The following is a 72,089-nucleotide window of genomic DNA, read 5'->3' on the forward strand; positions in this document are numbered from 1 at the left end:
TTCAGTTTCGGATTTAACACATTTGTAAATATTTATATACTTTTTAATAAATGTTTTGTTAAAAATTATGATTTTTTTATTGTTATTATTCTAAATCGATAGCCATTCTTTATTATATACAAGTTATATAAATTACGGAAACTTAATTCACTATACTTATAATCATTGTATCAGTGAATTTCGAAATACAGTCAAAACCGTTTATGGCGACATCGTTTAGAACAACATACCGGTTAAATTGACCAAAATCAAAGGTCCTGGCTGAATGTTATATACATATCTTTCCTATTAATACCTGTCACCGGTTGTTACAACTATCGGTTTTTACGACTCAATATGAGTAGTCCCTTCGATGTCGTTATAACAGATTTTGACTGTATCTCAAATTAAAGTGTAGTAATATGTCAATTATTATCTAAAACAATCGTGAATGAAGGCATTAGTAATCATTATAATAAATATAATTGCTAATGTTAAGATGGATGGATGGATGTTTGTTTTTAGGTATGTTATGTTTGTAGTGGACTGTATTAAATGAAAGTTCTTCTTGATCGGAGATGCTAACGCCTTTATTGCTCCCAAACGATTGGACCATTGTGACAATTTACAATAGCTATTTATACTAAGTTCGCCGCGACTCCAACAAACGTAACACTGTGCCGCGCCGTTCTTTAGCGGGCTCAAGTTAAAACAACGCCGCGTCTTTCGATGTAGGTTGATAAAGGATTTACAAAGAAACCCTTTAGCGGCCCGCTGTGGCGCCACAAGATAAACATAGAACCTACGATAATTCTTTGAAATCTTAAACTTGTCGCGACGCGAGTTCAAGGGCGGCACGTGTAACATGCGTTGGTAATTACGTCGCCAACAATGTTTATAGGTCAACGGATCTCACTAAAATTTGGTAGAACGTAGTCTAGAAGAGTAATAATTACGCTAGTTTGCTTATATATTGCAAATAATAGATGGATAAAGGAGACAATTTAATTTTAATTAATATTATTTTATTTATCTAAAAGTCAATATATATTTCATAACAATGTCCATAATTAGAATAAATATAAATATCAAACCAAATATTTTCAACCCACATTTAACTTTAAAGATCAATTATAAAAAATCACACTATTCATAAAGTCTATTTTAGACTTATTGGACCCTAGAATAAATTTTTATTGTCACATACGATAAGTAAAACATAGGAATGTACAATTTGATCTAGTTTTCATTTTTAAAGTCACTTCACTATTATGTTGTAAGATAAGCTAGTAATGTAATAAACTATAATCTTAAGATACTTTAACAATAATAGCTTAAAAGACTTTCCGAATTAAACGAAGAAATTTAATTCATCACTGAATTATTGAAAATGGTCATTAACATATAAAAAGGGGAGGAAAACAAAAGCTTTAAGATTTTCTCTTAATTAGTTGCTTTAAAAATGAATATCCAATACTAGATGTTAAACTGAGTTAATTAATGTTTAGTAAAATTATTACTTAGGAACAACCATAGATCATTAGATACATATAGAAATCTATCGCAGCATATAAAAAAAAATTAACAAAACAATTCAAACACATTACCATATATGACAATTAAATTATAGTATTCATATTACAGTCATATTATAGCCTTCCAAAATAATAAAAAAAAATCCAAAAATATTGATAAAAACCTTAATACTATGCAATATTAATAGTTTAGTTATTATATGTGGAAGCGGATACATTTCCTCCATGACCGGTCCAATTTGTATGTACGAAGTCACCTGGTTTGGTGAGCAATTCGTATGTATGGGCTCCGAAATAATCACGTTGTGCCTATAAAAACGAAAACATATTGAAAAAGTATTCAATTGTAGTCTGACAAGGAAAAAAAAACATGTTTTAGAAAACGTATGGAATAAGTTCAATAACAGCAATTTAATATCTTACTAATCTATATATATATATATAAAAGAAAGTCGTGTTAGTTACACTATTTATAACTCGAGAACGGCTGAATCGATTTGACTGAAAATTGGTGGGCAGGTAGCTTAGAACCAGGAAACGGACATAGGATAATTTTTACCCCGTTTTCTATTTTTTATTCCGCGCGGACGGAGTCGCGGTTAAAAGCTAGTATTATATATGAATGATTAAATGGATGGATATTTGTTAAAAGGTATCTCCAGAATGCATCAAAGGATCTCGCTGAAATTTACCATCAATGTAGAACATAGTCTGGAAGAACACATAGGTTTTTTTTTTTTTTTGATGAAATTACCTGTAATAGATTAGCGGGTAATACATCAGAGCTGTATCCGTCGTAGAATGCCAATGCCGCTGAGAATGTCGGCGATGGTACACCTGATAACGCAGCTTGTGCAACCACACGGCGCAAAGACATTTGAGAATTGGACACTTGCTTAGAGAAATATGGATCCAGTAATAAGTTGGTAAGCGCTGGATTCTTGGTGTATGCTTCCTGTGTACAAAATATATGAATTTATTAATTGTAACTGATGATATATTACGTAATAGCAGTAGACAAAGACGGCTCTACATTAATGTTGCCAACATGCCAAATAAAATGTGGTATATTAACTTGCCTTAATGTTGCCTAAGAAAGCACTCCTAATGATGCAACCTCCACGCCACATCAGAGCAATGCTGCCATAGTTCAAATGCCACTTGTTTACCTGAAATTATCATTGATTAATTACTAGAACTGTACTAGTTTAGTAGTTCATTTATTTTTGAAAATTTTACCATATCTTTTATGCAAATTATTTTATCAAATTACTATATTAGTTAATGTTTTGACTATAGAAATTATAATTTAATTTCACTACTCTCTCTCTCTCTCTCACACACAAACACACACAGGCAATTAAAAAATCCTTTTCTATAAAATTATGAAATAGTATAACTGTCCTCGTGAATGGACTTTGATGTTTGAATGACATAGTTCTTTTCAAATATCATTGCGGGTCACATTTACTACACATCTTAATCTGAAAGCTACATAAATTTGAAATGAGATATACTATAATTAGATTTACCTGAGCTGCTTCTCTCAGTAGCATGAATCCTTGCGCGTAAGAAATCACCTTACTGGCGTAAAGCGCTTTGCGGAGATTTTCGATGAACTCCGCCTTGTTACCATCGAATTTCACAACAGACTTCGAAAGAGTTTTGCTTGACTTAATACGTTCATCTGATGATGGAATAATATTTATTATATTAAAGTTTCTTACAAATATTTGCTAAGTCCTCACGCCACTAGCACACTGACATATGTGAGCTATAAAATATACAACTAAATACCTTTAAGTGCGGAAAGACATCTAGCGAATACAGCTTCCCCAATTAGAGTAACAGGCACACCATACTCCAGAGCACTGATCACGGTCCATTTGCCAGTACCTTTCTGGCCGGCTGCATCACGGATCTTAGGCAGCAAATACGAACCTGAAACATTATGAATAATTAATACAACATTAACGAAATAACTATAATCAACTATAAAAAGTATAAAAATATAATAACACCTTATTCATCAAGATTAATAGATCACCTCTAGTATACTTAACAATAATTTTTTAACAAAACATTTATTTATTTACATACCGTCAGAATCCTTGAATTTCAATATATCCGATGTGATATCAATCAAGAATGAATCCAATTCTCCTTTGCCCCAATCAGAGAAAACTTTTGCTATCTCACCCTGTTCTAAATCTGAAAAGTCAACAACATTTAATCAATTACATTATTTTATCATTAAATCACAATGATGTTAATATGATAAGACAGTAAATTACGCTATCATTAAATGGCAAAGCGATAGTAAAATACTCACTAAGAACATCTTTCATTAGATGATAAGCTTCGCAAATAAGTTGCATATCACCATACTCGATACCATTGTGGACCATTTTTACAAAATGACCGGCGCCATCCTCGCCAACCCAATCGCAGCACGGCTCATTGTTCACTTTAGCACAAATTGCCTAAAAAATAAGAAAAACTTAAGTTACAATTTTTATGAGATATCTTGGCGGCTCGGAATATCGTACGATCTGCTGCGCAGAACACAATTTATAGGTAACAGGGCGTAAAAGCTTGCCTGAAGCGGCCACTGGGCAGGGTACAAAAGACCTTGAGCCGCCAAGGTATTTGAAAAGGCGCATACCTTGTTTTGCGCACAAAGTGCCCAGATTTATTCACATAAGAATGTTGATGAACACATATGTTACAAGTTTCAAGTCCGAAAAAGTCAGTGAGTCTGATATTTTTAAAATAATGCATATTTTAAACGTAAACCCTTGAAAAAAAAAATATTTAGGTAAATAGTTTTATCTTTTGTTAAAATTTGTATTTTTCCAGCGATTTTTGATAGATTTAGACCAATGACATGCACATTTTTATTTAAAAAGTATGTGGTGACAACACTTTTACTCAACTTTAAGGCCTTCTGCAAACTAGAACTAAATTACACTTACTTGGAATATAGGTTTGACTGCAGGCCAAGCAGCGGGGTGACCTCCAGGCATTAGAGAAGGCCCATAGCGTGCACCATCCTCTCCGCCACTAACCTACAAACAATAATAACCTAAGCACACTTATCATAAGAAATATGTCCACAAGTGATATCTTCCTTAAAGGCCGGCAACGCATTTGCGATTCCTCTCGCGTTGCGGATGTGCATGGGCGTCGGATCAAATAACTTTAGGCGATCCGTTGCTCGTTTGCCCCCTTCTCCTATAAAAAAAAACCTTGTCCACTTACCCCCATTCCAATATAAAGAATTCCAGTTGGTGCTAATTCCTTGCACCATCTCTGTGTGTCAGTGTACTGAGAATTACCACCATCAATTATAATATCACCTTTCTCTAACAACGGTAAAAGATTCTTAACAAATGCATCCACAGCCGAGCCCGCTGTAACAGAAATATCTAATTAGTTTTTTTTCTTTTACTAATTTATATCTATTTTAAAACAAAAAAAAATAATAAAGTGTTTTTCATAAATATGAGGAGAATATGTGGCATTAAAGATATGTGTGCTTATTCGCCTCTAAAAAAACAAGGTTTTTCTATGGATGTTTAAGTAGAACCTAACAGAATATATAAAGTTCTTCCTGTAAACAAAATAATCTCTCAACAAAGCTATGAATAAGGTCCCAGTTTCCTTATATTTACATAAAATAACATGTTTGTTAAGTCTTAAAACATTTTGTATTCACTCAACAATAAAGTATAAGTAAGGTCATTACAATAGCTTTTCAATTTAAATCAGGGTCATTTGGAATTATACTTTGTATTGATTTGTGTATTCGACAGCCAGTACTTAATGCAACAACTTATTTTATTTAGTAAACATTATTAAGGTTATTTCGAAAATTTGCAACTTTTTACAACAAATAAACATGTTCAAATGAAAATGAAACATTAAAGCACAATACTTTGTTTCCTATAGTGCTTCAAAATTCAAAGAAATTCATTATCATCATGTGATAAGAACTTGTTATTGGAATGACATAAGATTAATACTAGTTATGCCATTCAAACGGTCTGCAAGTTTACTTTTGTACATTAAAATTGTATGGACTGAACATATTAAACTATTATTACTAACCTTTGACTAAAAGCATAACTTTCCTGGGTTTCTTTAACTTCTGTACCATATCTTCTAATGATTTGGCACCAATGATTTTTGTTCCTTTTGCCTCATTTGCAAGGAAATGGTCGACCTGTTAAAGTTAAAACATTTTTTTTAGTTCAATTGCTGTTAATTATTAATTAATAAATTAATTTTAACAAATTACGTTTATGGCATTTATTTGCATGCAAATTAGTATATCTCATTTGAAACAGGCAAATATTAAATTAGTTTGAATATAAATAAATAACAAAGAAAGAAATTCTATGTCTACTTTTGTAACATTTTATTTCTCAAGGTGACCTATGTAAACATGTTTTAATGTATCTTCAACTGCAATAACAGAATTTTGTGAGTTAAATTTCTTTTATAGAAGAATAAGGTCAGTAAACCATTTCTTTTCAAATGAGTAACCCGCTGCCTAGTGTCTGTAGATATCTGCAACACTAGAGACTGCATAGGCCTTACTTCTACACAAAACATTGACTGTTTCTGTAAAATGAATAACAGACTAAAACAACATATACCTTTTCAACAGTCCTGTTGTAAGCACAGACAACAAATCCTTTAGAATCCATGTTGAGAATAAGATTTTGGCCCATAACAGCCAGCCCGATGAGAGCAATATCAGCTTTGGGTCTAAAAAACAATATTATATTGATCATCATATACTATTTTTTTTTTACTAAGACAATCAGAAATTACTATTAGAACTAAAATAGTATATTAAAACAATATTAAAATACTGAATTATGACCTTACTTAGAGGTAAACTCTAGAAACAATATGACTTTTAATTAAGAAGTCAAATTATATATCTTCTTAATATAAAATTCTACAATTTTATTTATAGTTTTTATATAGCTATTTTAGTATTGTGTATAGAAATAATAAATAATAACTGAAACTTGTATTAAAACACTAGCAGTTGTCCGTGACTTCGTCAGATTAGAAATTTTAAAAAAGTAACCTATAACATTGCCACATGAGTCAGCTACTGTACTATCAAAATGTGGCTTTGCAGATAGACAAAAATTATAAAAATTATTGAATTTTACAGAAAAATTTTGAAGTAAGCAGGTGTTTTGATATTATTAGCTTAAAGTATATCTTACTTAAAGTTGTAAAAAGATTATTTAAGCTTTTCTTTAGTTTTATGTCTCATAAAAGTCTACTGTCAGTTAGTGTCGTATCTTACTAATATTATGAATGCAAATGTTTAGATGCATGGATATTTCTTAGAAGGTATCTTTAGAATCGTGTAAATGGATCTCACTGAACTTTGGGATAAATGTAGAACATAGTTTGGAGGAACACATAGGTTAGTAATTAAGTTTTTTTTTTATTCCCCACATATGAAGTCACAGGCTTGTATAAATATAACCTTAAATTACATTATTTTCCTAATCATGTTATAAGAATCTGTAGTCATCAGTTGTCATATTTTATACAGTATTTGCTGAACTGCTTTTACAATAACTTGTAACTTGATTGTAAAAATAGAACATACATCTTTAATAGTTTTAAATGATAAGACTAATTACAAATGGAATAAAAATGACAAGCATGAAAATTGTTTCTTAAATGATTGTATTATAGAAAGGTTTTAAATATTCATTAACTATATGTTATCATAAATACAGCATATTGTTACTCTAAACTAGTTACTGAAGGTATATGCACGGTTTACAATGACCTAAGTAAAGTTCACCTTCAAATAACCTTGCACATTACATGTTCTAAAACTTTAGTTTTGTTTAGTTTACAAATAATGACTTATGGAAACTTCTAATCAAGTAATTTATTATGTTTTATATTCTTACACCTGTAAATGAATTAAAATTTTAAGTTCTAAAGAGTTGAAGAAACTTACATTTACTTCTCTATTCTACTTTAATTATTGTAATTTAAGCATTGGTGAATAAGTTGTAATTTAAGTCTGCATATTGCTAAATTATTGAATTATATCCAAATTTTTAAATTGCAAACATAAAGTTAAGTTATTCTGGTTAGTAAAAACTGGCGGTTAAACAAAATTACGACATTGGACATGACTAATCACTTAGGTAATTGGAATCGTAAAAGCAAAGGGTAATGTAAAAGAAATAAATAATTGAGGTTATGCCAATACTTACTCAGCCATTGTTTCCAAATTTATTACGGAATGTTTATGGAATGAAACTATCAAAGCGACTCCAACTTTATTTTTAGTCAAGTGGAATGTACTAGTACTGTGCAAAGACGGCAAGCTAATGACAAACGTGCGGGCCGCTAACTCTAACTTAAATTCGCTTATGTGTCATGTCAACGTCAATTAATTCCAGAGAGTAAATATAATTTGACAGACTATAAATTAATTCATAAACAAGCGAAAAACTTAATGAATTAATTTTTAATTTTTAAGAGGACAATATACTCAATTACAATAAAAGTTTCTATAAACCCATTAGGGTTTGTCCAGATACTTAGTGCAGCAACTTAGTGAGCATATTTAATAGAAGGTATCTCCGAATACTCAAAGGATCTTAGTGAAATTTAGCACAGATGTAGAATGTAATCTGGAAGAACACATTTGCTACTATTAAAGTTTTTTTTAATACATGCGGTTGGAGTCGTTGGCGTGGCGACAGCAAGTCCACGATAAGGTTTTTAAAGTTCTTATTTATTCATATTATATTCCGATGTATGTACGCTTACCATAGACATAATATAAAATATTACAAGTAGGATAAATTATTGTAAGTTAGTGGAATCATAAAATCGATGATGATGATGGACGGTGATAAGGGTGAAGAATGTTTATACGGGGTACCGTAGAATCTGTGTTTGCGGTAGATGTGTTAAATCAGCGCTGAAATGAATCCGAGTTCAGCTCTCATATCTTTGGACCATTGGGCTGCGGCTCTACAACTAAATAGGCAGCTCACGGCTGAATGCGACTAACTACAACAATGTGAGCCTATGAGCCGCGAGCCGCAGGGTAACCAATAGTACGCTCGCGACTCGCGGCTCGTCATACTGCCCGGTGACTCCAGCTTGCAGCTCGAAACGCAAATATTGACTTTATGCAGGTTCAAATTGTGCTGAGGTGCGAACTGGTTCACTGATCTTTTTGACACCTGCAAACCGTGAGCAGATCTCCAGGTAATTAATTTTACTTGAGTACCCATTCCTATTTATTTACTAATAACCCAATGACCATGGGTTTCTGAGACCAAAATCCCAATTTAAAATATATTCTAAATGTTCTGTCAAAGATAATGGCGATCAAAGATAACGACTAATAACAGTGATAACGATATGTTCTATATATAGATTGGTGTCGGAAGCCAACTGTGAGACTCTTCCTTCTTTTTGGAAAAAGCGAGCCCGTGATTGTACGCCACTTACCAGAAAAGTGAAAATGTTTCCCTGATACTTTAAAATTGCTGTTGTAGATGAGGGTTTGTTGGTTGGTTCATTGTCTATGTTCTATCCCCCAGAAGATTATTATATTTTTATACCAGATATTTATTTTGATGGGAATTTGACATTTTAAGTGAGAAATATTAGTTAAATAAAAATGTGTTTGTTTTACAAAAAGTTGTTTCTATTATCTTTGTGGGGCGGGAGGGGGTTATTTTGTCATATTCTAAAACACGCTATTAAGTTTTTTTGAGTCACTCAGTATATAGGGAAGATGATGTTATTTCACGTCGGGGAGTCAGTACTCACTACAGTGACCAGATCTAGACTAAGTGTACCAATGACAATCATCATTTGAGATGGGCATTATTTCGAAATTAAGTTGCGAAGTACCTGAATTTATCAATTTGACGTGTACAGTGTCTTGAGTACTGAGTCTCTTTTTTCTAAACAGTTTTTAATAGCTTAGAAATATTCGACGCCATCTTTAGACTAGCAGTTGACCGCAACTTCGTCCGCGCGGATTACAAAAAATTATCTCGACAAAATTAAAAAAGTAAAGCTTTTTAGTAAGGATAATATTCGGTGAAAGTGTAGCTTCCCAAGAATTTTTGAAATTGATTCAATACTTTCGGAACCTATACACTACAAACAAACAATCAAATCTTTGATATTAAAATTTACGCGACTCTGACCGCGCGGAATAACAAAAAATAAATAATTTGTAGCTTATGTGTTCTTCCAGACTTTGTTCTACATCTGTGCCAAATTTCATTGAGATCCGTTGAGCCGTTCTGGAGATACCTTAAAAAAAAAACAACCATCCATCCACCTAAAATTATAAATGCGAATGCATTACATATTCGTTTGTACGAAATGTAATGCAACCCACTGCGAACTCGACGCGGAAACTGCTACTGCAATAACTATGTATGCTGTGGAAACAAATCAGCAAATCACTATTTAAATGTACTAAACAAGAAATATTGTTCTAAAGCATTGGAAAAAAGAAGATGGTGGATGATATCTTAATTATTAGTATTAAATATAACATAACTATTTAATACAATAAAAATAACAAGCTTGGCACGTAGTCGTGAATGTGGGTCGCGGGACAAAATATCGTCTTGGCTAGACATTAGTGCCGTGAATGTGAATGTGGATGATGTTCGCAGAGTTCGCGTGTGTCCGCGCTCGTTTACGCCTAGTTCTATAATCAGACATTGCAACACTTCACATCTGTCTACGTGATTATTTATATTAAACTAACTAATGTCATTTAAAAATTAAATCCAGTATTTTCGACTCATCCTACATTAATTCCCTATACATTTATTTCTCCGAGGCTATAAATATTTTTCAGCATATTAACACATCAAATTATCGATTAATCAAAAAATTACACAACGATTACAACAAAATACTTTGACAATTAGACCACAATTAACAATGTCAATGTGTTGCAATCAGTTCCTATTTAAGTTATTGTACTCTTTGAGTTACTCTGTGGTATTATATTTATTTTGCTGACTTTTATAAACCAATTTTACTCCTGTTTACTATTAAAATGTTGCTAAATTTATTTGCGTATTCTAGAATAAATTTTATGTTGAACTAAAATGTTAATTATATAAAAAAATACGAATAAATGCATAAAACTGTGCTCTGAAATTCATTTATGTAGTATATTGAAGAAAACTGTCAACAGTCATGGTATATGGAATCGTTTTTGCAGCATTCTTGGTAGTATTTTGGCTTCCATGTGTGAAGAGAGGGCTATGGACTAAACCGGGACCTGTTTACGCAAAGGATCGTAAAAACCGTTTGTTTCAAATCACACCAACTGGCCAGTGCTGCGATGAAAAATGATCAGAATTGTGGATTTTGGTTCGTGTTTCGTAAATGTATTTTAAGTGTAATCTTTGAATAGATTATTATTTTGATGATTTATTACATTATTTAATGAATCATATACTATTTTTATTAACCGCTTTAAGTTGGTTAAGGGTTGGTATTTTCAACAAAATAATGAGGACATTATTATTAGTAAAAGAGAAGTACTCGCTTTTTAGAAAAAAAACTACATTTATAATAGTCAGACGCAGAGGTCGAACATAAAGTGAAGATGACGAAATCATCGCAATATTAAGAAATAAGTACCAAATAGACGTTTACGTCTGATATCAGATTCTAAAAAGCAATGCCTTAAAACGTTTCCTGCTTAGGCCGGTTTCTAAGTGCTTCTGTAACCGTAGTCTTAGATCGTTATAGTAGTTTACAACTATGGATTGCAATGCACAGCATTAATTATCGTCGTGGGTAGCGCATGTACATACTTCCCCACTATGGTCTCGGAGCCTAACCTAAGTTTTGAGTGACTAGGTCTTAGTTAACCACGCTGGCCTAGTGCGGGTTGATTAATTTCACACACATCGACATGGCGGGGATCGAATCTAGGAACTGAAAATTACGGTCCGGTCCGGTCAGGTGCTTAACTCTGCGTCACCGACGCTTTCTCTGACGCTCTACAAGATTGCAAGAAATGCATAAAGTTTGATAAAAGTTAATAACAACTCCTTAGGTTCGGGTACTTTATTTAAGATTCACATTTAAACATTGATTTGTAGTTACAGGTTTCATCTACTTAGCTACATTTTTCTATTGGTTTGCACAGGAATATTATTCGGTTTCATTAAATGTTATATTGTATTTTACTGATAGATTTTGACGGCCAACACACATGTTCAAAAACATATCAAACAGTGATTTTAATTATGTTTTGTACGGGTGTTTCAATGTGATATTTCGACGTGGTTGTAAGTGTAAGGTTACATTTTAGGACGTTGTGTGTTGTAGAAGTCACAATATATCCCAGAGGGTGAGTTTTACTTGAGTTTAATATGTTATACACTAACATCAAGATAAACATCAACAATATGATCTAAAACATCCATTCAAATGTCTACAAAGAATGATCGTAATTTAATTTATACTATTTCAAGATTGTATTACGATTAATCTTTTTAATTTTTATCTAATAACATTTCTTTTCATCCTACTACTTAAGTGTATAACAAAGAACATCAATATATTTTTTAAAGTTTTTTTCTCATTTTTTAAAAACAAATATTTTCCTAAAACACTTAATATATAAGAGTATGTAAAGAGTAGATAACCACATAGGGTAATTTTCAAATTAACAGTATAAAATAGTCGTTGGATTTTTGGTAAAGAGTAGTAAAGTATTGTGTCATAATTTGACAAAGGCATATAAGGTAAAATTCAGTACGTCTTTGTAAATAAGAAATTATAAAAAAAAATATAAATGATAAATTTCATTTCAGTGCAGGGTTTAGAATTCATGTAGAATTTAGAATTCATGTACGGAAGATTGAAACATTCGACATTCATTTAAATTTAAATCAACTCAATCTTACACCTTCAATAATTCCTAAACATCATAATGCGCAGAAGAAATAAAAAAGAATCAAGTAGCAAAGTCGGACATCCTACAGCAACATTGAATCTTCAAATACATCAATAAGCTTACTGTTTAGCGATCAGAGAAGTACAATGCGTACACATACATGCATTACATATTTAATCTTTGTAACAACACCGATAACGTTCTTAAATTATGACTATTAGAATATTTTGATACATATTATATTTTCATAGACACCAAGTAACTACTATTTCATTTCAGATTCAGTGCGGATTTCTTTCCACTACGAATAAAACACATAATGATGCTATATCTGAAAGCAGTCCATACTAGGAGAACTACGTACGATGATATAGATAACAGCGTGAGTTGTAAACAGGGAGCGATGGTCGATGAGCCTTAATGGCGAAGCAAACGTGAGATATTGATCGATTGTCGTGCCGGTTAGTTCAAGGTATGCTTATCTTACACCGCTCCGTGTCTAAATACTCCCACGCTTTGTCTATATCTACAATCCAGGACCCATAAATTACAACTCTGGCTGGTAACTACACCTGTCATTCAAATAAAATGTCAAACTTAGGCCTTTCATAATATCTACCAGCACCATTTGTAAAGCCATCGGCAACAAATCCATCCGTCCTCTTCTTCATCGTCCTCCTCCTCATCCTCGACTAAATCTTCCTCCTCATCCTCCTCAGGGGGTTGGCCTCATTGAGGCAACCCTTGGTATTCCTCGCGTCATTCCTCCTCATCATCGTCATCATCCTGGGGCTCTTCATCCATGAACTCAAGATCGTCAAGAATCCCAGCTTCGCCCACTGTCGGTTGGTTAGTAATAACAAGCTCCTTAAGTTCAACAGCGTCTGGTTCGCCTTCGTCTTCACAATCATCTTGCGAAATTTTATTTGTGGTATTTATCTCGTCATTTTCTGGCTGTTGATCATCCAAAGTTATGACAGGGGGACAGGCTCCCTCGATGTCATCCAAAAAGAGAGCTTCGCTGTATTGCGCTACGATTTCTTGAATTTCTTTACGAAGATCTTGCGGATCAGTGATAATTTCATAAGTGGCGGTATCCCTAGGATCCTCGGGGTCCTGAGGAGCATCTGTTTCTTGAGTATTTTCAGTTTCCTCAGAAACGCCAGTGGTATTGCCTGTTACGTCGCCAGTTGTTTTGCCAGTCGTAGCGCCAGATCTACTGCTTCTGCTCCTAAATTAAAAACGTCAAATTAGTTTTAAAAATATTTTTTGTAATTAAAATTGATTCCCAAACATAAAGTTTGGTTAACGTTAGTATAGTAATGTTTAATAAAAAAAAAATCTTGCCTTTGGAAAAGCATCCGCAGGAACCTCATCTGTCATCCCTCAAACTTCGCCTGCCACGTGCCGCTGCCGAAGAAGGATCTAGGAACAAAACAAAAGTCTATAAGTGTTTTGGTATTTTAGAGTCAAAGAATTTTGATGTATTCAGACAACACAAAAACAAAAATACATTTCAATGTAAGCATAGCTCAATAAAATACAAGGCAGCTAGAGTTTATTGCTGCCTAGTGTTAAGTAGACTACATAAATGGTTAAAATAATTTAAAAAAATCGCACTTGCATTTTGCCTCACTGTATTTACATGAATTTAACCTTCCTATACCCGCGCCAAATGTTTTAACACCTATACCCGCGCACGGTGTGACAGACCGTAACTTTGACTCCTATTATCTGGTTATTTTTCTATTAAACTGTTTATATTTTTTTACTTTACAGGAACTATAGGATGTAATAAAACAAAAAATATCATTTGTTAGCATAAACTATTTAATACTGTAATGACTATCAGTCTTTCCATAACAGCCTTAAAAAAGTCACATTTTTTCGTATAGTCTTGAAAAACAAACATAAAACTCTTTATTCTAAAAACAAACATAAAATACCTTATAATTCTTTAAAAATCACATATTTTGAGATTAATGTAAAATAAAATTAGTTACATATTACAGTTTTCAAAGCAGTCAGAACATACCATAACAGCATGTTCTAAACAAAAATATTTGGTACAAGCGGCGCAGTTGTACCGTGTTTTTCTATTTTTTTTTGATTCGCAATATCCACATCGACCAATTTTATTATTGTTAGATGCAGCTGCAGATTCAGGGCCATCTAATTTGCATATTTCATTGAGCCTCAACCTCAGTGTCCTTGGCAGAGAAAAAGTGGGAGCTCGTCGCCGAGGATTTAGTAATTCGTAAGACAGTGTTTCCAAAAACATTCTGCGGCTAATCTTCTTGTTAGCATTATTCAAAAGATATAAAACAAACGAATTTATTCTTGCCACGTTCATCAAACTGTAAAATATAACCATAGGCCTAGGTGGCCTATGGTAATATTTTTTGTGCCTATATCATCAATCTTCTGACTCTGAGAATCATTCTCTCAGTCCGAAGACTGAATTTTATCTTCAAAATTACGTTTTTCTTCTTGGGCTGGACTACCATCTTCAACTTCGCTATCAAATTCATCATCATAATTAGAGTCTGAACTTTCTTCCTCCAACGACTATCGAATACGTTCTTCATTCATTTTTGAAGCATTTATAACCTAAAAATTCATAAATCGAAATAGTAGTTGTACACAAGTAAAATGCAAGACAAATCATTACATAAAAACAAATAAATAACATGTATATACACATAAACAAAAAAATATGACTTACGTAAAAAGTTGATCGTGTACCCGCGTCGGTGTCACAGACCGATGAGACCGTATTAGGCCTAGGAATGCTGCTCGCACTACTTCGTGCCACGTACTAACCAAAAGCGAGCCCCAAATCGTGCAGCTAGCAGAAAGCGCGAACTCTCAAAGTTCTTGGAAAAAAAAAAATTTACGAAAAACTGTTTCGTCGGTCTCACAGACATTTGCGCGGGTATAGGAAGGTTAAGAAATTTTTTAACAACTATTCACTTATTGAAAAAGTTAATACTCGTACATATCAGTTAACGAGACGTTTTCCAATACATGCGCAAAATTTTTAATGCACCGTTGAGATTTCAAAAATTTCTTATTTCAAATTCTATTCGTCATAAAAAATGTGTTTATTCGCATCAGTCTTATTATCAAATCGCGGCGAAATCAAAATGGCGACGCAACGATATTGATTGATTCGCAGCGCATGACACCCAGCAGCGCCGATACAAGTTATTGATTGCAATTTGCGCAAGCCATAAAATATCATCAAATCTATCAGTCATCCAAAAATATCTTTGTCATCAACCATTTTATTCAAATGAACCACGAAGATTTAGTTATAATGAAAGATATTATATTTTTCTATCAATGTATTTGCGGTCAATTGTCATCCTAGCGCTAGGCACAATGAAGAATATGGATCCAGTGACCTAAAATGGCTGTCCTTACAGAGACGCGCATGCGCGGTGAATTTGGCGGTCAACTTATTTTACTCAAATTAATTCTCAATATCGAAATCGTTAACATTCAGAACCGTATATTTTTCAGATTATAATAGAATGTCATTTATTCATAAAAAAATCACATTTCTCGATATATTTCACAAGGTATCGTCTTATCGCGAGAGCGAAAAAAAGGATGATGGGTGCCAGCATCTAAAATGGCTGCTATTACACGTATGCGCATGTGCGGTGACATGGCGACCATCTTGTTCATGTTAAATTGTTCTCACAAAATCGATAAAATTGTATTCTAAAATTTGGATATTGCAATAGAATTTAATCTTTATTTTTAAAAAAGTAATTGCGTATATCTTAAAGTATCTTCCGATAATTACATCTACACATAGCTTTATCATCCTATCGAACAAAGGACGTAACAAGACAGCCATCTTGTTTAACGCAAATACTTGTTGCAAAATCGATAACATTTATAAAAAATTGAAATTCTTTCATATAAATACAAAAAAAACCTGCACTTCTAATAAATGTACATTTCTATTAAGACGTTGTGCAATTTGTATGTGTTTTATAATTGTAATCCTAGCGCTAGGGCAAAAAATATTCTACGGTGCGAACACGCAAGATGGCTGCCACTACAAGAATGCGCATGTGCGGTGACATGGCAGCCATCTCAAATTTTTCTCGCAAAATCGATAACCTGGATGACGTAACAAAAATATTTTCTAATTATAAATTATTATAAAGGAACAATAGACATTATAAAGGAACAGCTACAGCATTTAAAACTGAATAATATTACAAATTAAATAAATCATTGTAAAAATTAAATTTGAACATACATTGAAAGTTTTATATGTAATTACTTACCCAGCAATAGACTTCGCCCGCCTCTCTGGACTCATCTCAAGATCAGGGGTCGTACTCTCGATCTGTGATCGACGCCATAACAAATATTTGAGCAGCTTCGCCAACAAAATCAGCTTTCTTAAATTCATTGTGCCAATCCTTCACTCAGGGAGATTTCTTTGGCTTTCAGCTCCAAAAAAAGGAAGGGCACGCCCTTCTGAATTATGGGAACACAATTCAAGACACAACTACTTTGTAGGCACCGCACCGTCAAAATGAATATCGGATTTCAGCTCGAGGTGCCTGGACGGGTTCGAGCATGCGCAGTTTAGCTCTCAGAAAATCAATGATTGTCGAACAATGGATAAGGTACTTGCATAACACTTAAGACTAGCTTATAGCCGTGACTTCGCTTGTGTAGAATAACTACTACAGTAAGCAATGTCTTTTTTAGGAAAATTGGCGGCCTATGTTTATTTCCAAGGTGCAATATATGCTTTTATATAAAAACCAGAATTAGTGCATAAAATTATGTTATTGAAAAACAAAGCAATTTTTTTGGAGATAAGACTCCTCAAGTTATTGAATTAGAAGGGTAATTAAAGAGATTACTGGTATGGGTTTGAGTTATATGTATAATATAATCCCCTGTTTTAATGTGTGTTTATCTGTATAATCTTAAAATTGGTCAAAGTTTAAAAATAATGTTTTCATTACAAGATGAATGAAATCCTTGAATAACTTCATAATAAAAATATGTAGTTATAAAAATTATATTTAATTTTTTTGGTTAATGTAATTACGAAATGTATTTAATTCTAATGTTACGTACCCTGCTCGTGCGACTTGTTGATGGTAGAATAATTTCTAAGAGGTTAGTTTGACTGGTTACATTTCTCATCTTTGTAAGAGGTGGGTGCTTAGTGGAATATGAAAACGCCAATCCACGTCTCAAACTCGACCTGAAACATTAAAATCATATCATACTTTTGCTTATGTCAAATAGATCGATTCGAAAGACCAAACCTGGTTTGCTGACCCACACATAGAGTAGGATAAGGATAGAGAGATGATCATTTCTTTTTACAATAAGATAAAAATGTAATTGTATCATCATCATCATTAGCTTGTGTCAGTCCACCGCTAGACACAAGTCTTCGGGTACTTATATTAATATCTTATTTTTATAGAATACGATGGCAAACGAGCGAGCAGGTTACGTGATGTTATTCGATGGTCGAAGGTATTATGAACAAGAAAATAAATGGTAGATGCGTTGTCTACAGTTTTAAAACGGAACAGAAATGGATATTCCTTTTTCCTATACATCCCGTCGCAAGTTAAATGTTTTTCCACTGTCTTTATGAGAAACTTGTGGTCGGGGGAAATAGCTTAAGATTGGGCCCCCATTAAACGCTCAACTAACAGAAATACTGTGTTATTGCCCTGATCGAACGGGCCATACGTCCATAAGAATCTGCAGCACTCATAGCATTAGACTCTACCACTTTTAAAGTTACAACCCTTCTACTGTTGTCAATAGAATCAATTTGACCAATAGTTTCTGCAGAAATGGTAAACTAAAATTATGATAGGGCGGAAACGTTGGTCATCGTAGTTATTGTTAAGATAGCCAAAAAATTTTAGAACGGCTTCCAGGATGCAGGATTTAATCAAGGGAATAAGGGCAACAAACAGTTTTTCGTAAGAATCTTTATGGAAATTTAGCAGTGGACAGCTTTGGGCTTACCTTGGTAATTGTAAGTATTTAATGTCATTTTATTTTTGTTGGTATAGTAGCCATTATTAAGCCAGTGGTAGTTAAATCACATGTTTATAATTTATCGAGTGAATTATTTGGTGGACTATTTTTGTCAGCTATCTTAAAGATTAAGCTAGTGATTCATGAAAGCCCTAACTGATAGCACTAAATACTGACCAGTAGATAAAAAATGTGACTGTACTTTTTTTGTACCTACCTGCGAAAGACCGTGTAAACGATAATCTTGACTGATTAACTTCTGCCGAGATAGAAGTGTGCAGTCGAAAAGAGGTTGGAATTTACAAAATAAAAGGAAATTACATTTTTAAATAAAATGTCTACTTCTAGAATGAAAACATGGAAATGTCTTTTCATTTATGAGTGATGTGTATGTACATAATATGAATGGACTGAGAGATGAATAATATTTAAAAACTACATAATTAATAACTTTAAAAATTTATAATACAAATTACATAGATAAAGTAATAAATAGTCTATTAAAAGTAAAAATGCGGAAGGTGAAAAAACATATCGTAAGCTAAAAGTATTCGAAGGAAATGCTAAAGTAGTTCTACGTTATAAGCTTAAGACATTTTAATAAATGGTTGCCTAATTAATAATTTAACTTTTAATTTACATTGAAAAAAAAAAGTTTACAGGGCAAAGGGAATTTTAGAACACTTGTAGGATGATGTAAAAGAACTTCAGCATAGATTAGTGACAGTTAGTTGAACTCAGCCGTAGGGAACCGTGGGTGTCCACTGAATAAACATCCCATGTAAAAGATGGTCTCTTGGAAAGATATAGTCTCTTTCATTCTCACATTTTCTTTCTAAAAACAGATATATTAATATGTTTTTGTACAGATGTTTAGACAGTGGAAACTTACATTAACATACTCTAAATATGTATGAATAGTAAAGAAGTTAGACTCCTTAGAAAGTGTACGGAAATATTTTATTTCTGCACTGTCCTATGGATATCACTTTAGTCAATTACGAGACTTACCTAGATTTTTCAATCATTTGTTTGAGATGAAATAATCCTGTGGGCGTTATAAGGAGTTTAAATTTATGTACAAACATGCTTTATAATTATATTTTTACTTATTTTTCATAAATACATGAATATATCCTAAGACAAAATTTACACCAATATTTACATGTTTTAAAAAGTTTTGTTTTATCTCAATTATACTCATTCTAAATACCTTTTATAAATACAATACTATCCTATCATTTTCCTATCATTATATTAGGTCCTTACATATGAAATTGGCGTTTTTCGTACTGGCCACTTTAATCACGAATTTCTCCTCTTTGGTAAGGAATTCCAAATTCAAATTTGTACAGCTATAGACTCATGTATTTGTGGTTCGATGACCGTCATTCATTTGTTTTTTTCTTCTGTTTTTTTCTGTTTGCGTCACTCATTTTACAAAATGGAAAACTTAAAATATCGCATTATTTATGAGTACGAGTTCCGCCGTGGCACTAGTGCTGCGGAAACGACTCGAAGGGTGAATGATGTGTATGGCGGTCGTGTTGCAAAAGAAAACACAGTTCGTTTTTGGTTCCAACGTTTTCGTTCTGGAAATTTCGATCTGCAGAACAAGCCCCGTGGACGGCCTGAGACTCAAGTTGATAATGAAGAGCTGAAGGCTATTGTGGAAGCGGATCCATCGCAAACCACGTCCGAGTTAGCTGCAGGCTGCGATGTTAGTGATAAAACTGTTTTAATTCACTTGAAGCAAATTGGGATGATTAAAACGCTTGAAAGGTGGATACCTCACGAATTGACTGAAGCAAACCGGCAAACGCGCGTCGACTGTTGCGTTACATTACTAAACCGGCACAATAATGAAGGTATTTTAAACCGAATCATTACCTGTGATGAAAAATGGGTTCTTTACGATAATCGGAAGCGCTCAGCGCAATGGTTGGATCCTGGCCAGCCAGCCAAATCCTGCCCCAAGTGAAAATTAACCCCAAAAAAGTTACTTGTAAGCGTTTGGTGGACTAGTGCCGGTATTGTTCATTACAGTTTTCTCAAATCTGGCCAGACTATTATGGCTGATGTCTATTGTCAGCAATTACAAACCATGATGGAAAAGCTAGCGGCTAAACAACCTAGGCTGGTCAATCGCTCCACGCCACTGCTGCTTCACGACAACGCTAGACCACACACTGCGCAACAGACGGCTACTAAATTAGAAGAGCTTCAATTGGAAAGTCTAAGACATCCTCCGTACTCCCCGGACCTTGCTCCAACAGATTACCATTTTTTTTCGAAATTTGGATAACTTCTTGCAAGGGAAAAAATTCAACTCCGATGGGGGAGTCCAAATCGCCTTCAAAGATTTTATTGATTCCCGTCCGACTGGTTTTTTTAAAGGTAAAGGGATCAATGAACTACCTATGAGATGGCAAAAGTGCATAGAAAATAATGGTTCATACTTTGATTAATTAAATATATTATATTAAAAAATATTCGACTTTTTGTTACTCCCATACAAAACGCCAATTTCATATGTAAGGACCTAATATTTACTTTAATCACAACCTTAGAGATAACATACATATGCTTATTATATACGATAAATAACTCGTAAATTTCCTGACTTGATAGAAAAATCCAATGCCATTCACTTAATCACCTCATTAAATACAAACTTCAGATTCAAGATGTACTTGAAAAATTTGTTTTTACCAAAGTTTAAGAAATCCAACGTAATTTTGCTTTTTTTTTTAATTAAACTAATTCATATAATAAATATTTACTATCTACTCTTTCTAGTTTACTAATTTTTCTATAGGACTAACTAAAATTAAATAGGGTAAAACACATATATTTTGAAAGAAACTTTACACTTTATTCATTTTTGTAAAGTTAATTACAACATTTATAAATTCAAAAAGGGGATCAATGCTAGTTTGAAAAACTACACATCTAAGTAAACACACTACTTGTTTAGTTGTAAATATACACATTTGAATATATATAAACATTATTATTATTTACATATGTACACATATCAGACATTATTAAAAAACGTATCAAAGAAATCAGCGTGCGTTTCGGAGGCCTAATTTTAGTCCGCTTTCCCTTCTCACCCTTTTCTTATAAGCCAAGGAAGGGAACGGAAAGTGGATATATCGATGGATGGGTATATATTCTTTTTCTGTGAGTCCACTCTTCCGTCGATAAAAGGTAGGCAAAGCATCTGCAATTGCGGATGTCTATTGGCAGCGGTCGCTATGCTATTTCGTCATATTCAGGTGGCCGCATGCTCGTTTGTCACCTTATGATATTAAACCTCATCCTCACCCGCCCTTTGAGATCTTTTTGGTATGAATTTCTTAAATTCCTTGTTTCGTGCTCTCCTACGTAGTAATAGAAATCTATATTTGCTTTACTTTGATATATCAGTTAGTTTACTCTTTTGTTATGTAACGATTTAAGATAAACTGATATTTCAGTATCAAAATAAACTTCTTTACATTGCATAAATCTCCAGGAAGATATGTTTTCTTATAATATATGTATAATCTTAAGATCAATAAAATTTCGTTTAACCAATATTTTACAATTCCACTACAGGATTGTCATAGGATGACCACCTTACGGTCAGAATGTTTAATTCCTGGATTAACTCAACTCCCTTTGTAATACGAGCTATACAACTAGCGTACCTTGTAAACTGCCTGAGATAATGTAATAAATTCCTAGCATGCTTTTGCTGCATAATGTTTGAAGCGCCGTGCGTAGCGTTTGGTAATATTATTAGTTCAACAGATGATATTGTATCACTGAGTTTACATTGATACACTAAGTTATAATTGCACATTCACTAATTAAGCTTTCTAGTACTATAGCACTGTTACTGTTCAAGGTGCTGTAAATGTAGCTTTAATGCCTGGAGTTGCGATGCGACTTGTTGTCAGTCAATTAATAGAAATGGTCATGCCTGCTGGGACTGGTGGGGGGATAGCTGGTGCCTCGGTGGTCGGGGCTTAAGAAGAGTTGATGCTGAGCTGCTGCCCTGTTTCGCAGCAATTGCTCCTGATGCGTTTGATACATCTGCTCTGAAGCCGATTGCGGGCTGTAACATATATCGATAGTGACGTCGTTACAAATCAAGACATTCGTTTAACTTTGTAACCAGTGTCAAAAAAATAAATTTTATAATATAAAAGGTAATTTTTGATCTAGTTTTCTGAATCTCAACGTCATTTTTATTTGCTTAAGTTAGATCAACCCGACTGTAGATATATCAAGAATAGTAAGTAATATTTATGTTTACCTAGGAGGATGTCGTGGACTTGGAGGTTCTACTGTCAAATCAGGTAAGCTGAGCATCGATGTCATTCCGTCACCTGGCGGCATCACTCGCAGCGTGCTCGGGCTGGCGCTTGCAGCTCTTTTACCCCGTCTTCCACGGCCGTTCTTCCTATGGCCTACACGCTCACTTTGGGTACTCCTAGCACTGTAATCGCTCATAGCGCTCTGAGCTCGTTCTGAATGCTGGAGGAATTGAGTACTATGTGCGCTTTGTACGCTCTTAGATCGTTGGACATGTTGAATTTGGGCGCTACGACTGCTTTGAACGCTCTTGGCGCGTGGAACGTGAATGCTACGACCTTTCTTGCCTTTGGAGTCTTCAGAATCACGGCTGAGGACTGCGGCGTCACCGCGTAAACTGGGTAGTAAAGGAAATGGTACCGGAATCGGTATCGGAATACCAACAGCCATCTGTCCAATAAAAAAATTAAATAAAACAAATGAATAAAAAATTACGATGACAAATGTAATTAATAAATTGTTGTGGTAAACGAAGTATTCTGCCAGTATGCAGAATGTTAAATGCACCGTGTGACTGATCGTACATTATCCCATCCTTATGGGGCTCCACTGAAACAAATTACTTATATCTAAGAGAAAGAGTAAGGACAACATTTGGTTATAAGCAATGAATGAATTGATAATATAATACATACAATAATATAATATATGATTTATGATACGCCACGCATGTTGGTACATGTATGTTTCATAGTTACCGATTGCTGGGTAATCAAATGCTGACTTTTTGGTTGCTGGGTTATCTGCAGCTCCGATGGTGGTCTCGGATTACAGTGCACCCGATTAGCTGTGGACTGGACTACCGGGTTCGAAATTACGACACGTCGCAAAGGTGGTTCCTCAACTATAGATATTCTGACCGGTTCCACTATTTCTGGTGGCTGATACAAAGGTTCTACCACCAGCGAAGGAATTTCTTCCTCCATTATTGACAGAGGCATAATCGGATCTTGGATGTTTGGTCCTCTGATTATCGCTTCGTGTATCATCGATGGTTGTAGCGCTAATTGGTAAATCACCTCTGGCCTTATTACCGGTTGCTGCAGAGCCGGAGGTTGAAGCACGGGAGATCGGCTTATCTGAGGCGATAAATATGGTGGTGGTAACAGCGACAACGGTAGTGGTGACTCGGCATCCTCATCTTCCGATATGTCATCATTGAATGTATCTGAAAGTGTATCTCGTTAACATAATTAAAATTGTTGATTATATTTTAAAAACAAATAACCTAGTTTTGTCAGTAATAAATCTTTGTATAGTCGATAATTTGAAGAAACCTATTCTTTAAAGTGAGTAAAAAAGAAAATTGATGACTAGAACCTTGACAAAATTTTTCGATAGATAAATATTGTAACATAGTGTAATGTTCTACCTTCGGATTCCAATTTTTCAAAAGGAATCTCAATGGAGTCGCTCAGGCAGTACAGTCCTCTGCTGGTACTTGGCTGCGGTTCGTCGCGTGACGTGGCACTACCAAGATAAATACAATTTTAACCAACGTTTAGCCTTTTTTGTTGTGTATATTAAAAGTAAAACTACTCAAAATAAAGAAAATAGTCGATGAATTTTAACTATTTACTCATTTTTGATATTGGATAGAAATAGACCAAAAGGTCATGAAATGGCTTCTACGGACAGTCGGAACTATTGGTCTCTTTGTATTTTGGTTTTACTTTATTGCTGTTATAATTAGTGGCGATTGACAAGAGAGGTGCGAGGTCTTGCAGTACTCCATGTATAGAATTGTACTTACCTAATAGACTTTTGGAGACTAGACATGCGGGATGTACGGGAGCTCCCAACGGTGGTGGAGGAGTATCTACGGAGGACAGGATTACGCCAGCGGCGTGCTGCGTCTATGTTGCCAGCGAGTATGGCTTCAGTTACTAGAAAATAATTTTGATTGATACAGTTATGTTCCACATTTAAGAGTACTGCTACTGTGCACTCCTCTAGTTGCCTCGATCTAAATCATTTAAATCTTCTTTTATTTCTATTTAATACAATGAATTATCATTTTTAACTTGTTTACCTTAAAGGTAAAAACAAATTAAAGTTTATTTGGTATTGCCAAGAACAGTATGCTTTTGGGATCGCGAATTATTTTAACAGTTGTTGTTTGACAGGCAGATAAAAATTAATTTTCTTGCATTACTACCGAAACGTTTTAATAATGCTAAATGGTGAACTGATAAATTACTTTGAAATGTGTCCTCCGGAATGTTCATCATGTCGTACTCTTGGTTCCTCGTCATTCTGCCGTGCAGCATGATTGCTGCCCACTCTCGAGCCTCCCTCTCAATGGCTATCTCTTCTGGAGTCATCTTCCTCTGATAACGATCCCATAAAAAAACGTCAATTTATTTCTTGTAATTATTAATTTATTTGTGGTTATTATCGATAATTCTGTGTATAGTCAGTTTGTTACATACTTTAGCAAAATTATGAATGTTTTTCACCCATTTTTATGACTTACTCCTTATAAATGAACCGGAAAATCTTTAAGACGTCTGCCATTCCTTTGATGCAATTTTGTGAGATTTAAATATTTATAGAAAAAGTAGTTACTAATTAGTTGGGCTCTACTTTTTTTCGTTCGATAAGGTACTAAACGTAGTTTTGTCTTTGAAGTTTTTTGATGTTTCAGGTATTTCAGCAGGGCGCCCTCTATACTTGTAAAAGTATTTTATAAAAGGGTCTAAAGTAACAAGCAGGATTCGTAGCAGAAACCGTGTCGGGCGTCAAGTTAGAGTTTGCAACTTATGACGATAGATGGCCATAAAACTGCTAAATATTATACATTAGTTGGCATTTTTAGGACATAATTTCATACAAAATTAGATTCATTATTTCATGTGATATTAAATCACCTCTGTGGCGCAAATTATATTTAAATTTTGCACACATTTGAGGACATGCTTGGGACACTACTTTTTATGCATAGTTGTATGATAAAAGTTATAGGTTTGAATACAATGCTTTAATTTCATGCGGTTTGTTAGAAATCGAAAGAATTAAACTAATAGTTATACCAATTTTAAGGAAGATTCGGCGGAATCTGGTACGCCTTCTTTTCGATGGCCGTAAATAATAACAAGTTCGTAGCTTATTTTGGCTTCCTTTATTTTGTGATCCCAAGTTTGGAGTAAACTTGTCTGAAATTATTAAAAGTTAGAAAAATACTCAATCATAGGAAAAATTTATTGTACTCGTATTAGTTACTTAACCACTTACTTTATGTGCGATTTGAGTTTTTTCCTCTTTAGAGGGTTCTGATAATATAAAACTATGGTAAGATGAATGAAAATCATCGACGGCAACAAACACTAAAGCTACCACTTCTTTGGTGCCGCGGCTGTACTTAGGATAAAAGTGTAAACGGTCCAACATGTACTTTGGTCTAAAAACAATACATTAGTATTAATCATAAAACACAAACTATAAAACTACCAATATTTTAAGAAGTTATCGTCAATTTGTTGCCAAAGTTTACCTTATCATTTTGTACATATATGGGCTGCCTTTAGGCATCTTTTTGCAAATAAGCATCATATCCGTGAATAAAAAAACTCGAACGTCAATCTGTAACAGTTTCTTATTTTTTACTTAGATATATAAATAAAGTTTTAACGCTAAATAAAACATGCACTATAATTATACGAAATTCGCAAACGAGTAGAATTAAAGTTTAGAAACACATAAAATACAATATATTACAGAAGTAAATTGAATTTTTACTTTAATAAGGCATAAGTTTTTATAATACTAGATTAGGATTAAAAAAATAAGAACAAGATTTATAAAAGATAATTAACGCAAGCCGCGGCAGGTGAAAATGAACCAGTGTTCTTCCTGAACTGAGAGAAGAACACAAGGTTCAGTTGTTGTCATTTTTCTTGCCTCTTTATTGGTGTTATCTTTGAATCGCAGGTCCCCGTTGAATACCACACATCTATTTATGTCCTGTATTACGTGGATCATCGGGGCCTGAAGATCTAATTGGTAATACAGTCTATAACATCGTTCCATTTCCTCGTCTTTAAATTCCTGAAAGTGATACATTATTGTGAAAAAAATATGAAAATTCAGTGAATATTTAATAATAAACTATACATTTTATTTCATCGTTGAAAATATATAATAAATATAAAAAAAAAAATATGAATTGAAGAGTATGTTTTGCAAAAGTCAAATACAAAAAGGTTAAGACAATGCGGTTTACTTTAATTTCTATTAAATGCAGGAAATATTTTTGCTTTAATTGCTATTATTATTGAAAAACATCTCATGGATTATTAGGTAAAGGGAAATTATTTCAAATATTCTTACCAACTCATATGCGTCTATTAAATTAGACATCGTCATAATTTTATCTTTTTCTTCGCGTTGTCGTATGCAGCGGTTGATATGCTGCACGAAGCTTTTAACAGTTGTTTCCTTTACGACCAAGAGAAGGCGTTATTAAACCTTGCGTACATGTTTACATGGGATACACCATTCAACCGCGAAATACTCTTACACTTCTCATCATTTCTTTTTATAATAGGACGGGGACGAGGATTATAAAAAGGGATTTCGTCATTTCACTAATAAGACGCCATGCATAATAAATCGTTTACGCCTGTCTTCTGTAAGAACGTGGTATTCAACCGTACTTTTCTATATTTATATAATTTGTTCTCTTCATTCTCATCTTGCTAATATTATAAATGCGAATGTTCAGATGGATGGATGAATGGATGTTTGTTTGAAGGTATCTCCAGGACGGCTGCATGGATCTCGGTGAAATTTGGTGTATAGGTAGGGCATAGATTGGAAGAACACATAGGCTACTGATTAAGTTTATTTTATAATTTAGTGTGGACGGAGTCGCGGTCGACTGCTAGTTATACATACGAGTATAAGCGAAAACTTACCATAGAATTAATAAGTTCACGTGCCGTGTCTTTTTCAGTATAATGGTGTATTCTGTTTATAATTAACGAATATTTAGTAATACGTTGCATTGGTTTTGCCAACATGTCTGCCAGTTGGAGTCTGGAATAAGCAATAATAATTAACAGACAGTAAGACTTCTTAATTAACATTTTTAAATTAATTACATTATATGTATTGTAAAAAAACAAATGATCAATTAGACAATAAGCTTGTTTTTATATATACTGTTCAGTCCACCTGATTAAAAAATCCTTACTTACCGGTTGATCTCCTTCTGTTTATGACACCATGATAGATATGACATAAATTCCGTATTACCGGCGAGAGACCGAAGATATTCAACGGCTCTTGATTGGTCCATTAAATATGTCTCGTATGATTGAAAGTAATCTTCGATATTGTGAAAACCTTCATACATTAGCTCCGGTTTCAATCTGGAATAACATTGTTATACGTGATATGCAAAATGTGTGACGCCAATAACAAAGTAACATGTGTCAGATGTATCCATCAGTTGACAACTTCTATATTTCTGATTACTGTCCTATCTTAACATAAGTAAGAATTATTAAATATTAAAATACAATATTGCGTTACTCTATAAAGTGTCGGGTATTTTACGGAAATAAAATTTAACACTTTTTAAAATGTTCTTTTTTTAGATTAGCGTACACCTTTTGGCTATATTAGTAACGTTAAAGATAAGATTTTATTTTGAAGTACTTACGGTCCGCCAGTTTCTACGCTGTCCAAGATCATAGGATAGAATGTGGCGTTCCAGAACTCAAGGCTGGCATTATACAAGTCCGGAATGTTCGAAAAAAGTCGTTGTGTGTCGACTTCTAGCATAAAACTAGACTCTTGAAGAGCGTGTGCTGCCGCCATAAACACCTGAGAAATTGCCCTTGATTGGTATAATTTTTCTAAAGTACAATCATATTAATCAGTATTTATAAATATGATGCATATTTAAGTAACCCGGGGGTGCTTCTTTGCATCAATATTTAAATTTGTGTTATACGATTTTAGGCCTTTTGACATTTCAAAATGGGGGTTAAATAACTGTAAATACATAATTAAACTTGTACGATACAGTTGAAGACAGCACGAAAATTTTAGGTATTGATTTGTGCTGTTAAAGAACGTATGACGAACTAGGCTTTAGTGCAGTTTACTTTTTAATCTTACTAAAATGTCATCAAAATCTGCCCTGTCTATTTAGTGATTCAATATTCCAGTTTTAACATAAAGCGTAAGCGACGTCAAGTTGTTGTATTTCTCCCTATTTAGCACGAATAAGTAAAAAGTCAACTAATTAAGTGGTGTTAAAAGCAGAGCACTGAATATCCTATACTTTTTTTCCACCGTCTGTATTTTACCGGAGCGATGTTTCTGTAACTTTTGCGTATTTAATAAGTACGGTGCTGCATTCAAAATGAAACGCGTACTCCGATTTATTATGTATTGAAAGTTATGATCATGTATTTCTAGTGTCGTAGTGCACGTATATATAAGAACAATGTTGTTATTTCTTTTTTTTTAAGCCAATGAGGGGCAATGGTTGGCAGTATTGTTTTTTCACAGGCGCTACGATAGTGGAGATCCACCGCAATATCAAACTTAAGGGAGAACAAGGAAAGTTATTGCAACAATTGGTACTCGACAACCAATATTTTAACACTTTAATTAGTTAAGTGTTTTCAAAACGCTTACCACAATGTTGCAAAGTTTATTTCGTTAAAATAATCTTATATTTAGGCTTATTGCTAGAATTGTTCAATTAGAAATTGTTTGGTCATAAAATAAAACAAGTAAAAAGACATAATAATAGTAGAATTTACCTCAACAAGAGATTTGAGGTGCCTGATGTAATCAGCCTCTGTGTTAACGAGCTCGCGTATGACAGCCTGCTGCGACTCCTCGGACGGCGATAAATTACCTGTACAAGTAATATTAACATATAGCAACTGTGAGTTTCCACTGTCTAAAAATGGAAAAACATATCGTTATCTCCAACTTTTTCATAGACAATTATGACAATATGTTTGTGCATATGTTTCGGTAGTGAAAACCCACGGTAATCGTTTTGTTATAAACTAAGAAAACATATCTTAATATATATAAATCTCGTGTCACAATGTTTGTCCTCAATGGACTCCTAAACCACTTAACCGATTATAATAAAATTCGCACACCATGTGCAGTTCGATCCAACTTGAGAGATAGGATAGTTTAAATCTCAAATTATAGTCGCAATTTTAATTTATTGCTAATTATTTGTCTGTTATTATTTGACAGTCACAATTATCTGTTAACTCCAAATGATTCTAACAGATGTCGATACCTTTCGACTGGGTCGAGTAAGTAATCAATAGATGGCGCTGCTATGGTAAATCTACGAACGTGTCATATAAGCTACATTTATTTTTATCTATTTTTCATACCCCAATTAAGTTTTTTTTAAGCGCGGGTCGCGCGAGTCGCGGGTGACAGCTATATACTCATATATACATATATACATTAGGCGTAAATATTGTAGGTAAGATTTTTTTAATAGGTATTCCTAATTTGTTTGCTGAGTCGTATAATAAAAAAATGATAAGAGACTGGTTGTTGTGGGCGGAAGATGAATTATTTGTAAGGGGGAGCTTTTGGGTCGCTTTGTATGGGTACTTTGACTGGTCGAGTCTTTTAAGGGTACTAATAATATCAACGACGTTGCATATTTTTATTGGATCATTTTAAAGACAAGTCCTTATGTTATAAAGTGTTAAACTTTGAAAAAATGTTGGGTAAGTGGTCCTTATCTAGTCAAGAGTTCTAAAAAGCTAACCACTTATCTAAGGTAAACCTAAAGACATGAGTTTTAAACGAATTATAGCTAAATATTGCTAAGATTATGAGTTTTGGATTACTTAGACAAATGGAAGTTTTATGCACGATCATAACATCAGTAGTATACTCTATTTATAAACAGACACTGTTAGAGGTGCATGTTATCTATCGTAAAAACCTGCCAATCTCATTGTGGCTGATATTGAATATACGAAAATATGTCTCAATTTGATCGATGTGAAGTTAAATTGAACGTCAAGGATGATAAAATAATATTGAATCAGAAAAAAAGAAAACTTGAAAAAGCTGAAAGTATAGCGTTAATTGATGGTGTTACTCCTGTGATTTCCAAAGTGGTACAGGTGGAGTACAAAGTAGGCCGTAGGCTACATCTAATGCGACAAAGATTATTTATTACCTGTGGGTAATATTATATTACATTTAGTGTGTTGAATCTTACTAGTTTTAGTAACATTTAGCATTAAAATTACAGCTCTTTTTAACATACATATTACTTAGATTTTCTAGTGTTCAGGGGAAACGTGTAATCAATCAACTTTATTTTGCTAATCGTCTTAAGAATAAAAAAAATTGGGCCGCAGAAAAGGCTATACACAAAGAAAGGGCACTTAAGCGCCAAATTGCGGGATTCCTTCAAATTAATAACTCAAAGCGTAATAGAAATTTCACTTTAAACGATGGCGTATTTATAATAAGAGTGGGTCTTAGTCTCAATGTCACTTGGCGCAGTCAGCATTGTAAGAAGTGCTTATGGCATTGAAAAGTGTTGAGTAATATTTAGAAATGTTTTGATATTTTCTTGACTAATAAACTAATGTTTGTCACAGGTATGGCATATTTATTGTATACTAGCTGTCGCCAGCGACTCCGTCCGCGCGCAGTTAAAAAAAAAAAGATGAAAAATAGATGTTGGCCGATTCTCAGACCTACTGAATATGCTCACAAAATTTCATGAGAATCGGTCAAGCCGTTTCGGAGGAGTACGGGAACGAAAACTGTGACACGAGAATTTTATATATTAGATATGATAATATAATAATTGTTATATCAGCGTAGAAATGAAAATGATCATAATCCAGCTGTAATATACATGTTTGCTACCCATTTCACTAAAGATATTTATCGATCTAAAACTTGTCATAGCAACATGTTAAGTTTTGATCCTAAGTGGGAAGGGAATTAAATTCTTTTACTTCTTCAATTTGATGGAATAATCGATGGAAAGTCAAAAATCAAACCGACAAAAAATTTTGTGCCACAGACTAATGACAGAATTAACGCACGAATACTCTTCGTTTTAAACTCAAAAGTTCACTGATTGCTCGAGCGCACGCAAGTAACAAACCGAAACGTACTACTCGTTGTATGGATGACTTTGAATAAAGTTTTGAAACCGAAACATTACGTCGAGCAAAAATACAAATTCGCATTCAAAAATCTTCAAAAGTCAAAAACATGTATCATTCGTGTATTTACTTACACGTACACATAGTTAAACAAACACTTTTAAATCTGTTTCCTCTTGATGGTGTTTGCATTTCATTTATTTGGGATGTGAAGCTTTCTCGTTCAAACTCATATAAAAATGTTATAAATGTACAAAATAGTATTTCAAAGGTTGAAAAGTACTAATGTTATAACCATTCTAAAAGAAAAATATTAAGCATTTACGTTTAATATTTCGGTATAATGTAGATTGAATAGAGGAAATGAAATCCTTTGTTAAATAAAATCGTCTTATCAAATCCCATTATTTAGCATATCTTTGGCCATATCATGCGACTACCATTCCTTTCTTGTCTTCTACGGTTTTCCAGTTAGAAATCATTGTTTGATTACGGTGTATTTCACAAAATCCAACCATATTTTCTTTGTTCTCCCATTACAGCAAAAAAAAAACTATGATTTTCAATACTTACATTTCTCGTAATACCGCTGCATTTCATCAGGCCGTTCGGCCCAATGTAGGTATTCCAAAGACTGGTCTGGGATGGTGATAGCCGCGAAGCCATGAAGAGGCGGCACCCCGTGTAATGTGAAATCATCGAGCTTGGCTTCCAGCTCGAAGTTTGGCTGAAAACATAAAATGCAATTAGATTACATTTATTTACATTTCTACGACGCGCTGTATGTACCTATACCAATGGGGCGACCTCAACTAATGCAGAAATAATAGGTCATTACCTTTGAATTTGTCGTTCTGCAGTACTGGCCATTTCAAATCAAAATTATTTTTGTTTGGCTAAGAATTCTAATTTCAGATTAATTTTATTTTAAAAACATGAAATACTTTTTCTAAAAGTAGTCATTTGTTTATTGATTAGTGTCATATTTTCTTACAATACGGCAATTTCATAGGTAAAGACTTAATATAAGTCGTGCCAGACCTTAGACACGTGTCTACTTGCTTAGTGTAAATTGTTGTGTATATTAATTTGCTTGTGAACTTCCTATACACCAAAAATTATTTCATGTCCATATTACAATAATAGCAGCATAATCGTCATAATCCACTTTCAAATAAGCACATCAAAACTAAACCACGTCAAATAGAACATAAGATAGCTGAATTTATTTTTAAACACAGTACCTGATCAGCATGCACTAAAATTTAAAAGCACTAAATTCATACATGCTTATTTAATGGTGGTCCAAACGATGTGAAACGGAAAATATGTCAATTTAACATAACTTTATATTTCCAAAACTGCTTCGTTTGGTGCAAACTATAATTCTGATTACAAAAACTTATAATGATGTGCCAGTTAGAGATAAAAATTAAATGGATCACAGTTACGGAGGTTAGTTTTAGTTTTTGATTTTTTTAACTTCAAATTCATTTTATAGCCAAACGTTTTTAATTGCTAAAGTTGTCTATTCCGAGATGTAGCCATGACAATCAAAATATAGTTAAAACCGGTGTTAACAAAAGAGGAGGTTTTTGATTCGATTTTTGCATTAAAATTATCAAATAGTTTATATTTATGAATTTACTTTGTTTGTCGAAAAAAAATTAAGTATCTGTGATCCGACCATGATTTGAAATAATGGAAATGTTGCGTGATTCTATTCTCAGATCCATTTTAGTATCTACAAGTAATTGTAAAGTTTCCTAAAAGTAATCACGGAAAGTTTTATAAAGATGTAACGTTCTCTTCGCGAACAATATACCCTTTTTTAAGTTCACGTTAGGCTTCGGGTTACAAATGTTGACCTTACAACGTTGGCCTTTGTACTTGACATTTAGCGTATCGTAAGGTATACATAGGCTTTTATGCACCGCAAATTTTGAATTGAAATCGCATAATACCGTGACATCAGAGTCACGTCAATAACACTAAAAGTACTTTAAAACTGTTCCCGCATATTGAAATTGAGGTTGGGGAGAAATAATATTGAAAAAAGAAAATTTAATGATGAAGTTATGAATACTTACAAAATATACCAAAGGGACCGAAGAGAATATTGGGAAGAGTTTGGGTGAGTATAATGTCCTCATAAAATGTGTCTGTGATTTGAAAAATAACGAAAGTAAATTTAACATTAATTCACTTCCATGTTTTTGCGCAACGAAATTATCTGAATAATACGAGCCGTCTTCAAACAAATAGTAATAAAAATAATTTAAAGTTATTTCCTCATTTTACATTATTTACTGTTTAGTTTTTATTGAATTTGGATTTAACCACTGTATTCCACTGGTAAATTCCTTTCATATGTCAAAAATATGTCATTTTTTGAGGCGGACATTTCAGATACATTTGAAGTGATACTCTACTAGTCAAGCTCTTTCATTTGATACCTATGTTTGGCGGGTTGCACAAATTTTTTTATGTCGTTTGCCATCTTGGACTTACAATACAATACAGTGAGAGCGCAAATTAAAAGATTAGTAATATTTGAAAAAATGGTCTGTCCTGTTTTTTAAATGTAAGCGTTAATTAAATCCTGTTATTGGAGGTAAACACTTTATTATTAAATGACCCGTCTGCTATTTATAATAGCTGTATAGCTCAACCTATTGTTTATGAGGATCGTTGAGATTTTGCCAATGTTCGTTGACCATGAATTTGCCTTTTCAGCTTTTCTTAATTCGTCTTTTTTGTTGTATTTTCTTTTATTTTTTGTCCTTTTTTAAAAGTTGACGTGAATATTTGAAATTATATTTAACTCTGCGTTACATTTTTTTTTGATTGTATGATTAGTCACGTATCATGTTCGCTAACTTACGTTTTCTGTTAAGCATAAAAGTTTTATGATTGAATAACCCATAACCAAATTCTTTTGTTAGGTAAAAATCAAATCATTTTAAATTTCAAACCAGTATTTTTTTTTACTGTCGCGGAGGGAGGTTTGATATTGTAAAGCAATTAATTCTTTTGGTTTATTTTGGTGTATTTCTACTTTCATTAAGTTGTTTTACAACTTAGTTAATTAATCAATTTTAAGTTTAATTTATTTTTATAAATAAGATCCTATTTCCGTAACTTATTTTGTTTGTAAGCCAAGTAGATTAAAAATTAAACTGCATAAAATTCATCGCTGCTGTGTTATACATTTTACATTTTTTTAGATCTCGAGTTATATTGAATTACTGTAATCATTTGTTAATTTAGAAAATTTCTTAGCTTTCTTCTCACGCTTAGCTAAACTAATAATTCTGATGTGAATTTTATATTACGCTAACATAATACTATTTTTTATTTCGTGATTTTTGAAGCATTAAAATCAACTGACATACATATGTCCTTCACGTTTGAATTATTTAGTAATAGGTTGAGGTTTAATATAATGTCAAGTTAAAAAACTAAACATATCATAATTTCACAAAAAGAAATCCGCGGACCGTTGAAGAGTTATTGCCGGAAAGTTTACGTGTACCACCTTATATCAAAAGTACTTTGTATCACCAAAATTAACTAAACGTCTTTAGAATGATGACGATAGACGATTTTCTAAACAACTTGATAGTGCATTAATACTGTAAAAATATTATATGTATAAAATTTTATTCACTAACATATTGTTACTTAAGGTAATTTTATTATTATTATCCCCATATTCATTTATTTTCTGATTTGATACATTTTTCTTAATATAATCTAAACAATAAATTACTATTATTATTATTAATGTATTTATTAACTAAATTTATATTATAGTTTAAATAATCCGATCAATTAGTAAGTTTCGGGCCAGGGTTTACTTATAACTTAAGAGCGAAGTGTGTATTGTTACCGAAATAAACGTGTGCACTTAAATATTAAATCATTTCCATCAACTGGTGTTAGTAACCGCATAGAGCTCGAGTTATTAATGCTATTTATTATAAATAAATAATACTATTGCTGGTACCCGGCCTTTCTCTGTGTGAATTCCAATATTGCACAATAATAGAACAGTAGAGCCGTCAGTGTGTACTGATTATTGATTTATAATTGAGTAATAAACAGTTAATACGCACTGACGGCTGTTTCTCTTCTACATTATGGAAAAATATATTTAAATGAACATTTATTCTCTCCATTTTTCTGTCTTCTTCAAATGCTATAGTGAGAACAAATACCAGATACGACACAAACTTGATACAAACAACACATGCTACAGATTATACAGATACAGATTCAGCTGCAAGCCATACTAAGCATAAAATAAAAAACATTTTTTTGCTAATATTCTACGTACAAATTAAAGAAGTAAAAATTACAAGATAAAAATTTTACCCAATAATTTTTGAGACAAAAATCAGTTTTGGCTGCCAAATATTTCAGTTTGTTCGTATTTTGTAGTATTGTTGTCTAGTATTACTATGATTTTATTTTATTGGTTAATGAACCAATGCTAGATTTGGTGTGTTGTCCACTTTCGTTTTTGGACGGACCGTGAAACAACACAATTTTAAAACAATTTTTAAGTAAGTCTTCATGGAAATTAATGTTACTAAGTTTGATGAAATAAAAAAGTTGTTCATTATGCGGTGGAAAAACCTCAACCTCAACTCAAGTGGGCGCTTGGCTCAAGAGGGTACTGTTTTTCGCGCGTATGTATGTGAATTTGTATGTATGACAATTTCAATGAAACTTAATGTGGACTAAACAATCGAACCAATATTGGCGAGCGAATGAGATGTTGTACGATTAGAATACTTCCACTGAGTGTCATAGAGGTACAGTGAGTCTGTTTTTATTTTTTTCAACAAATTTGACCGTACCTTGGTGCCTTACCAGCCCTACAGCACATTTGCGAGGTTATAAATTAACTAACGAAAATACAATCACATCTAATTACATCCATTTCTATCTACTTGTTGAAGTAAATCATTCATTCACTCACTGTTTCGGCACGGCTGCTACACACAGGCGATTTTATGCCTGGTAGCTTGAGTTTTTTCTTATGAGTCGCCATGACTGGTCACTATTTATGTACTTGGTTTTTAAATTTCATTGCCGCAAATATATTCGCTGCAAAGATTTGTACAATTTAAACATTCAATCTTGTTTAAGAAAGCAAAAATTAATCGCTTTTGTAACTAATAAAAAAGAAAATAGGATAAAAGTTTAGAAGCTTAGAAGGACGAAAGTTAAAAAGTAAAAGTTTAGCAATTAAAGTAAGGTAAAGAATAAAACTAATAATAAAAAAATTATATTATAACTAGTTATTAAACTTTTGCAAAATTAGTTCCAAAGTAAATATCACTATAATTTTAATTAAGAAATATGTATTTCATTAATTAAAACTTGCGATTTTTTTATGTATAATTTCAGTAACTCGTTTTGAGAACTGAGACTGATCTTGCGAAATTCTAAATACCTATTGTTTTAATTACGATCGGCAGAAGAAAATAATTACTGAGATTGAATTACAATTTTATAAAAAGCCATGGTATGTACTTTTACACTGTGAAGGCTCAAAATACACCGTCAAATTAAAGTCAATTCGGATTCAAAAATTTCAATAAAGTTAGGGTAGTTTGAGTTAGTTAGATTATAAGTTGTGAGTCAAGGTTGCGGGAGTGCACTGGATGCGGGTGGCAAAGGACCGGTCATTGTGGCAATCGATGGGGGAGGCCTACGTCCAACAGTGGACAAATACAGGCTGGCAATGTTGATGATGATGAGATTATAAGCATCATATTTTAGAATTCTAACGCTTATATACTTTACATGAGTATAAGTATGTAAGTACATACTATAAGTAAGTACATATGTTAAAAGAGTAGGTTAGTAATGACCTACTCTTTTCGTTCATGTATTTAATAATAAGGTTTACCAAAAAAGAAAATTAAAGCATTTCCTTCCTTGTTCAAGATGTGTGAAAACTTAAAGCAAGATTCGCCCTTGGAATGCTTAAAATCCGTTTTTAAAAGATAAAAGACCAAGATTTTTAAAGGTGTTTAAAACATCTTTTAAATATCGTTAACAACACTTTTGGATGAGATTTCGTATGACATAAAAGTATTTGCTTCAAAATGTTGCCTGTTTTAACAAATTCCTAGTATTCACAGTTTTTAGGCTCGGGTTTGTAAAACTACGCGAAAAATATTTGGTCAGCAGCTGAAAAAGTGGTTTCTTTAAATCGAGGAGGCAGTACTTAACAGAATAGTGACAAGAAGTAGGTAATGTTATTTATGCGCCTACGCTGCGCCTACAGACCCGCATCATATAACTAATTCATTTCCATAAATAGTTAACCTTTTAATACCAAGTACCAAAATTTTCATGCTTTGGAAATCGAACTTTTTTGGTAGAATTTTAAGTGGATTTATTTTTTAGGTTTATATTTGCTGTCGATAATCATTTGATTAAATAGAGTGAAGTCTCTCAAGGGGTAAGTTTCCGCTTTAAAACTATAACAAAGTTTTGATTATTAATCAAATAGTCGGCCAAGAATTTAAAACCCTCGGGATGACAACGAGTCTTAGTATTGAATATTGAACTGTGGCATGTGACACTAACTGTAGATGATTGAAAATTCTAAAAATGATATTTCTCCCATTTAGGTGTAAAATTGACAAACGTTAGGAAAAATAGAAGCACCAGAAAGAGTAGTGGTAATATTGAAAGAGAACATCAAAAGAGTTGAAGAATGTCATTGAAATGGTGGCTATTAAGACAATGTTCGTCGAAAAGATGCGTAAATCTATTTATTAAAGTAGGCTTGCAGACTAGATCGTACTAAATGGCTATTTGATCCCTGTCTACCTTTGTAGTTAATACAATTATATATTTATTAGAAAATGAAATGCAAAACTAAAGTGAAAAGTAGCAAGTTATGGTTGGGAAATGCGAAAATATTACGGATTTTTTACGAATAATGTAAGCATAAATGCAGTTCTGAATATGCTCGGACCGAATTGCGTGCTAATCCTCCATTTACTGCTGTTAACGTTAACTTAAAATCCGAAAGCCGCACACTAAGAATTTAGCTTTAGGAACGTGTTATCCAAATGGAAAATATAACTCGAATTTGCGACTTCACATTATCAGATTACTTGATAGAACTAAATGCGTTCACGTTAGTATAAAAAGATCTGTTTTTATTTTTAGCTGTAAGTTGTCCACTGTCAAAACTACGAGTAACTGGAAATAACGATATCGTGGCCGTTTGATTTAACATTTATCATACGAATATGGCAAACGAGTTAGCGGCCGTCTGATTTCGCTAAAGTAACAGGCGACTACTGCCTACATACATCTCTAACAAGTCGTGATGAAAATGTGTTGACGATCCTGTACTTACTGAATGAAAAACGACTGTTTTTAAGCACAATTTGTAAACCATTAATTCTTCATAATCATCACCACAGTTATAATCATTACCCCAGTCGTCCACAGGTGAACATAGGACTAATTACTTTTCAACTTGTTTCGGAAATAATATTTATTGTTAAGCAACAAGCGCGTACACGTAGACGAATAAATACAGAAGAATCAATAAAGGTGTGCCAGGACTGTGACAAAACGAAATCTAACTTTTAACAAGTATTTGAAATCATTGGAGATTATTACTATATTAAATTATTATTATTATAAAAATTAATAATTAATTAATAATAGCTTTAACTATCGTAGGATTTTTTTTTATATCACAACGTATTTTCGATTTTACTTATTGAGCTTATTTTACTTACTTACTTTTATTGAGCGTCGGTGGCTCAGGTGTTAAGTACTTGACTTGCAATCTGTTGGTACTGGGTTCGAATTCCGTAATGTACCTACCTACGAAGAAATTCAAAGATATGTGTGATCTCTAATCTCTAATTTATCCAATTACGGGCTTGTGTATTTAATTGTATATATAGTACACAACTACGGATGTCGGCCGTGGAAACCAACGCTAAGAAGGTATTCGGTAAAGTCTTAGTTTTTTCAAAGATTAATGGCATCTGATTAGAAATGGTGCAACAATGGTAATACATTTCAGACGACAGTTGTACACAATTACAAGAAATGAATGAAAAAGAAGCCACTGCAAACGTATTGATTAACTAAAGGTTGAGTTGCAATGGTTAATTACGAATACAAGAACAAAGAACCTAGCATAAAGGAACGAAAGGCCTAAAATTGGATGTCGTTTGCGAATGGAATTAAAAAATGATATAAGGAATTTTTCATTTTTCTTCTTAGAATTATATTTCATAAAAAACATACGAATGTATTTTTTAAATTCGTTTATTATGAACATAAAGAATTGAAGCTTATGACCGGGTATTACAAGATACTAAGAGTATCAGTAGATAGGACTAGAAAAGTCTCCTCAATTGTAATGTTGTTTCAATATATAATAATATAACGTTAAACGACTTTAATAGTGATTTGTTATATAAAAAAACATAGTTTATGGTTTCTATTTCAGTAACCAATAGCAATAGCCTATTTCTTCTTATCGGCTAGCCATGCGACTCAGTCTGCGCGCGGTGTCGTTTTTTTCTGGCTGTCAATATCATTATATGTCCCCGTGTTACTGCCGCACACATAAACTACTTTCCATTATAAGTCCTTCCAAAATCGCTTCAGCCGTACGGAGATTAGAGATATGCACAAAAAAAAGAACTATCAGTCGCTGCCGCGCCATAGGAAACGTAAACGCGGTTAGAGTCGAATGGCCAGACGTTACGTTTGATTTAAAGACAAAAATATTACAAGTTTATCGAAGATGTAGCCATTAATTACTACTATTGACGAATACAGTTTCAATCATTAGGAAACATAAAATATAAACGATAAATCTACCTTTCATTAATGTGTAATGCGCTCAAAGTAATATAACTTTAAATCAAAATGAATAGTCACTAGGCGCTGCTGCAGCATAAAATTGAAACGCAACATTACTGAGTTATTTTGCTTAATGTTACGCTAAGATCCTCAAATGATTGAATAATAAAAACAATCTAAAAAAAATAATAAATAATTCATAACTTTATTATTTCAACATCAGCTCACTATACGTTACCACTGAGGGGCTCAGAGTCTACCCTAAGTTAGGAGGTGAGTAGGCCATAATCAGCCACGCTGGCCCAGTGCGGGTTGATTGACTTCACACACATCTTTGAATTTCTTCGCAGGTATCTGTGCAGGTTGCATCAAGAAGTCAAGTCGAGTCATCAAGAAGAAGGATAAATGTACATATGTAAATCTAAAATCGAAAAACACATCGGTACATTACGGAATTCGAACCCAGTACCAACAGATTGCAAGTCAAGTACTTAATACCTGAGCCACCGACGCTCAATAAAAGTAAGTAAGTAAAATAAGCTCAATAAGTAAAATCGAAAATACGTTGTGATATAAAAAAAAATCCTACGATAGTTAAAGCTATTATTAATTAATTATTAATTTTTATAATAATAATAATTTAATATAGTAATAATCTCCAATGATTTCAAATACTTGTTAAAAGTTAGAGAACTATAATATGTCATATAAGAATTTTGTTTTACTAAATGAAGCTCTATCTTGATTGAATTGCGGGCTTATACAATGAGAAAACCTGTACAATGTCTCCCTGATAATATATAACATTATTGCATAAAAAATAAAGGTAGGACATAAAAAAAATATTTTGATTAAAACCTAAAAGTGCAGACTAAATATTGAGATAAATAAACATTAAAAGACATAAGTATTATTATTATGTGAAATGAGTTACTGAAAAAAGTTTATTTTTTAACACCCTCGACTCCGTTCACGCGGAATTTAAAAAAAAGAACTTAATTACTAATTATGTGTTCTTCCAGGCTATGTTCTACATCTATGCCAAATTTCAGCTAAATTCATACAGCCGTTCTGGCGATACCTTCTAACAAACATCCATCCATCCATCCGTTCGCATTTATAAGTAGTAAGATTTATTGATAACTTTGTAACATTTTGTTTTAGATGTTCCTTTATATCCTATCAATACTTTCAGTAATCTTATCAGTACTTTCAAAATTTTTAATTTATTTATAATCCGTCGGCAATAATTATCGCTTAAAGTTTACTTATGTTATTATTTAACGAGTATGTAAGATGGCAATAATTGTAGCTTAAAGTTTTCTTATGCCGATATTTTATATCCAGCGGCAATTAAAGTCGCCTAAAGTAAACTTACGCTAATATTATATGTACGACGGTAATAATTATTGCCCAAAATTTACTTATGCCAATATTTTTATCACCTACTATAATATCTTTCCGTTAACTATTTACTTCTGTGAATATTTTGAAGTCCGTCGGAAAATTATTTTTGTTCCTATCGCGCAAAGTAAGTTATAAAAGGAAATAACGCTTATAATTCTAGCTACTTTACTATTTCCAATTTATTTTTGTCCGTCTGCTATAACTGCAGTGTGAAGTTTATTCATGCCAGTATTTTAAGTCCAACGCCAATAACTGTAGCTTTTTTTTAGCCGGTTACTTTTGACAAAGTTTTTATGACCGACGGCAATATCTTTCAGATAACAATGTACTTTTTTGGAGATGTTTTGAAGTCGGTCGGCAATTTTTTTTAATTCTAATCACCATTACATTATTCCACTCACGCATTAACACTGTCGAACTTTTAACTTTTGCTTGTGCATTTGCCTGATTTTTTTTCATTTTGACGTGTTATGTATTGTCCGACGGCAAATTATTATCAACGATTTTCTGAATATGAATTAAGTTATAAATTACTCATGGCATTTAATACATCATAAATATTACATTCGAATTTCAGGTATAAGTAGTTTTCTTGTAATTTTCTCTCTCGCTCATATGTACATAAAAATATTGTGGAAAAAATCGCAAATTTCAATTTGTATCTAAGTTTTTGCGAACAACAATAGGAAGTATTGTAAAAGCGGATTTTTTAGCCTTGTTTAAGTCATATAATTAATAAACCTTGGCCTGAATCAATATAGAACAGATTTTTATCGCCATCAGTTGCTACGAAATTTGATTTCATGAGGCGCGCCAAACTTGGAGCTTAATAGCGCGGCATTTGAACTCACCCCAACTAATAATTCCTACACTAACAGTTCGCAAAAACTTTTTCTACCTACTTACCTTTTCACCGACATACTTACCAGAAACATACACCAACTTTAACCGCATCCACAAAAGAAAAATTACGCACAATAAAAATAAACTAAATAAGAAATAAAAACATACTAAAATGTCCCATACTTAAAAAATTAGTTAAGGATATTTGACGAAAAACGACGTGGATTGATTTTGGGCACAAGGCAAGAAAAATGAATTTTTATTAAAATCATGTTAACTTTTCCAAATAAAAAAAAAAAAAAAAAAAACTGGTAATGATCGTGAAAGTGGCAGAGGGATGATTTGTAACGCGCGCGTAGTCAAGCCCTGCTCCACCGATAGTGGGGAGTTCCGAAGTCTCGTTCGGTGGCTTGATTGCGCCGACCACCTGCGCAGCGGACCTTCTTTCTTCCAGCCCGCCTACATTTATTTTTGAAATCCAATCGCAGGTTCTAGAAGCCCGCGAAAATTTGATTCAGTACTAGATGAGAAAAAATATATGTGCGTCATATTGGTAGCGTGATTAAATAAATATTTAATTTTAATTTATTCCTTCTAAGTAGGGCTGGCAACAGGTAAGCGGTCGGCTGTAAAAATTAACCCAAAACATTCAGGTTAATAAGACTGTGCACCAACATCTTGTGATTGGGTGGTATTGGTTAATTTAACTATTTAAGTAGTTTACCGTTATTTAAAAAAAATAAAATATGTTTAATATTGTTTGATATCCAACAAAAGTCTAAAAGAAATTGTCACAGAAATAATCTCCTAATCGAAATATTTGAATTGTATTTGAACGTTGTCTTTATTCTCCCGCTGTCAACATAATGGTGAATTTTGCCGCGAATGCAATAGATCGGATTGGTCTTGAATTCGTAACTTTGCAAGTTCTCAAATATATCTCGAACTGTGACTTATAACCTTGTTAAATGTTTTGCGGTGTAATTAAAACTTTCCCTTTTAAAAACGGTGTTATAATTTGAATCTGTTCCGTATTCGCTTAAATTATGACGTAAACAAGTATTGTATAGTGTATAATACTGGTTGTTCAAGAATATATTTGTAAATTAGTATTTCTTATAATACAAAAAAAAAAAATATGTTACGATAGCTGATAAATCATACCAATATTTATAAATGCGAATGTTTAGATGGATGGATGGATGGATGTTTGTTTGAAGGTATCTGCAGAACGACTTCATGGATCTCGTTATCAATTTCGTTACAAATTTTCTCGTTATAAATTTTATAATTTAGTATAGATGTGGAACACAGTCTGGAAGAACACATAGGCTACTAATTAAGATTTTTTTAACTTCGCGCGGACAGAGTTGCGGGGGACAGCAAGTAAATTATAATTCTAACCGATTTAAAAATCTAAAATGTCTATACAAAAAAAAAGAAACATTGAGTGGGTTTGTTATTTCTTTACGTTTATGACTTACTTATTGTTATTATTGTTATTAGTCATAGTGTATAAATATTATAATTGTTTGTTCCTATCAAAGGTGTGTAGGATAAACGACGCCAGCTCTAGTCTGAGTTGTCAGTTAAGGTGATAGGGTTACGTCGTTAATGCTATCGGCATCTTATAAAGATACAGCCTTATATTCTACATTTTATCAGTCTACTGTAACAGTTTTTTTCCTTTCTTCCACGTTACGTTTTAAACAATATTATAAAGTGTTGTGTATATTGTTTAAGATGTTCATTTTGAATTGGTTTTGTATTTTTTAAATTCATTTCTTCATTTAAAGGACTCATAACTATGTGAAAGGGATACTATGTGAACGTAGACTCATAATTGCGGAAGAGGCAAGAGTTGTGTGCCAAAACCGTGCCAAATGGTAATCTTTTGGTAATATAGTTTATTATATTAGGTCGTAAATTGTTTTACTCGTTACTGTTTACAGTTTTATTTTGTTTCTGTCATAACAAAACATTATTCAATCCCTCTGAAATACATCAAAAAATAATTTAGCTGGAAATCTATATACGGGTCCGTAATATAAATGCTCACTTTAACCATTGTTTATAATATTTTGAGAAGAAAGGAATCTGTCTAGACAGGTAAATTAAAGGTACTTTAACTAATTATTAAATGAACAAGATCTCTTCAATACCCACTTATTTGTTATGAATGACGACCAAATCAGCAAATTGACTTTATTTTTTAACATAATATTGATATCTATTTTTTCATATTCTCTAACGTTAACATTGTATTTTTCATTAATTCGCTCAAATTTAAATATATATTTAATTGTTAGTGAAGGCAAAAAATCTGATGAGTTTTGTTATAAAATAGATTTTATTTAAAAACCTAAAGTTGAAATATATTGCGATTCCGAAACTAATTATAGTTTTATTAGAAAGTATATTTTGTATGGAAATTAAAATATTTAAAGGCACGTGTTCCAAAAGTTACGTTTCAAAATCGGTTTTTCCAGTATTCTTTGTCATGTTCTCCCCACTTTCCGAATTTGTATTGGAAATTAATAATTCGAAACTTTCGCAACCACCGTAATTTACCAATTATAATAAAATTTCCTAACATTACCGTTAAATCGACCAAAGTTCCCTCGTAACATTTTTCAAATATCCAAGTCAACGTTATTTTACATTGAATATGTCCTAAAAATATTTTTTTCTAAATCTCTATTGCACTTAAACTAAATAATTTTGGAATTACCTACTCTATCAGTTATGTTGAGATTATGTATATAGATTTGTCAAAACTGTTGTCTGTTTTAGATAAGGTCATTTTTATAAATTCCTATTTATTTAACTTTAATATTTGTCCGGCGTTTGCTTTTTTCTTTTGGAAATCTTATATTCGCACAACAAAAGTTTTTTTGTTTTTTAACATGCATAAAGTTAATAAAAGCGAAGCTAACGTGGGCCCTGAAAGAATAGAAGACAAATCAAATAGTTGTGCGTGTGGCACGCAATAACAACGACGTGACGTCACAGCATGAAAATACACGTTGTGCGTTCGCGAATCTATCCGAAATGAATCCTATTTAGATTACATATAATTGTTTTAATCAAAACTGAACGTTGATTTAATCAGCTTTATCTAAGTCTACTGATGAATTTATGTACGTAAACACAAGACTAATTTGTGTGTACACTACTTAGCTGTCTTAGCTGATTATTAAGTGAAGTAAGTTAAAAGTAAGCTTGGATATTGAGCTTCGACATGGCTGATAAACATAACATGGTTTGTACACGCTTTGATGGTTTAGAAGGATCGAGACAAATTTGTAATGCAAATGGATAATCGCAGATGTACTCGTGTAGACATATGTATGTCCTAGTATAATATGTATGTGTGAGAAAATATGTCTGCTGGGACCTTGTATTGTTACCTCTTGGTAACAAACGTGAGTGCTTATTTTTAAAAACAGTAAAATATACTTACCACTCGATGTTCTGGTATGAAATTTTTTCTCCTCTGTGATGAATCGAAATACCTCGTCGGTAGAACAGGATCTTCCCCTGATACCGCACGTTGGTACGACAACCGACGTCCCTTGCTGTCAGTTGTCGGCCCGTACGATGCATGCTCGGGTATGCTCGAAAAGTCCTGGTACGAGTGGCACGATTGCACCTCTCGACTCTTTTCATCTTGCATCACCCGTTTGAAGTAGTTCGTTAGACCTTCGCTTGCTAGCCACGTGACTCTGAAAAATCAATTGACTTATGTGAATATCTATTTAATGATAATTTGTATCGGTGTCACACAATCACATAGCGGTTGTATACAATTTACTTAGATTTATTGAAGGCTTTCACGAAGAACTCTATTACCCAATACTCGGTAAATATATACTCAATATATTGGGTACAAAAATAAATATCGTTTTCTTTTGATGTTGATGAAACCTCTACAAAAAGTTTTCGTATGTGTTAAACGTTAATATTGTGCGTCACACACATGCTAATGTCTGTATAATTTTACAACAGATGACGTCAATAATATTGAAGATTGTCGCGACCTGTAATCAGTCTAGTCTGAATATTAAGTTGTTGGGTTTTAATTTGAATAAATATGAATTCGAACAGAATGGTGCTTAGAGGAGCTCAAATGATGCCCACGCATTAACAATGACGCCATTCCTAATTTCCTCGTATATCACAACAGTGTTCTTCTTCGTATCTAAACGTGTTACGATAATAATAAGGTAGCTCGCTTCTAACTATATATAAATTATAATAAAAAGTGTAATTCTATATGAAGCTGCTGAAGTTCTATATTTTTGATTTGATTGAATAAAAAGCTTTCATAGAACGTGGTGGGTAGTAAAACGTTTTTATCGCTTCACAATTAGCGCCACGCGACAGCCTTTATCGTTAATCACCCGTTTGCACAATTTATTTGACAATAAATACGGGCTCATATTTGTTATGTGAGGCAATAAACTCATATCTACGGTATGTAATGGTCGAACAAATAGAAATATCAATGTCCAAGTAATGCAATACGAAGCCAAGACTCAAAGGTGGAAGCCTGGTATTTCAGCGGTCGGGCGTGAAAACATATAGATTTAATAAAGAAATATTTTTCTTTGTTCGAACTGTGAAAGTCTACATAAAGAAAGACAAACAAGTAGTGAAAATAATGTACTTAGTTTATCATAAACATTAACTAGCCGTAAAAAAATAAACCTGCTCTGATTCCCTTCGTATACTAGTTCAACTTGACAAAATTACTTAGAAATTTTACTAATAATAGAAATGTGAATATTCAGATGAATCGATAGATAGATTTTTGTTTGAAGGTATCTCCAGTACGGCTTAACGGATCTTGACAAAATTTGGCAAAGATGTAGGACATAGTCTGAAAGAACACATAGTCTACTTATCGATTTTTTTAGTTTTAAAGCCGCGCGGACAGAGTCGCGGGCGCGAGGCACTATATAATAATTTCATGAATTCCAATACTAAAGTATCATCCGTTATTTCCAAATTTTAAATGAAAATTAAAAAAAAAATTGAAAGTGTAAAACGGAACATTAAGGATTTTTTCTTTGTTATATTTTAGAAGCATTTATACAGCGGACGATTTTTGTTATAACAATGAATGCGTTAGCTCAAAATAATGAAAATACGCATTCAATTTCTCGGTTACCCTTCTTTGGATAGAACTCGACGGAATCAACGGAAGGGTCCGTTAGTAGGCTTAGATAATCGCTTTCTACAGAAAATTTTAACAATTATCATAAACTGCTTTAATAAACATTATATATCTTGAGTGTTATGGAATAAATAACAAGTTTTACTTTCTAGACATAATAAGAAATCTTTAGAAAGAAATCTAAGGTGTTGGTAAATTTCAGTAAACTAATATCTGGTCTTGGTTATAAGGTACGCAAATATCTAAAAGTTTAAGTAGTTTTGTTTTGCTTATTGAAAATAATTTTAAATTCAATTATTACAGTAACGTCAGTATAAATTCAAGTACCTAATCCAATATAGTATAATATATTTAATTGCTCTGCTATTATTTTATTCTATGAAAACAAATCGATAAAATTATAAATGTGGATGAATGAATAATGTGTGCCAAATGCAATCCCAACCCCTAAATTATCGAAAAATGAAGTAAACCTAGTGAATTTTCTGAATCCCGTTAAAAATTTTGATTGGCAACAAGAAAAGAGACACTGAAATAATATTTATGTTTGGAGGCGATCCATCACTTACCTGTTAGATTTCGATGCTTTCCGTCGCAGTCTCCCCTGCGGTGCGTCTAAACCAGAGCTCATTGATATTGCTCGGGATTTCAAAAGCGAATCTGGTGCATACGGCTCGTTCAAATCTAGAAATTAATAACACAAATTTGTTCGTCTAATCTCGTCATGGTTATACCGAAAATAAACAAATTACATACTTCAAATTCGGTATTTTTTCAAATGTATAATAAATAGGAAATGAAAGGACAATGGCCATTTTGGGCCAAGATCTCAACAGTGATGAAAGCCATGCCATTTGAAAGATTATGGGGTGTTATTTAATTCATACTATGGCAGCCATGTCGAAATCGAGTGCGAACATGGTGTTTTCGAGCATTCAAAAATATAATAATTACTATGGGAGTTAGTAGCATTAGCGTGTTGTGTTTTATATTTAAGAGAAAAAAAAACATGTTTGTTTGTTTATTGCTTTATTATCATTTATTACATAGATTTAAACATTTTTTTCGAACTACAAAAATATTTGTTAGATTTAATAAAATCTGTTACATTTTTGTTTTTTTACCGAAACAAAAATGTAACAGATGTTTGTATATTATTAAAATATTTTTGTAGTTAGAAAAAAATGTTTAAATCTATGTAATAAATGATAATAGAGCAATAAACAAACAAACATGTTGTTTTTTTCTCTTAAATATAAAACACAACACGCTAATGCTACTAACTCCCATAGTAATTATTATATTTTTGAATGCTCGAAAACACCATGTTCGCACTCGATTTCGACATGGCTGCCATAGTATGAATTAAATAACACCCCATAATCTTTCAAATGGCATGGCTTTCATCACTGTTGAGCATTTAGCCCAGCCTCCATACAAATTTGCCCATTGTCCTTTGTTGCCATGTTAGTGTCGTAGAAAAGTCGAATTTTGATTCTAAATTTCATTAGTGAATTTGATTTTTAACAGGCTGACATTTATTAAAATCTTGTTTTAACCAATACAACATTAAACACAAATGCATCTTATTTTAATAACCCAGATGTACAGAGCAAAATAATCTTATATTAAAATATTACATATTTTTTAATCAATAATTCAAAATAACTTATTGTTAATACTAACTGTTAACACTGTTTGAAGAGTAATCTCCAAGTGGCTGATTCGTAAACAAGATCGTTTGACTGTCGGATGGGCTGTCTTGTTCCACTCCCTCGGGACTTATGCTGCTCGCCATCGACGAACTTCGCGCCATTGTGGACAGACTTGTTGCGCTGTTTCTAATTTCCTTTAAATAGAAATAGATAAAATATTCAGTTATACTAAGTATTTACTTAGCTGTAGGGACTTAGTTGCCTGCAATTTCATTTTCATATTTTTTTAAATTTATAACATAGTCATGTTTTATGTATTAAAGACCGAAATAGAAGACACTGGATCATGTAAGATAACAAACTCTAGTATGTTAAGGTAAAAATACAATTTCGAAAAGTTTTCTCCTCGAATTAGAAATATTTTGTTTGCGATATTTAGAAGTTTAACATCAACAGCTGGTAATAATATTAAAGCATTAAAGTTATTTCTATTATTTAAATTACTATCTGAGCCTTCAATTAAAAGATATTTGTTATAAACCTCGAAACGTTTATGTTACACAACTACTCCACGATGTGACATTACTCTGATATAACAAACAATTCAATTACTAGCAATTAATAATTACTTCGACAATGTTTGGACGTACATAAGTGGTGCATAATTCAAATAGTCGACAATGTTTCAGGCTAATTGAAGGTAAACGCATTATGTGTGATTCTATTTACAACAAAGGTCGCGTATGGTAGCGTAATTGATTATGTTACGTGACCTGATTGTGAGAGTTACCTGTGGAATCTGTAAAGTGCTGTCGTTGTTGTAACCATTACTAGGATAAGATTTGTCCGTAAGAGATTGTAAAGAAATCGACTTGGACCCTCTTCTCTCTGTAGGTTGTGATTTACCACATTGAGATTGTCTTTTAAATATTTCTGTGGTATTTTTAAGAAAATTGTCCATCTTTTTTCTAAAGAACGAAGATTTGCGTTCTAATGGAGATTTACCAATTAAATTTAAATCTAATTCTGATTGTGATAAGCCTGAGCGTCTTGATAGAATTGTTTGATCTAATGAAAGTTTTCTATCTCTTGGTTTCAAAGCTGCTATATTATTAATTGGTTTCCGTGAAGAGGTTACTTCATTAGCATTGTTATTAGTTTCAGTTTTTTCATCATTGATTTTCGATTCTTTAGATTCACTACAATTTTCTGATAACACGTATGACACTGAACTATCATTGCTTTCAGTACATGTGTCTGATACATCATAAATAGTGACCTTGATGCCCTCATTATTTTGTAAATCGTTATCACTCGTTTCTGTATCTACATTTAATGTTGATGTGATGACATTATGGTTTGTTGCACTTGGATTTAATTCATCTACCATATGATCTTGTTGTTCTTGCGAACACCTCTCAAAACAATCATGGTTGTCGTTTAAGTCTTTATTGTTCATTGCTTTGTTGTTCTGTGGTGATTTTAATCGCATACTGCTATTCATTTTAACAGTTCTTAAAATTTCTTTAATTTTGAGATTTTCTTTTAAGTTTTTAACATCCGACACAAACAGGGGTGATTTTTCTTTACAGTTATTCTTATCCATTTTCTTTCCGGTCCTATGTTTTGATTTATCCATTTTCGATTAATTTAAATTTCATACCTTTACTCAAATACTGCGGAAACAAATTTTATAAAACGACACATAAAATAATAAGTTCTCGTGGCACAAGTATTTGAGAACATTTGTTATCAGCAGCACTAGCACTGGGCACCGCACCGCACCGTACCGCACCGCACCGCACCACACCGCACCGCACCGCACCGCACCTGTACAAACCGTGTAATCGTAGTAAAGGAAGTGTGACGATATAGCATTATCAGTATACGCGCAATACTGTTCTATTGGTTCATGTGAGCACAGATAATATATTAGTATTACTAACACTAAATTCCATAACCTTAAATTATTTATTATAACTAATACGCTGACAGTAATACTATGCAATTTAGTAAAAATAAAATATTCACAGACATAGTGAACAACTTTTATAGATATCAATATCATATCGTTGAAAATTTTAAATATTCGCGCCATATTTTAAAACGCTTGCCATTTTAACGTTATCTCTATACTTACGATGATAATCTTTGATAATTTTATCTGTTATCTCTAACAGTGATCTGTTTATCTATTTTCAATTTTCACACGTTTATTGAGGAATGTTTCCACAGCATGTATACATTGGAATGCAACTATTATACTGGGTTAATTGTAAATGTTTAACTCACAATTATTTACGTGATACGGATTTGTTCAGATAACATTGTGTACTAACATCTCTTTATAGTTATCTCATTTAGCTACAAAACAGCAGCATCTATGCATCAATGTAATAACAGATTATAAGCAACACATGTTACCCAAAATATCAAGAAAGACAATGAACTTATAGAAGATAGGATAGAAGAAAATTCCTCTGAATTTCATTAATGCGGTGCAGGAGAATCAATTAATCTGTCTCCTCTTCCAATAAAATTCCCAGTAAAGAACGGGCGGGAAATGATGTGAATTTGGCGGGAAAGGAGGTAGAAAGGAAAGATAAATATATTACTTTTTAACTTTAACCTGGTCTGACATAACATACGAATTTCGAAGAAGACAAACTATAACTTTAGTTTCATCAATATTTTTTCTTATTTTAAGTCAGTAATAACCAGTTCGTTTCGCTGATACCAATAGCTAACTCTGTCTACTCTATTTCGTTTATGAACATGTGCGAAAGCAACTTATTTGGTTACAAGTTACAAGAGTTAAAGCAATTCCCATCAATGCCTTCAACGGTTATAACGGAATTTGGTTTCGATGAAGTTTCCCATTCCGTAGAAGCTACGGTTGTGCCTAGTCAAGTAAGTAATTCAGTAACGTTCTTGATGAAGTTACGCTTAGAGCGGCGATACCGCCTTCACGAAAATTGATTTAGTTTCTGATAAAAACAGATGCAATTAACTACCGTTGACGCTAGGACATGCGGCGAGCGTTTCATATTTTATTACGCGACGGATAGGAAGGTGATAATTTTCGAGATGATATCTAGATATTAAAAGAAATAGAGGTAGGCAAACCAAAAGATGGGAAGATGACTTTAAGAAAATAGCTGGTCCTTTATGGATCCGCCTAGCAAGAGACAGGAATACCTGGAAATCTTTAGAGGAGGCCTTTGTCGACAGACAAGCTTTACAAAACAAACTACCAGTTGCCGATAATTATAACATTTCAAATACAAGTTAGAAATAAGTTAATCAATTTAGTTTTTTAGTAAATAGGCATTTAATATTAACTGTAAACAAACTGTAAAGCAATAAAGGCTATTTTATTTTATTTATTTTATTTATTATCTAGATATTAGCAACGTGAATTTGTTTATACATCCTTTCCACTTTGACCGCTTGTAGCTCAAATGGATTGACGACTTTTTTATGCAAGTAAAATGAAATGAAACGGAAATTATAACGATATATAATTTTTATTACATCTTATTCAATGTGAAACTGTTAACTGCTTTTAGTTTTTACCCAACTGATTGTGGCGATTATGTTTTTTGCGCGTATGGAAGTTTTTTAATGTACATATATCGGTTTGTATGTAAATTCCATTGTGACGGCCTAGAGCCTAACTGACTGGACCGATTTTAACTTGTGAGGTGTCATAAGATTCGGCTTCTTCCCCCGGGTTTCATATATTAAATCGGTACAAAACATATATATTAGAAGCGAAAGATTAAATTAAAAAAAATGTAGTGAAAAAACGAGTTCAAATTTCACTTGCCATAGTTTTTTTCGATGTTTTCGACTATACTCTTAAATAAGAAAGTGTTACAATTTATTTAGTTTAAAATCAAAAATTTTAAAGATTTGTTTTAGAATGAAGAATATCGATGGCGCTAATTCATTCATTAGAGCATCATACAGTCGTGTTTTTTATTAAGGTTAGGTTATTATTAAAATAGCTACATAAATGCATTGAATTCGCAAATCCAACATGTTAACTTTGAAAGTAAACACCGGGCGATACGATATCTGACTTCTGAAAATAAATTTTACATTTTCAAAAGAAGTCATAACAACTTGAATATTTCAAGTTGTGTGCCGGTAACAGCATCTTCACAGTTTCCGCACCAATATTACATGACATCGCATCTTCAGACAAGTTCCCGTTTCAGTTAAGCTTTTGAAGGAAATTTCTTTCACTTTAGGTACAGGTGAGTTTGATTTACTTAGTTGAAGTTTTCAGGACTACTTTAGAATTAAGTTTTTCCTCACCATCTTAACGTGAACTAGCATTGAACAACTTTATAACTTTATTTGCATCTGACCAGCTGGAGTACTTGTTTTACATTTTTCTACGCGTTTATTTATCGGACAAAAATAATTTTAAATTGAATTACATATGACTTTGAAAAAAAAAACTAACAACAATAGCTGACGAAATGCTATTTAATTAGAGTGTTCTACTTTTATTTACAAGCGGAGTGTGAGTGCATTGAGTCTCGCTGTTGTAGAGGGCACAATGTTTTATGTCAACTCAAATTATATGTTGCCAAAATCCCTTGGCGCAAAATTATCGTAAAATGCATTGTTATAATCTCATTACGAATTTTGCTATTTGCTTACTGAGAAATTCAAAACAGTATACAGCTGTAATACTTAGTTCCATCCATCCATTCAGCATCGTTACACCCACTGCTGGGCATAGGCCTCCCCCAAAGATTGCCACGATGATGGGTCCTGTGCAACCCGCATCCAGGATACTCCCGCAACCTTGACCAGAACATCGCTCCATCTTGCGGGAGGCCTGCCCACGCTGCGTCGACCTGTACGTGGCAGCCATTCCAAAACTTAGTTGATGTTAACAAATGTTAGAATTTTAACAATAAATGTAAGTGGAACAATTTTTTTTTAGACCAAACGTTATTTCAGACGACAGTATTTACAGACTTCTGAAATTCACTTTGTTAACGTTGTATTGAGAGTATTACCAAATCAATTCACTCCTAATTTAGTCAGCAAAACATTTTGCTTCCTAATTTTTCAGTGAAACATAAAGATAAGCTCAAATAATTTTTAAATCATAGTATCGTACAAAAACAGTAGTTTGGTTAGCTAATATTGCAATTATAATGAGTAATGTAGTGTGTAGTGTATGTAAGGAGTAGTGTAATGGGAAATCCCATCGGCAAGATCAACAGGAATTGTTTTTAACGGTGACATTACCGCACGCTACCACGTGGACTTCAGCCCATTTGAACTCACGCATAAACAGACCGTGTAATTCGACCCTTACAGGACTAACGTTTGGCAATTTAGAAAACATTTATGATAATATAAGGGACATCTTTCTTTCATTATAAAAATCTTTAAATAGAAATAATAACTAATTAACATGACTCAAGTAACTAATCAAAGAACCATCGTATTGATGATTCTAACCTTGGGTTTTTCATTAGGGAATTGCATATACTAATTCAACTTTTTGGATTTCCAGTTATTTACCATCGCCTAGATTTAACACAATAAAGTTCCTTCTACAATAACATTATCTTTGTATATAGTTATATGTTAGCTTACAGTCTGAGTAATATTAATTATATTATATGATATCACGCTTCGCTGCATCTTAATCCTGTAAGATGCTTATTCTCTGCCGATGGGAGATGATAGCTTTTAGCATTAAATCCCTACAATGTTAATTGCGCTGATTATGTTTTCGATTAGAGTGCATTCATCGTAATGCGTTAAGTAATTCAAATAATATATTTAAGAATAGACTAACTATTTCTCGTCTTGAAGCCTTATTATCTTTGCGAAATAATACATTTCAAGGGTGATAGCAAACATCAGTTATTAAGAAATAAAAGAGAGAAAGATCGCCAGAAAATACTTTGAAAAAAAAAATGTTTCGTTGGCGCTTTTCGAATGTCATGAATATCATCATAAAGTTTAGTACACCGTGTTTCTCAAAAGACATGACTAATTTTATAACTACTGAATGTTTAGGAGCACAGTCGAACCTGGAAAAGCGAGAGTCCAAGGGACCGCGATAATTTCTCGCTTATAGAGGTTTTTCTCTCAGCAAAATGTCTCGCTTTTAGAGATCGTCTGTTAGGTCAGCACAAGGAGTCTCTCTTATAGAGGTTTCTCAATTATGTAGTCTAGGTTCGACTGTATATGCTTGTGTTTATTCAGTTAATGCGACAAATCTACTAATAAAACACTTGAAAATTAGAATACGTATTTGTGTTGTTGATAACGAAAATCAATTTTAAAATTTCAGTCTGTATGTCTATCTGCAAGGCCGCCTTTGTTCCGGGTAAAATCCGGAAAGACTGGACCAATTTTAATGGGACTTGGGCGGAAAGGTAGCTGATGCACGCGGGCATATCTAGACTACTTTTTCATATTCTGAATAAATTCTGGCGAAGTCGCGGGCGAACGCTTGTCACGAATAACATAGCAAGTCTGTTGGAATTTAACTGGTTTATACATTACTTCTTCTAAGTAGTCACTACCTATTTGTTAAAGAAAATATAAGGATTGTATTAAATGTAGGAATATATAATTTTCAGATCTATTTCTAAGGTTCTTTATTACGACGAAAGTCTCAAAGGTTGGTTTCACGGTGGCATTGTGACTATGACATTATGACTTATGGTGGCAGAATGACTTTTTTTTATTATCAGTTCCTATAAGTTTTCTAGCTCTATTTTGTTGTATTCGTATTATTTCGATCTTTATCAATTTATTTCCAAGGCAGCATTGAAGAAATTCAATTAACACGAAAGTTGCTTTACGTCAGAATAAGTTATACTTTTTAAAAACGAGTTTCCGTTGCGTGGAATGCCTGGAATACGCGCCGAGGGCGTGCTCAAAAGAACCTTTGACTTACGTCCTAATTTAACCTAATTTTCTTAAACTTACTAAAAAGAAACTTAAATAACAAGGTTTTTTTATGTTGGATTTCGTCACGGTACTTATTTAGTTAAACCTGTTCATTTATAACCCATATTAAAGCGGTAGTCTAAAAATATGTTGACCGTCATTTTGTAGAGGCGACCATCTTGGATTTACAAAAGAACCTTTTGTTTTGTGATTATTTATATACATTACAATCACAACTTCACCAATAGTGGGGTCTTTCGGCGGTTTCAAGTTAAGCTGTAAAACTATGTTCTCGAGAAACATTGGCTTGTTAAAATAAGAAAACAATCATTGATAGCAATATTGTTTACATTTCTAGATTAGTCTCAACAAGTTATTACATTTTGGAAAAATCGTTTTTCATACGAGTTTAAATATCAAGTATAAAGTTGAAATTATTGTTCTATCCGGTCTTTATTCGCATAGCTTTCTGTTCTATTTTCATTTGAGTTAAAATGCGTTGACAAAACCTAAGTAACGGATGTGTGTTTTATGCTGTGAGCAGTCCAATATTGATCGATGATTTATAAATATACAGAAATTTCGTTGATTTTAGTATCTAAATGCCGGATATTTTTAAAAGAAAGTAGTAAATAAAGCTAAGCATATAATTTTAATACATTTATTTATTTTTATCAATTGATGTTACACGTGTAAGGGATATTAAATTACAATTGTTTTTATTTCTTACACTTTTTATATACTGTTGTACATATGACAAGAATTACTAATACAAAAAATAAGTAAGTTATGACAGTTACACCTAAGTCATAATAATTTCCGGTATTCATGACATCACTAACAATCTTTAAATTTATAAAAAATCTACTTGAAATAAAATGAAACGGAGCAACTTTCCTACACAATTCTTAAGTCGAATGTGAAGTTTTAATAAGCAGTTTACACAAACAGTTGTCTTGTGTTGTGTCAATTGTTCTTTAAACACACTTAAAAGTTTGACATTGTATTACAATATGTAAGCTTTACATGTATCTGTTTGAGCAAGTTAAAGTTTTTAAATTTATTGATACAATTTACAATGTAAAGTACGAATACATTTACTAACAAAATTTTCTCAAAAGTGTGCACTTGGTGCTTCACTTCATTTCATCAGTATGGTAGGCATAAGAAGAGATGGACTACTAGAAAATGATGATGAAAGAATGGAGTGACAATTAAAATGACTAATGATCTACCTGGAGGTCAAAATCCCGTATAGTGGGATAAGACGAGGGGATGGATAATTATAATTTTCTTCAAGTGATCTTCACTGAAGTTCAAACTTTATAACAACGGTCTGTTAGGTAAACGCCGCGTGCGTAGATTTAATATTAATTGGGTGATTATCCTGGCTGAGTTCTATAGACCTTTAATTATCGCATATTAACTATCCCATCCCATCTATCTTTAAAGGTAGGCAACACAACTGTAACTGCAGTTGTCCATGGGCATAGGCCACTTCGCTATTTCAGCGAATCAGGTGGCCGCTTGCTCGTTTGCCACCTTGTTATATAAAAAAAAGTACATTGTTCGCTTAAGCTATGTTGTTAGTCTGTTCTGGGAATTATACAATACTGTCGTTTGGTATCGATTGTGTTCTATAATTTAAGGTTTGGAAGGTAAACGTCCTATGGCCGCAATGTTGTCGGACTTGTTTTGAATAATTAAATCAGCTTCAGGTACAATTTCCAATGTTTATAATATTTTTATTTTTAGCTACATCGAGCATACACAAGAATTACGGATCTAGAATCTATTCTATACTTTCTATCTAGCTGTCACCTATCTAGCTATCACCGTTAGGCTAAGGTCGTCTCCATACAAAGTTTTAGGGGAATTATTCCAACAGTGCCGTACGCTCCTATATTTCATCATTTTTATATTATAAGACAAGTATTTAGGCAAAGCACAAAACATAAAATACTCAAAAACATTAGCTAAATATGTCCACGATACCTGAAATATTAATCAGAGTACGGCACAGAGTGGTAAACGCTGTAAATATATTAAATTATTCACGAAACAATAGTTATTATTAAACTTGATATTAAATTTTAATATGTGCGCCCGCTTTTGTATTATTTTTCGTACAATGAGATTTATAATCAATCAGTTAATTTGTCAAGTAGTTTAATATGAACGACTGCAGTTGCTTTTTCTGTTTTACTAGCAAAGATAGATTCTTTAAAAAAAAATATTTTACAAATCGACGTCTTGTGTAAAATAATATCATTTATTATATATAGATAAAAAAACAGTTAAGATACCGTAAAAATCTACAAACATGGTTATACAGATAATCCTAATTGAAATAGCAAATATGAAATGTTTTACTAAAAAATATGTATACATTTTCACCTGCTATCGAGTTTGCATGTTCGATCTAATGTCCGGAACGGTTGCATCGATTTTGATGGAACCTTAACAGACTTTGGAAGACTTTTATAAATTCTGCGAACTGAAAAACATTTTTCATTAAATAACCCTCCGACAAAGTTTCGATACCATCATTTTCCGAGCTAGTTGATTAAAAAATATACTACGATTTAATCATTTATTTGGTACATTAAAACATTCAAACATAATATAAACATATTGGAACTTACCATAAAATACTTCGACAGTGTTTCAAATACATTTAAGTTTAAACATAATTCAATCCTTTTATACTGTGACACTAGCGCCCGCGCCCGTCGCTGTTTTTTAACAAAATTCATGGTTAGTGAAAAATTTTATAAACATATTTGAAACATTGCTAAAACAAGTTTTTTTATGGTAAGGCCCATTATCTTTGAAAGAGGAGAAAATTTACCGTATAATTTTAAACATAGAGATAGTTATCTAATATTCTACACTTCTAATGATTCGCTTATTTAGAAACATAAATTATACAAAAGAAATAAACATTAAGCTAATGCATTGACGTGAATATACTCTTGTAATATTAATTTCCTTTCAAAAATAATTAGCTTATGTTGTTTTCCAAATTAATGAATCCACGTAAGGCAAATTGTAGCAAAACGATAGGGTCATTTAAGGTTAGGATTTCTAAGAGAAACATGTGTCTGACAGGTGAAATTGCAACATGTCACCGAGCTACAAGCAAGGAAAATCATTTCAACAAGCCGCTTTTGACGTTTTAGATGTAAAGGAACATACAAACATAATAATCGATTCACTACTTGCCACGTGCAGATATTCCGCTTAGCATCAATGTTACGTCAATATGTCATTTATTTCCTTTGTGATGGCACGATGACTACAGATTATTTCCATTAACTACTGAATCCATTAATTGATCTAAAACCATTGATCTATTTTGCTTGTTCTTGCCACTTTTAATTAACATTATTAAATCAATTTACATACTTTAGATTTAATCGAAGTGAAAATCGCAATTGTAATCGAAAAACATGATTTATTGCTAAGAAGGTAGGTAATGGTAATTTTTTTTCTCCATTTCATAAAATATAAATAACTTACATAAAAGAATTATAAGATGGATCTTAAGAATCGTCTATTGATTTCAGTCGTAAGGTGAATTGGCATTTTAAAAACGTTTTTACGTTTGAAAATGTATTCATTATAATGAGTATATACACAAACATACACGTTACATTTATCTTAGCAATCTCAACTGGCAATATCACGATTCGCAATTGTAGAATTAATTTGCGGTGTAATGTTTGAATCGACTGAGGTCCGTATCATCCGTTGTGTGCGGCTCTCATTTAATAGATACTGATGGAACTGTTTAAATCTCAATTCTAATATCAAACAACAATGTTCGCGCTCAGCACCGGAGAGTGCCTGATGTAATTACATCCACTCATACAACTTTGTATAAGCTTTCAGGCGTCCTGTTTCAACTCTATTCATTAGGTTAGTTCGTTACTTTCTATTGATTAATAAAAGAGTCAACTTTATGATGTATTTATTTTTAATATTTATTATATGTATTATTATATTTATAGTATTTATTATTACGAGTAGTACCATTCAGTTACTTCCGTACTACAGTTCAGTATACTATTATTAAAAACGAGAAACACTTTTATTTTATTTTTAAGAATGTTCAGAGCAGGTCCTTAATAAAATCTGTCAAGAAACGAAACGTTTTTGGGATAAACATATGAACATTGAGTAATAGCAACATCACCATTATCTATAAAGTTTATGCATTGCCTGATTGTACAATAGTACAGATTGTGTTTTATTGATGTGGGTTTGGTTGGATGCGACTTGCTGACTTCTCAGATATTCTTACGTCGGGGATATTCAATGAAAGGTGTTGAAGACTGTTCTACCTGAATTAATTTACTTTTAAACGGGTTTGGTTGTTTGGAATTTAATAAAGTGTGTTCAAGACTCGTAACAACGATCAAAATTTTATTCCAAGTGTCCACTTGTGGATTGACTCACGATCACGACTCATATTGACTCAAGAGAGAAATTATTTCGCGAATATTTATAATCTATATTATGTATTTGAATATTTTTTTTTGTTGTACTCCTTTTTAAATGAAATATTAAAAAAAATCCGTCAGTAACTCTTCGGTTGTGCAGAAAAAGCTACATACAGCGATAATTACACAATGCCCGCAGGCTCCACGGGTCGCTAGTAGTGTGGGCAGAACTCACGTGTATTCGGACATGTTCAGCATTGCCCGCGAATTTCGCAGAAAATTAATTTTAAAATCGCACCGCAGTCAGTTGCGGTTCTGTATCTGTCAGTAGGACAGAAATATAATAAGTATTGTTCATTTATGAAAAGGTTTTATATACTGATATATGTTTATAGTTTTATATTGTCTTTGAGGAGAGTTTGTTTGATCGTCAAATAGGGAGATATTAAAATAGAGGTTTTCGAAGAGTGAACTTTTTGTTTACTTCTTAACAGTATGTTATGAAACAATATATCATTTTTTCTGTAATTTTAGGTAAAAATATTACAAGTTGAACAAGCGTTTGGTGACATTAGCTGAGAATCATTATACATGAAGCGAAAACTTCACAATCATTTTTAAGGAAATTGCGCCAACGGATGAGCTTGACACTTGTTAATGTGGAAAAAAAGTGCATGGAGTTATTTAATTTAAAAAAAAACTTGAGAGGTGTCAAGGGACACCCGGATGGAACGAAGTTTCTTTCTATTAATTAGTGAAGGAACCAATGTTTATTCTATGAATAAAAAACTTAAGTCTTCACAAGAAGTACATTTTATTTGTATGAATTTTCGTTATATATAGTCACGTCGTTGCCATGGTGAAGTAGCGCTCATTCGTCGTTAACATACTTACTATAGCAAAAAGTGTCGTGACAACTTTTCGTAAGAATTTTTTCCGTCTAGCCCCCTTTCACAACGCGCGATAAGGAACTTCGTTCCAAAAATAAATGTTAAATATTACGTAGTTGCGGGTGGCACGAAATAATTTCCGGCAGAATGTTAAAGTCAACTTGAATTTAAAGAAATCAATCTGCACTCTATTTGTTAGCTGTTTATTTATATGTAACCTTGAACAATCGCATGTTGTTGGAGGGAATTAGGACTACGTTTAGCAGTTGATTGGCAGAGTCTGATGATGATGATGACTATTAATTCGCCTATGTTTCATTCGGATTGATATGCACACTGGCCGGCATTAAAGGCCTAAATTTTCATAAAAATTTCGAGTTAGTGAGACATTATTTACAATAGCTTCACGTTACATTCTTATTCCTAGGTACTTTTTAATATGATATCGGGTATAATAATTACAATAATATAAATGTGATTAAAAAAGTTTTTATTGTTATTGCCATAAATATACTGAAGATATTCTAATGTACTAATACAATTAATTTAATTGGCCATCATAATATTCATGTTTTCATATATGATGCTGATGATGCTTATGCGGTGTGTCTTAAGTAGTGTCTTTCGCTCGGAGATCCAGAGAAATTTGCGACGGAGTGGATATATCCAAATCGTTGTTAAAGCTATACAAATTGACTGGATGCAATTTTTTCCCGGAAACTGCTTCCAGCTTCGTTGTATTTGTTATCAATTAAAAGTCTCTTATTCTTTGAATACTAAATAAATTGAATCGTCGTTAACAGAGTGAGTATATTGCTTCTTCTTTATTTAGTGCTTTACTCGCTGAAAATGCTGTAATTTGATTCCAAGTAATTCGATTATAGGTAATATTTTTATTCAGAAATAGAAATAGCACATAATGTTTTAATAATTCGTTTGTGTAAAGAAATCTTTTGTTGTATGATTCTGTGGAATGAAAAAGTAAAAAGCATTATAACTTTAAAAACGCAATTCAAATGTGAAGATATTCAGGTACCCAAAGCTGAAATATAGCAGTGATCAGAAGATTGATAAATTATTCAAATTAAAAACATTTCAATTGTAATTTAAGTACATTCGGCTCGTTTCGAAGCTAGTTTAGCCGAAGTTGATTTGGGTTGATCGCTAATTTTGATTATTAATCATGTTTCCACTGATATAATATTAAAGAGAGAACTTTAATATAAATTCAGGCACTAACTTAACGAACCCACTAGTCGATCTCGAACAATTTTTCTTCATCTAAGTTATTTTTAATTACATATTTTTTTATCTATTAGCTTTAAATTTAATTAAATCAAAATACTTTTAGCAAAACTTGATAGATCGTCTAGACGGCGAATAGTATATTTTTATATTCTTATAAAACTTAATTAAAAATAACCTTCGGATTAATTGTTTATAATTAATTTCATTTAAGATGAAGCAAATGATGTGATCAACATTGTGAAACGGTACAAAAAAATACGCGCTTGTCGTGGAGTTGCGGAAAACTGAGCCGCTAATACTAACTAATAGAGTTTAGAGAGTTTTCATGACATTATTTTGTTTCTTTTTAGTGCATTTTGTTTGAAATTGTTTTTTTATGTTACTTTTGAGTGCATTTTGTTTGAAATTGGTTTTTTTAGGTTACTTTTGAGTGCATTTTGTTTGAAATTTGTTTTTTATGTTACTTTTGAGTGCATTTTGTTTGAAATTCGTTTTTTTAGGTTACTTTTGAGTGCATTTTGTTTGAGATTGTTTTTTTTTTTAAGTCGGCTATTTTTTTTTCTTAAAATTTTTGTTTTATTTCACAATTTTTAGTGAATTTGAAGTTCAATTACAAATTTCGTTAATACGTATAAAGACATAAATAAGACAAATAAAGAAAAGGACTTTTCTATTTGATATGTGTGTAATTCAATTCAAAAACTAATTTAGAATGCAGCAGATAACCACTTATCCTTTAAACAATGAAATAATTATCAAAATCGGTATACTAATTGAAAAATAACGAACTAATACATCGTAGCGTGCCTATAATTTTGTCCAGCCGCGCGCCGCAGTAGCATTTTTCGAATGCGCGTAGTTTTTAATTATTTAATATCTCCCAAACTATTGATCAGAATTACATAGTTTAAAGGCTAATGTAATCTGCATTTAATACTCTAGCCATCAAACATATTTATTTGGATAAGGATTCATATCGAATATAATATAATAGTGCCGTAAGCTTACGACGCTGTTTTTCGTGTGCATTTTAATCGAAGTTTGTTCACAATAACATGGTTTTTGTGAGACATCCATAGATGATAGATATATGCCACCTTCGACTTTTATTTAGCAAATTTAAGGATCTATAATTACTCCATACATCATTTTTTATGTAAGTCATATAGTTTGACCTACGTAAGCCCAGTAAGCAAAATTGTGCTTTTCGTGTAGCATTTTTCGTTTCCGCGTAATTTTATTCTTACGATATCTCCTAAACTATTAGACAGAATGATATAGTTTCAATTGCAAATATAATCTACATTAAATTCTCTTGATAATGAACATGTTTATTTACATAAGGGTTAATACTGAACTCGAATAATAGCGTCGGAAATATGGCATGAATTTAATTGATGTTTCTGAAGAAAAAAATGGTTATTGTGAGAAAACTATAAAATATAGATATATGCTATCGCGGACTTTTAATTAGCACATTTAAACAGCTACAATTCGCCATACATAATTTTTATGTAGGTCCTACAGTTTAGCCTACGTAAGCGCTGAAAGCAAAAATGTCCCTAATTTTCGCAACAAATTTTGAAGCTATATTCAAAATCTACTAGTCTTCTAATTATTAAAAAAAAAAACAAAAAAATGGGACCCACCTGCAAGCACTTCCTATCGATTAAAATATTTTTCATCAAAATCGGACCACCAGGGGCGGAGTTTCGCGGTAACACACATAAAAAAAAATACAATCGAATTGATAACCTCCTTCTTTTTGAAGTCGGCTAAAAATGATGTTTGCGGTGGTCCTTGAAAGAAATTTCTGACCAATATTATATCAAAATGTTGATGATGATAATGATTGAAATAATTAATTAACTTTAGAATGAAATTTAAAACTTTGAATATAAGCTGAATTTACGCCGACTGAAGAAATCTAGATCAAGTGCACAGTTGAAGTATTTCCTGATAATCCGGCAATGTTTCTCATCAAAATTATAAATACTTAACTTCTTAGAAGCAGCATAAGCCTTACGTCCTACAACTCTACTTACATAGATCGTGCCTGAAATAATATACAGTATACGTTAAAATATAAGGTATGTAAATAATATTTGGGTATCAAAACAACGACCAGTAATAGCAATTTGAGCCTCACCTTATCACCATTTTCTTCCTTGGTACCTTTCCCTTCCCCTTAAAGTGATGAACTTGTTGAAAAGATACGTATACTTTTCAACAAAAATATTTTATAAGAAGGCAATAATGGGTTCATACTTTTGCGGGAAAAGCGTATAGAATCTAGCGGTGACGACTGTAGAGTATTTCCAATATCGTTTCTATGTACGAGTGTAGATTTTACTTTATGTATACCTTCTTGAAAGCAGTGAAAGACTTCGTAAGTTTTCAAATTACTTTTCCTGCCCGCACTTTGTAGTCAAACAGATTGTGCAACCTTTGACGTATGTACAAATAGTAAGAATTTTATATTGAGTTCTTGGGCAACCGAGTCAATTGTTACAAAAAAGAATCTTGTTTGGCATTTTCACGTATTTTATTAATTATTTTCTCAGTATTTCATTGAGACAGATCATTGGTAATTTGTACAATTATTTTTATTGACCTTTGTAAGAATTCAATTAAATAAATAACACTGCTGACCGAATCTAACATATAAATAAATAAAAGCTCTATCCCATTGTTTTCTTTTATCTTTATTGAAAAATACAAGGTAGGACAAAGGCAACGAATTTAATTGTTACGTTCCAAAACATTTTTTTAATTATCGTAATTACATATTAAGGTTTAAAATTAGACAAATGTATTTTATGGATTGCCTTAAACTATAAAACATAAATTATTAAAAAAAAATAATAAAGTCGTAACGAATATGGAATCACTTACTTTAATGAAGTTTTACATGAAAGAGTATTTTTTCAGCTCAATCCGCTTCCAAATTCATTTAATTTCATCGTCGAATTGCTGTTGTGATTTTCGATCGATTTGTTCTGACAACAAAGCAGTTCGCAATTTGATGATTACAGCGTAAAGAATTTAAAGTATTTGTCAAATCAACATACCACTATAAGTAATAACCGTAAACGAGTCCGTCTTTCAAATAGTTTTTGCTTAAATACTTGCTATTCTTCAGTTCTAAGCCACTCGACGGGTGTGGCGACTTTAGTTTCAGTAACTGTAAACTGTTTTTAATAGTTTAGGTGTTCATTTTAATATAACTCCAGTCCCATTGTTAGGACTACTCGAGATATAAAAGGTTGTATAAATTATATGCATGATGGTGATAATCGTTTTAAATCTGTTTCGTGATTTGAAAGAAGTTATAGGAAAATCAGTGGTCGCGAAAAGCAACTAAGTTTTATAAAATCTATAGATGCCAAGTTTGATAAATACCTTCTTGGATATTTTTTTAAATACTCTTGTATCTAATAACTCTACTCATGCATATTTCTACTTGCATATTAATAAGTTGTTTACTAGTCTACCCCAATCCATAATGCATGTTTTAATTCTAGGGCCTCGTACACATACAACTATCGGACGCGATCACGAAATATCCAGCGAATAGCATAATATGCCAATGCCCGCTCTCGCTACCTGACTCCCGCCCTCTAGTTTCTGTGAGCACGGCCTCATTTGTCTGTCTAACGTGCTAACATGTAAGAATAACGACATATAAGAAAACCCACACAAATATTGCCTTGCGATCATAATAATTATACATAGTTCGTTTCAGCACTAATAAATTTTACAGTCTGATGCACTGATAAGGCGCCAAGTATAAAATCAATATTTCTTACGGGTACATAGAGTTAACATCGCATTATGTTGACATATATATCTCGAATAATTTAATGAGGTATGAACTATTCTGATTTTTTTTTAAATGTAAATTGGAGATTCTTATAAATTAAATTCTTAAAATTTCTTATAAACAAATTCATTATTCCACAAATCCATTTCGATTGTTAATATTTCTATTTGAAAGGTCTAAATTTCAACTTTGATACTCAACATTTCGAATTAAATATTCTGGAGGCTAAAAGTGACATTCAAAAATCTTCACAGAGAAAGCAATAAAAATATTTTCAGTTTGAACAAGGATGATATTAAAAAAATGCAATAATGATTGGCTGCGATCTCTCGGTAAAACAGACTGCAATGGACTGTAATGTTCGCTTTTGCTTTATGAAATATTAATTATCTCCCAGTTAATTAATCATAAAAAGTCCATCGAAGCGTAAATAAAATTAAATGAGGCGAATGATGTAAAATGTATAATAAATAATATATAATGTAAACTATATTTAAAATCGAACACTTTTGTGAACGAAAGGCTTTATTTATGAGTTGCAATTTGCGGTTTATATTAAAATTTTCTTTTAATGACTGCATACTATATTACTAATTACTAATATTATAAATGTGATAGTTTATATGGATGGATGAATAAATGTTAGTTTGAAGGCATCTCCGGAACAGCTGAACCGTTCTTGATGAAATTTCGCACAGATGTAGAACATAGTCTTAAAGAATACAGAAGCTACTTGTTATGTTTTACTTTTATTCCGCGCGGCCGGAATCGCGGGCCACTGCTAGTATTATATATTCACAAAATAATATTTTTAAATCCCATCCGTTTTAATTAATGTTTGATGACCTGACTTACTAAAATGGAAATTCCCAGTACAGTCTTACTGTATTCTCGTTATTTATCTTGTCTCATTTCAAGATGACTTGGATATTTTACTGATAAATACGCTTATTCTAATAAAAGAAACAAAATATGAATATTATTATTTTTGGTTAAAATTAAAATCGACATTGTAACTCTTTGTATAGTAATAGGATTAAGATAGATCGATAATAACAAGATGGCATGTCTAATTAGTAGTTAGAGTAAAAAAAGCAGTAAGGTAAAATAAAATTCAGAAGAAAAATCTCCGACACGTTAGTATTAAGAAGAAAATCGTATTTATTTAAAAAAAAAGTTAAATATTGAGCTGTAAATGTAATTTACTTTTGAGTCAGACCAATGCATTGATTAGATTGATTGAATATTTTGGTATGAAGACTTATACTTAGGGTTTACTTATGTAATTATTTTTCGTTTTTAGTGTATTAACAATGTATTGTCGACATTATTATTATCGTGCTTTTCAACAAAAAAGTTTAACAGTTATTTTTTATCAATTAACATCTGAACCGGTTCTTACATTTTCAAATATATTTAAAAAATAACGGTAAAATAATGTATTTAAAAAATCTAAAATAAACTAAGCCACCACGACTTTTTCATATCATAAGGCGGCATTCGAACAAGCGGCTACCTGAACCCGCCTAAACAGCGAAGCGACCGCTGCGCATAGACATCCGCAGACGCGCTGACGCGCCTACCCTTAATCGGCAGAGGAATGACGCACAGAAAGAGAACAGCCTCCTCCTATACGTCCCCTCCTCTGAAACTAATCTTACAAATATTAAACACGCAAAAGTTTAGATGGATGAATGGATATTTGTTATTACGTAACTACAGAACGCCTAAACGAATATCGATGGAATTTGGCATAGATGTAAAACATAGCCTGAAATAACAGATAAGTCACAGGCAAAAACTAAACTACTAAGTAACTGAACAAATGAAATTTAACCAAAGCAATTTTAACTCTACCCTGAAGTTAAATTCATCCCAATATTAATATAAGAACATAATGTTGTTATCTTATTATTGAAAGAAACAAAACATTAATTTCATTATTTGTTTAATAAACTTAATTATTTCGTTACACTGCGTTTATTGCAGGAAGTCCGTTCAATTTCAAAGGATACGTTGCGTTACAATTAGTATTCAAAGCTTATGGTACTAACAAATTATAAATACAAATTATATATCATATTGTAAGAAAAAAAACTTATCTTTTGAATGGCATAATAAAATGAAAATAAAAGTGATTAAAGAAAGAAATTTTTAAAATTAGAGAATTTCAAATAACATTTCTTCTGATGCAATGATAAATTGTAATACATTTACGTTCGTTTTTAATTCACGTCTTCCCAGCCTTTTAAATCCAATACGTAGCATGAATCAGAAATTAATTCTCTTATGCTCAATAACCGAGCATACGGTAGGCTTCCGTTCTTTTGAGGGGAACGTCAAAGATGCCCGTAGCACAAAGCTATAGACGCCATAGAACTGAACTGAGGCTGTTACAAATATTATTTTCCTGCGATGCTTCTCTCTGTTCTCATTATAATGTTAAGGTATTTTTTGGGCGGAGGGAAATCTCAGCGATGATACACTGCACCTGGGATGGAAATAACCCTGTTATGTGGAAAACCGCCACGTAAAACCCCCTCAGTAGCCATCCTCTAGTGTGAATAGTGGCTCTAAGATTTCTGGTTCATTGGAAAATATAATTATAACGAAATGTTTTTACTGGTGTTCTGGTAGTGTAAATTCATCTTTATACGATTTCTAATTTTCAATATCTAATTTTGTTGATTTTATATAATAATTTAACTAAAAGTAGTTAATCTCAGAGATATCTAACATTAATTACACTGGTCTGCAACGAAATCCTCCTTTGAATAAAAGTATGATCCGTTTAAAGAGTTTACCATCCTCAATCTATATCTGCTTTTCGTTTTATGCTATCACGTCTAATTTTTTTTTTAATGTTGATTTTAGATTTTCAGAAATTATGGGATTTTTTGCTATACTAATATTACTATACTATGTTATTCTCACGTTAAAGCAACTTTAATTGGTTGAGATTGTATTTGCACACAAATAAACGGTGTGCAGTGATAGAAAGAGAGAAAAAAATATTATCTGACGCTTTTTTAAGCGAATATGAAAGAAAATTATATGGGAATATGATGTTATTACTGCAAGAAATCAAAAATTCACAATACGCATAGAACATTTGTGTTGATCTAAAAGTTTTAGCAATTTTAACTGGCCTGCAAGGAGGATGTCCTCATTGCAGTCCAGTTAAAATCACCAAATGGTAAATACCAAATTTTGTGGTTTTTTATGTGAGTGGACAGTCGCGCAAAAGACAAACACAACATAATAAAAAGCTGACCACAAAGAACGTTTTTTTTTTTTCAAAATCAAAACCTCTCTGAGTTTGTCTCCTGTATCTAAAAATGTAAAGGAATATCCTTTCGTTCCTAGTGAAAAAAAAAACTTCCACCACTTCATATAAAGCTGGGTCTTATGAAAAACTTTGTGAAAGCCCAGTACTTTCAGTACTAGAAAACAAAGTTTCCCCGGATCAGGTGAAATTAGAAGAAGGAATTTTTGTAGGTCCTCAAATACTCGAGTTTATGAAGGACTCAAGTTTTAAAATAAATTTAAATCAATTCGAAAAAAGGGCGCAGACTGCTTTTGTAGAAAATTTGTGCCAAAATTTTCTTGGAAAAAAATCAAAACTATCAGGAAATCAAACAAGAACTTCTCATTTCCTACAAGGCTCAAAAAAGTAACATGTTTCTTAAAATTCATTTTTTGCACTCTCACTTAAAATTTTTCGCACCAAATCTCAGAGCAGTATCTGATGAAGACTGTGAGAGGTTTCATCACGATATTTTGCACATAGAGAGGACACAACGGGAAATGGTCCGAAGCAATACTTGCAGATTTTTGTTGGTTGATTTATCAGGAAACTCCATTATAAAATATGAAAAAGAAAAAAAACGACTAAGTAAAATGGGATTGACAACTAGTAATGATATTGTCATATGCGTTTTAAAGGTTGTGTAATAGTGTACATCCAACATTATTTAAGTAATTAAATGAATGATAAAAATTTCATATTAAAAATTGTTTTTCTTAAAAAATCCATCCCAAAGAATATAGACGTGCTAGAAAACTTTGAATGATATATTTATGTTCAGTATTGTTGTATTAGACAAGATAACTGCATAACATTTGAAGGAGAGAAAAAAAAATTTTTTTTGCAGACCAGTGTTATTTAAGCTAATTAATTAGAGTAGAAGTGGTATTTGCAGTTACGACGTAGATGTCATGTGTGAATGTTAGGGCGGGCACGATGTATGCCGATTGTGTAGACGGCACTGCAACTCTAACAAAGGATATTCAGCTCGTTATTCAGTTCAGTCCGGTATATTGAAACACTGAGGAATGTACATCAATTCACTAACGACGGATGTTATATTTCATAAGCGTAAATCAAAACAATATTTTATCATTCATACAAAAGTACTATTCATTCCGTCATGACTAACTAACCTCAGTAAAAGACTAACTTTGACTGTTTTATTGTGTTCTCATAACTTCTTCCCTGTTGTATTGTCTATGTTTCTTTTATTCAATTTGCTCCTCTATATTTTCTTAAATAATAAAACTAACCTGGACGATGTTGGGTCTATACTTTCTTTAGTAAGGTTTTAATCACCTTTATCCGAGACTATCGAAGTCGAAGTATTATCCAAATTAAGTATGTCCACTCATATCGTGGTTAAAGCATCGTAAGTAAATATGGGTTTATATGTTTAAAAATTGACATTAATCAATTTAGGGAAGTAACAATTTTAACAAACAGCAC

The 72,089-nt window shown here is 32.5% G+C and overlaps 3 protein-coding genes across 3 annotated transcripts; all 3 read right to left on the reverse strand.

Moving 5' to 3' along the window:
* Positions 1-1,468: 1,468 nt before the first annotated feature.
* On the reverse strand, positions 1,469-7,910 carry LOC106717054 (6-phosphogluconate dehydrogenase, decarboxylating). The gene is made up of 12 exons (XM_014510741.2): positions 7,784-7,910; positions 6,176-6,287; positions 5,625-5,739; positions 4,776-4,927; positions 4,490-4,582; positions 3,847-3,997; positions 3,615-3,725; positions 3,312-3,455; positions 3,047-3,201; positions 2,594-2,683; positions 2,269-2,469; positions 1,469-1,823 (listed from the first exon to the last, which is right to left on the reverse strand). Exons 1-12 carry the CDS (start codon positions 7,789-7,791, stop codon positions 1,704-1,706), a joined length of 1,452 nt encoding a protein of 483 aa, XP_014366227.1. The 5' UTR covers positions 7,792-7,910; the 3' UTR covers positions 1,469-1,703.
* Positions 7,911-12,369: 4,459 nt separating this feature from the next.
* On the reverse strand, positions 12,370-17,274 carry LOC106717061. The gene is made up of 3 exons (XM_014510749.2): positions 16,788-17,274; positions 13,828-13,905; positions 12,370-13,711 (listed from the first exon to the last, which is right to left on the reverse strand). Exons 2-3 carry the CDS (start codon positions 13,854-13,856, stop codon positions 13,240-13,242), a joined length of 501 nt encoding a protein of 166 aa, XP_014366235.2. The 5' UTR covers positions 13,857-13,905; positions 16,788-17,274; the 3' UTR covers positions 12,370-13,239.
* LOC106716982 lies at positions 14,926-51,800 on the reverse strand. Its single transcript, XM_045686118.1, has 22 exons — positions 50,776-51,800; positions 50,017-50,179; positions 48,900-49,014; positions 46,615-46,876; positions 32,607-32,760; positions 29,673-29,770; positions 28,559-28,722; positions 28,092-28,265; positions 27,810-27,930; positions 27,223-27,330; positions 26,794-26,940; positions 26,387-26,475; positions 26,128-26,293; positions 25,926-26,048; positions 25,094-25,223; positions 24,647-24,779; positions 24,266-24,363; positions 23,592-24,061; positions 22,835-23,283; positions 22,499-22,633; positions 17,599-17,728; positions 14,926-15,048 (listed from the first exon to the last, which is right to left on the reverse strand). Exons 1-22 carry the CDS (start codon positions 51,622-51,624, stop codon positions 14,926-14,928), a joined length of 4,401 nt encoding a protein of 1,466 aa, XP_045542074.1. The 5' UTR covers positions 51,625-51,800.
* Between the last annotated feature and the right edge of the window lie 20,289 nt (positions 51,801-72,089).

This window comes from Papilio machaon, chromosome Z (assembly GCF_912999745.1).
Source record: "Papilio machaon chromosome Z, ilPapMach1.1, whole genome shotgun sequence".
NCBI lineage: Eukaryota > Metazoa > Arthropoda > Insecta > Lepidoptera > Papilionidae > Papilio > Papilio machaon.

What these genes read in the sequence shown, in the direction of transcription:
- LOC106716982 (XM_045686118.1), bottom strand. Translation starts at nt 51,624, where the DNA reads ATGGATAAATCAAAACATAGGACCGGAAAGAAAATGGATAAGAATAAC. An exon ending in GCACTTTACAGATTCCACAG is followed by an intron (nt 50,180 to 50,775) that starts GTAACTCTCACA and finishes TTCTATTTAAAG; the next exon opens with GAAATTAGAAACAGCGCAAC. An exon ending in TCATACCAGAACATCGAGTG is followed by an intron (nt 32,761 to 46,614) that starts GTAAGTATATTT and finishes TTATGTTTTCAG; the next exon opens with CCAAACTTCGAGCTGGAAGC.
- LOC106717054 (XM_014510741.2), bottom strand. An exon ending in GAAATTCAAGGATTCTGACG is followed by an intron (nt 3,456 to 3,614) that starts GTATGTAAATAA and finishes ATAATGTTTCAG; the next exon opens with GTTCGTATTTGCTGCCTAAG. An exon ending in TACCCGCTAATCTATTACAG is followed by an intron (nt 1,824 to 2,268) that starts GTAATTTCATCA and finishes TCGTTTTTATAG; the next exon opens with GCACAACGTGATTATTTCGG.
- LOC106717061 (XM_014510749.2), bottom strand. Translation starts at nt 13,856, where the DNA reads ATGAGGTTCCTGCGGATGCTTTTCCAAAG. An exon ending in CTGCGGATGCTTTTCCAAAG is followed by an intron (nt 13,712 to 13,827) that starts GCAAGATTTTTT and finishes TTTTTAATTTAG; the next exon opens with GAGCAGAAGCAGTAGATCTG.